Consider the following 72,089-nt stretch of genomic DNA (forward strand, 5'->3'; position numbering starts at 1 on the left):
CCTGACGTCGAGGTCTCACTCTCCCGTCTAGCATATTCTGTGATGAATGATTCAGCAGAGCTTAGTCTATCTGAAGGTGACCTCGCCTCACAGTCTCTGCTCTTATCAGCCCGTCAACCGAGGGGGATCGTTTTTCAGTCTCCAGGTTGGCAGCGAAAGAGATTTAGCAATTTTTCTTCCAGTGCTGTTTTTTGTTCCTGTTCAAATAGAATTTCAAGACGATGTTTGATGGGAATATTTCAGCTTTTTTTGCTCATGTCAAAATAAAGCTCAACAGAGCCCTGCGGTTAAAGATGGGGACAGTTGCTCAAAGATGATTTCAGCCATGATCAAAGATACAGAACCCATAATGCCCTGAGGCTACATCCACACTAAAGCCGGGATCACACTATACGATATTTTTGTCTTTGACGATGGTCACCATGTCAGCTCTAACGATCACAGCGCCATAAACTCCTGCAGTGTCTTGGTCGGGTGACTGGCAAGACTACACGTATGACCACGACCAATCACGGCACGTCGTATTCCACGATCGTACGCGAGTTCAGACGTCATCCGGGAGGCGGTTGAAGCAACTGATGTTGGCGGTCTTGTGTTGCGAAAAGAAAAAGAAAGAAAAACGGTTGTTGATGCGCTCCTGGGTGGCACAGAGAGGACGGTACGGGCTGTCCATACTTCAGTCAGTTTGGTTGTCCCACCTGACTGCAGCAAACTCGCCATCCCTCCTCCTTTTCGCCATGTTTGTTTATTACCAAGTGACCTAACGGCGACTGCGCGCTGGAGAGAGCACCTGATTGGTCAACGCAAAGGAACACGTCGTTGGAGATGTCACACTAGGCGTGTCAAGACAAAAAACTTCTGACAGGCTAGACTTTTCCTCGGGGTGCCGTGAGGCGTCCCAGACGTGGCGTCGGTCGTCGTGTACTATGACACACTACACGAGATAAGAGGATCGATTTTCGCACACGACACTCGTTTATCGTTCCCGATCCACTACGACGGCCGTGTCGGGCGATAATCGGGCTGATACAGTGTTGTCTGAACCGTGCACAATACGTTTTTGTTTTAAAACGCATAACTTATGCTATGTTTGCGCCTAGCGTCCACACTACTGCGGTGTTTTGAAACTAAAACGGGGTCAGCAGCGTCATGATTTTTGCAATGCTGAGGTGTAATGGGTCACATGAAACATTAACGATAGATCATGGTGATATATTTGGAGTATTTGGCAGTAACAGTAATTTCTGATTATGCAGTGTGATTGTGGCAACGTTCAATCTCGTGGGGCCACGACGGCTTGCGATAAATTAAAACCAACACATCCACCCGCCCACCGCCTCCCTCCCACTCACACACGAGAGCAGTCGACCGAGCAGCCGACAAAAAGGGAAAAAAAACAACACCCATGGTGCACGGAGACCCCCGAGAGAAGGCAGAGCCCCAGGTGGTTGCCAAGCAGTCGCCGTCTGAGGATGAATGATCAAATGGTAACTCGAGTGCAATTTTAGCATCTTATCTCTGTGTTTGCTCAATTTCTAAACGACACCAATCAGAAACTGCTGAATTCAATCAGAGCCGAAATTAGATTTTGACAAAGTGATGCACCGAGTGGACGCTGTGATTCTGCATTCACCTGCTGTATTCAAACAGGCACTGACTGTCCTGAGGGAGAAGCACAAAGCAAGGTGACATATTTGTTACCGACTGGCTTTCCTTTGGGAAAACAGGTTTGCTGCTGCCTTATTCTCCAAAGCAGTGTGCATCGAAAAGGTACAAAAGAAATGCAACGAACAAAGGCTGAAAGTTCTAGATAAAAAATAATCGCTGAGGATTCAAAAACACTCTGAATATCCACCACTCTTACTTACTCCAGCGTTGCCCTCTTGCCTACACGCTGCATCTCATACACCTCTGAGCATTTTAATTAACTGCAACACCGCCTCGTCCCGAAATGCAAAACAGCACGGCGCTCTGCTGCCGGCGTGTTTGACAGCGACTCTGCTGGAGACGCCGGACCCCATCCGTCTCCTCCGGGGGCCTCTCTGCTGCGTTATCGTGCATCATCGATTGGGCGCGGGGATGAAGCCGTCGGGGGGACCACCCATTTGTTTCACTGCTGCTGTTGTTTACGATCAGTGCAATCCCTCACTCACACACACACACACACACACACACACACACACTCACACACACACACACACACACACACACACACACATATAGCTTGCAGTCCCCTATAGGAGCCGAGAGAGAGCCTCGCTCCGGGAGAGGTGACACTGAACGCTGAGTGTGTGATTCTGTTGAAGTCAAACTGAAATTAAAGATCCAGTGTGTAGGATTTCGGCGGATCTATTAGAAATGTAATATAATTGTCTTTATCATGTTTTCATTAGTGTATAATCACCTGATACTAAGAGATCTTGTGTTTCCGTTAGCTTAGAATGAGCCCTTCATATCTACAAAGAGAGCTAGTCCTCTTCACAGAGTCCGCCTTGTTTCTACAGCAGCCCAGAACGGACAAACCAAACACTGGTTCTAGAGAGAGACTTTCACGTGTTTACGTTACCTGAAGACCACCGTAGTTCTCCGACACGCTTGTGAAACTGCAATTGCAGAGTGAAAAATTGTGATACCGCCAGCTGCCGTCTGACTTCCGTTGCTCCTGAAGTACGGTTGTCAAAGTTAACGCGTTAATAACGCAAATTTGTTTTAACAGCACTAATTTCTTTAACGCAATTTGCGATTTTTAGGCTGTAGCGGGCTGCGTTTTAAAGCTAGATTGAAGATTCTGGTATCATATGAAACTAAAAAACCTAATGAATCCATCTGTACCAACCATGTCATTATAGCTTGTCGTGAAGGAGGTTAAATAACGTTCCAAACTAGCGCAACATTTTGGTGAAGAAAAACTGGCGTGGCTATATTCAAAGGGGTCCCTTGACCTTTGACCTCCAGATATGTGAATAAAAATGTGTTCTATGGGTACCCACGAGTCTCCCCTTTACAGACATGCCCACTTTATGATAATCACATGTCATTGTTTTGTGTTACTAATTGATTTACACTAATAAATATCTACATAAATTTGCATAAAGCAGCATATTTGCCCACTCCCATGTTGATTAAATACTTGACGAATCTCCCTTTAAGGTACATTTTGAACAGATAGAAAATGTGTAATTAATTTGTGATTAATTTGCAATTAAATCGTAAAATAGAATCGCAATACATATCGGATCGGCACCCAAGTATTGCGATAGTATCGACTCAGAAGATAGGCGTATCCTCCCAGCCTTATTAGCCCTCGACTGCTGCCATTAGTGTCAAAAATCATAATTCTCAATCTGAACACAGACATGATTCACATAATTTTAGATTCAGTGTGACTACACTTTTTTTTATCCCAGGGAAACATTTCAACATGTCTTTATGAAACTTCCTGATGATGTTTTCTGCACCTTTTAGCACACACTAGATGATTTTCAGTCCGTTCATCCTCTTTAAGTTTCATCTTGCTCTTCCCTTTTCTTTGTCAGTGAAGGAGTGTTTGGGCTTCTGCGAGGTCTCCACGGATCATTTTAGCCCTGAGCGCTAGCCGCTGATGCTAGGGAAATGTTAATTACCTTGCCAGCCACATTCAACATTCAGACACTCTCTCTCTCTCTCTCTCTCTCTCTTGCAGGGCTGGTGTCTCTGTGCTTCCTCCTTCCTGCTCTGACTTTGGAGGGAATGATATACCAACCAGAGACAGCATGGCTCATCCCACAGGCACAAAATGTTCTAGAAACTTCCACAGTCTCTCATCACGCCTTCTATGGAAGGTACCGATGCTCAATGGCAAAACAGAAGCTATATAAAGTGCATTATCCGCGGTTGTTTGCCAATGAAGTAAATCTGACGCACTAGAATGTACAAACAAGATATTGTCAGTCAATATTAGCCTTATCATCTGGAAAAAGCATACAGGACCGTTTGAAATCTACCGCTCTAATGTTGGATGTAGGGATGCTAATTTAGAAAAAATGTCCTAACTGATAACCGACCCTCGTTAACCGATTATTAACCGTTAACCAACAAGATTTGTGCCTTGCATGCAGCGGTGTACCAGCTGCAGTGTATGAGCACAACAGGCAACTGAGTCCCCAGTTCACCCGTCCGGGAGCGTTAACTTAGCAGAAACACTGTAAAAAAACCCCTTTTTTTTACAGTTTTTTTCAAGAAATTTAAAATGTTTTGTCTGTATTTCAAAATGACAGAAACAAAATGTAAAAATGATATGTTTCATTTGTGATTTATATGTAAATGGTCTTAGATTTACAGTATTTTCTGTAATCACAATCGTAATTATCTTTATTTGAGCTTTTCTTGATCATTTTTAAAGATAATTATTCTGTTTTTTAGAGGTTTATGACTATTTTAACTATTAATTTATGTTAGAAGAAAAGGATTTCATGGAATTCTAAAAATATTTCTTGTAAAAATACAGATTTGTTTTGCAAAACTTCTGAGAGTTAATGTAAATTTGGGCTTTTGCAACGTAAAATTACAAGTTTCATTTGTTATTTATATGTAAATGGTCTTAGATCTACTGTGTATGACTATTCTAACAATAAATATATGTTAAAAGTAAAATATTTCTTGTAAAATTACAGAAATAAAGGCTAATTATATAAAGATAATTACTGTTTTTTTTACAGTTTATTTATGTTAATTAATGGACAGTATTCCCTACCTGATACCTAACCCCTAGAAACTGGTCCTGAAGGAGAAAGAGAGGATTTAACCGTCTAAAAACTGAGAACAGCAGCTGTTGCGCTGAACTCCAGCGTCTGTGGATCAAAGCTGTGCTCTACGGTGGTAAGGCACACAATGATGGCTCTTGTTTCCTGCTCTCTGCTGAGAGCAAAGGACTCAAGTCCCCCATCAACACACACAAACCCAAACATGACAGCAAAATTGAAGGGCTGGCAGAGAATGAGAGAAAAAACACACATGGAGTAAATAGACTTTAAAGGCAGACGATGATGGGATGTGACGTCAGCGGACACTGAAACCATTGAAACCAGACACATTTCTTTTTTAGGACAGGGTGACCCAAAACTCCTCTTTAAAAGAAGCTCTGGGGTGCACATGTTGTTGTATGTGTGTTGCACAGTCTGTCTCACAGTATCACAACATACTGCAGTCCAACAAAGTATTAGTCTATTAGTAGTAAGCTAACAGATTTTATGTGAATATGAGCATCCAGGTATAAGTCAAGGTTTGTTCATATGGCGACACGGACGCGGCGTTACACGTGGACAGCAGACTAGCTTCTATATATACACACACAGTAGGATTTCTCCACATGCACACTTGCAAACAAGATAGCGACCTCATGGCAAGAAGAAAAAGCTCTTTCGTTTGTTGCATTTGGCGAAACAACAAATAAAAAGTAAAAACAATGACCGCTGTACACGGATAGGATCAAGTGGTGCCTTCAAATGGAACTCGTGAGCTCGTGGTTAAGACGTGGGAAGTCGTGTACACGATATGCTTGGCGTTCAAACGGTTAAGTCGTGAGAACACTGCTGCTAGGCAACGGCAATATTAACGTTGCGGTCGACGTCGAGGCTAACAATTTAGCAAGCTAGTGAGCGGGTAACGTAATTAAGGAGATGCAAAGGCGTAATGACAGAGGAAAAAGATGTGGCAACATTTTCCTCAGATCTATTATAAAATTATGAAGAAAAACAATATTTGACTAAAGTTAAAGTCCATCATCCATCATCTGCAACCGCTTATCCCGTTGGGCGTCGCGGAGGGGCTGGAGCCGATCCCAGCTGACATTGGGCGAAGGCGGGTTACACCCTGGACAGGTCGCCAGACTATCACAGGGCTGACACATACAGACAGACAACCATTCACACTCACACCTACGGGCATTTTAGATTCTTTGGACTGTGAAAGGAAGCCGCAGAACCCGGAGAAAACCCACGCTAACACGGGGAGAACATGCACAGAAGAGCCCCAAGCCACATACCCACTTTATGATAATCACATGCAGTTTGGGGCAAGTCATAGTCAAGTCAGCACACTGACACACTGACAGCTGTTGTTGCCTGTTGGGCTGCAGTTTGCCATGTTATGATTGGAGCATATTGTTTTATGCTAAATGCAGTACCTGTGAGGGTTTCTGGACAATATCTGTCATTGATTTGTGTTGTTAATTAATTTACAATAATAAATATATACATACATTTTGCATAAAGCAGCATATTTGCCCACTCCCATGTTGATAAGAGTATTAAATACTTGACAAATCTCCGTTGAAGGTACATTTTGAACAGATAAAAAAATGTGCAATTAACTATTTTAATCGATTGATGTTACTAAACGATTGAACCAATAAACCGTAGTTTTATTTTTATGTATCAGAAATATTGTCTCTCCCAGTCTCGGCCCCACAGAAATAAAGCTTTAGAGTGTGTGAGTGTGCAGCTGGTGTGTGTTTTGGCTTGCACACATCACATACTGTATGACCCTCCACCACCATCTGTCCTTGTCGCCTCCTCATTCTCTCAAGTTGCCCTTTGACCCCGAGCAGGAAATACAGCTTCCCCAGATCCCCGCTCTTCACTGAGGCCAAACTGATATCCAGACCATCACTATCAGTCACTGCAGTCGATCAGAAAACCGTCGGCGTCTCTCACTTCGGTGGAATTTGCCACACAAGTACAGCAGTGACCACATCCTCGTAAGTCATCGCCTTCCCTGTAATTCTGTTGCGGGTAAAAATGGCGGATTTATAGCCGCCGTGTGTCCGATAAGAAATTAATGAGGGTGATAAAGTAACTGCAGGCCTCCGTACTTCCTGAGTGATCAAAGCAGCGCCGCATGAGCGCTCCGGTGAGTCAGAGGGAGCCTTCATCCTCGCCGTGCAGCACACTCAGCGTTTCCTGGTATCTGTCAGCCGGGCTTTTCCATTTTGGGGAAATTTGTCTCGTTAAAAACAGCGGTGTGGAGGAGTCAGCACTGATAACAACAGACTCACACACACAAACATCCTCGTACTTAGTATCTGTTAGAAGAATCTCCTGGCTGAAGTCAAGTTATTTCTGTTGTAACGGAGGCTCAGGTGTTGGTTTAACTTGTTTTTATGTGTCTGGTTAAAGGTGCGATGTGTAAGATCTGGCCAGAATTTGAAACATTACGTGTTGACGTCTATGTATTGTGTTGCAAAGGTATCTACTGAAATTAGCATGTTAACCATCCGATCCGTCCTGTCTTGTAATACCATTTGTACCTCGATAGGTGATAGTGAGTGACTGTAGCATCCAGTCTGTCCTCAGTCCAACATGAGAAGACCAAGAAGTGGAGCTGCCCCGAGGAGATTGACCTTCAGTTAGCTCAAATTCAGCCAGCGTAAAGCCCAGCGCCGGGGGTCTGACTCCCCGCCGGATAAGCAAACTTTCCGTAGCTGCGGTTACACAGGTTAGACCAGGGGTCTGCAACCCTGTGGATTTTGAGGGAAAAAAGATAAATCTGAGATTTCAAGAATAAAGTCATAATATTATAAAATAGTAATTTTACGTGTTATTTTCTTTCTAAGTTATGACTTTATTCTCGTAATACTACGACTTTTTTTCCCGTAAAGTTATGACTTTATTCTCGTAATATTACGCCTTTTTTCTCGTAATATTATGACTTTATTTTCGTAATATTACGACTTTTTTTTCTCGTAAAGTTATGACTTTATTCTCGTAATATTACGACTTTTTTCTCGTAAAGTTATGACTTTATTCTCGTAATATTACGACTTTTTTCCCGTAAAGTTATGACTTTATTCTCGTAATATTATGACTTTATTCTCGTAATATTATGACTTTTTTCTTGTAATATTACGACTTTTTTCTCATATTACGACTTTTTTCTCGTAAAGTTATGACTTTATTCTCGTAATATTACGCCTTTTTTTCCACGTAAAGTTATGACTTTATTCTCGTAATATTACGACTTTTTTCCCGTAAAGTTATGACTTTATTCTCGTAATATTACGACTTTTTTCTCGTAAAGTTATGACTTTATTCTCGTAATATTACGACTTTTTTCTTGTAAAGTTATGACTTTATTCTCATATTCCGACTTTTTTCTCGTAAAGTTACGCCTTTTTTCTCGTAAAGATATAACTTTATTATCGTAATATTACAACTTTTTTCTCGTTAAGTTATAACTTTATTATCGTAATATTACGCCTTTTTTCTCGTAAAGTTATGACTTTATTATCGTAATATTACAACTTTTTTTCTCGTAATATTCTGACTTTATTGTGTAAATCTCAGATGTTTTTTTCCCTCAATGTGGCCCTAATACTCCGTAGTGCATTGTCTCTTTGGCCCTCACTGCATTAGACTTATATACTATATACTTAGACTATAAACTGTGTTACTTTCATCACAATGATCAAATGTCCCCTGGGTTAGGCCCAACGCTGCCGCTGGCCACAACCCGCTGTCACTCCTGGCGCTGGCGTTTGAGCCGGCTGAATTTGAGTTGCTACACGGCCGCTAATGGCTACTTCACACTACACGCGTGGCGGCTGCGTCGCGCGGCGTGGTGGCTACGTGATTCATGCGTCAGGTGTTCACACTATCTGCGTTTCAGCTGCATTTCTGCTGCCGTCAGCTCTTTCTTTCTATTTAGAGTTTGCCTTTCATAATGGCCATTTCATTTAATTATAAATATCATTTATATTTATTTTAGACAGAGAAAGGTCACTTCACTGTCTGTGACATATTCTATAGATGTCTAGACACTGAAACTGTAATAATGTTGCTGATATGATGTCAATATACTGTCAATAGATCACTTTCACTGTCTGTTGTTGCTGAGACGCGCGTGAGCCGCAGTGTGGCTGCTCTAACCTGTTAACATGGACGCCGATGTTCTCAGTGTGGATGAGGCGTTACACACATTGCACCTTTAGGTATACACTATACTTATACATATTTTATATCGTATGACCGCTCATATTCCTCTCTGCACATGTTTTGCAAGAGGTCAAGTGCTGCGCTCACGCTCACATACAGAACACACACGTTTTCGACAGTGTGGCACCCGGTCCTGTGATGTGTGGTGCAGAGTTGGCGGTGGGTGTGGACGCCTGCTGTCCACATGTTTTATGGCTGTAACTGTAAACACATGCTGCTGCTGTTTTTATAGAGTCAGAGACAGATGAGACCCGGTTGCTTTTAGTTTCAGTCTAACTTGTCATTACTTTCTCAGATGTCTGGTCTTGAGTTCATGAATAAAATCAGTGAGTCTCTCTAAAGTCTGCACTGCTGACAGGACAAATGTGTCCCATAGCTGTCTTTGATATGGAATAGCTCATATTCTGTATATGATGGTACACAATGAGCTCTTTCCACAAAAATGTTCCCACAGTACACTGTCAGTTACTGTATTACGTCAGGTGAGAGGAGTTCGAGGTGTCAGTCGTCAGATTTCCCGACTCTGTCTGTGGTCCTCAGCCCCAAGCCCACTGGTTTCCTACTGAAACTATTTACTTTATTTAAAGCTCTGCAGTTTCCTAAAACAGCCGGTCACTGTAGTTTTTAGCAATATAAAAATAAATTGAATTGAATTGAATTGATGATGTTAGTCCCCATAGGAGACATTTCATTGTAGTGCATGACCTCACTGTATAAAATGACCTGTGGTGACCTCTAGGATAATCACAGCCTCATGAAACTTTACAGCCACAAACTACAGACCTAGAGCATTCAGAGGATGGATGGATCAGACTAGAGACCTAGAGCATTCAGAGGATGGATGGATCAGACTAGAGACCTAGAGCATTCAGAGGATGGATGGATCAGACTAGAGACCTAGAGCATTCAGAGGATGGATGGATCAAACTAGAGACCTAGAGCATTCAGAGGATGGATTCTGATTTATGACTAGAACAACTTGACACACAGTGCTGAGCTGCATCTCAAATTAATCTTCAGGTGATGTACACCACTTCTATGCGACATCTGCTGCTGACCTGCTATCTGTCCCTTAAGACCCCTAAAAAAGACAAGAATGGGTCTGTGAAAAAGATGTGGGAAGTGGAAAAGGTTATACTTTTGCCCTTACATTTCATCATATGACACTTTGTACAAATGCCTCTGGTATACATGGATACAGCAGACAGGTAGGTCGTACTATCAATCGCACTAGCAGTCCAAAGCCCTGGTTATACCGCTGTGCTCTCCTCCTATCTCCGGCTCTTCATCCTCTCAATGTGCACCGGGCCCGATTCTGATCACAATCACATTTGACAAAAGCCGAAGACGAAAAGAGTGGACAAGCTGCTTCTTTATCACAGCGCCCGGCTCGACTCCACACTCGCTCCGACGGAGGACTGCGGTGAAATATCGATCGGAGCGAGGCCTCGGCTGACCGCTGCACAGATAACAGTAGCTAAATGATGGATCTTTCAATAGGATCCCTGAAGAGGGGCCTTTAAAACAGATCTCTGCTGTCTTCCAGCCAGAACTAAGTGCTGGCAACGGCCTCTGGGATGTTAACTCTTATCTATGATGTATCAAGCTGGATTCGTGACTGCTCGCAAAGTGCTACAGCCTGTGTTTCAGCGCCCCGGGGTTATATTCTCGCTGACTGTTCAGGCTGCAGATGGGTTCCTCAGATCTGCCTTTTTCCTCCCTCCACTTCCTCCCTCCTCTTTCTCCCCCCTTCTCTACCTGTCAAGCTCCGGCGCTTACAGCCAACACAAACGCCTGGTTGGTATTGATGGACAGAGACAGCTGTAGTGGAAATACAAAACGTTTGAGCACACACACGCCAGACTGTTTATAGGGGGTGCAACCAGAGCTGGGGAGCAGATTAACGACTTCACTTCCCAATTAGCCCACTCAGCAGGAGAGGAAATGGCTCTAACTGGCCTTCTGCTTCCTTTCTTCTCTGCGTATGTGTGTGTGCGTGTGTGTGTGTGTGTGTGTGTTTCCCTGAACAAGTATGAGTGTGTGTCGGCTCTCTCTGATCTGATTCTAAAGTGTTCGGCTCTGCTCTCTGACAGCTGCCCGCTGGCCACTGGCTGTCACATGTTGCCTTCACTTCCTGTTTATGTGAAAGCTCTTCAGAGCCTGACACAGGTCTGGAGGCCTAGAAGAAGTGTGTGGATACCCCGTGACACGCAGTACAACACAATACTGTTTAGTTTAAGTAGCCTAGTAGTTGCAGTATCTTGGAGAAGTAGTCTGGTTTTAGTTTTTATCTTATGACATGACTTTTTATTTATTTCAAAACACCTTTATACAAAAGTCTACATTTATTTTTATTACATAATGTCACTGTTTATGCTAGTGTCCACAATTATCGCCCTGTTCCCCTTCAGCCAATCACGTGTCCCCAGCTCTCAGAAGCTAATCAGCTAGCAGAAGCAGTGGGAGACCTCCGGGTCTGAAAAGTGAGGCGAAAGTGCCTTAACCTTGCATTCTTTCAAATAGCCATATAGCTTTCTTAAACACAGTCTATCAGCAGAACAGACCTTTTTTTCATAACTAACTAAGACGCCTTAAACAACATCCGATGTAGCAACAAAACTGCATGAAAACAAAATCATTAAGGCACAAGAACGACCAGAAGGAATACAATAACTTAACACTATTAACTTCAAGCAATGAGTGCAGTAATTTAAGGTCATATTTACATTAAAATACAGCTGCTAGCCTGCTGCTAACAGTGTGGGCGCTCCTCCCTACCAGACCACAACAACCTGGAACTTCAGTTCCTACTAGTGCTACAATAACTTGACACCAATCATTTGAAGGAATTAGTAATATGATGGAACTCATAGGTGCAGATTGAATTTTAAAGGCAGGGTTGACGATGTTCTCCAGTACACACTATTAGTTATATTGGTTGAAATGGTCTTTACACCATGACAATGATCCATTACTGATGAGCTCTGAAAAAGCTAGCGACAAAATCAGTTTGTGTCTTATTGGAATGTCCTAACCGGCCGTTTATTCCTGTCGCTCGCGTTAAAACGCTGCAACGGACGAGGAACGGCTGTTTCGTAAAACCTAAATAATGGCTGGTTGCTGGCTGGAAAGAGATCACCAGGAGATCGCCTGAAAGTTTCCTACCTGCTGTTGGTATATTGTGAGAAATTTCCAGTAAATATCAGAGTATAAAATGTGTGTTTTTGGTTTAAAAAGCAGGCGACAAACGTAGAAAGATAGCACCATCTCCAACTCCAGTCAGATCTCGAGCGCACAGCTGTGGTTTGTTTACAAGACGTAACAGAAATTCAGATTTAACAGATTCAGTGTGGACGGAGAACGTCCTATAAGTAAATAAAAAGTAAACCACAGAAAGGTATTTTGTTGGTTTCTTATTCTGTCAAAAAGACGTATCAACAAGATCGATATTTTTCATCCAAGTCCTGTGTTATTATAAAAATATATAGATAATATTTCCATCCCTACATGCATTTTTGTCTCTGGTCACTCGGCGGTTCAATGAGCCCCCTGAAGACCTAATCATTTAATTTGAGAGCACAAATTATTCATTTGAGGTTAACTGAGTATTACTTATTTGTCGGTGTGAGTTTGCACCTGCACTGTGTGGTGAATCTATTTCTATTTCCCAGCATTAGTGTAAAATGCCACACTGATGTCTCATACTGTATGATTGTATAACCTCAAAGACCAGACAGATATAACTGATATTGCATCATCTTGACAAAGTTACACAGCGCAGAGCTAAGAATAAGCCTGAGTCATTTAATGCTGTTTCTGTTGAAACCTCACTCCCCGTTTCCTTTCTCTCTCTCTTCCCCGGTGGGTATTCTCCTACCTCACGAGGATCCCGGCCGCCCCTTTGCTGCCTGCCTGTCTGCCTGACAGTGCTCTGTCAAGACCCAGCCTCGTCTTCCTCCCCTTTTGTTGCCATAGAAACCGCCAGCCGTGGAAAAGTACAAGCGAGTGGATCGTCTGGGAAAAGGCCAGTGAGGGGTAGCGGTAGTCGGCCACGCCACGCTGCGAGACAGCTGCTGAAAAACAGCAAAAGAAAAAGGATGGTTTGTGTTATCCGACAGAACGAAGCAAATGTTGTTACGCTGCTGAGGTCAGGTTTATGGGATGGTGTCAGATTCTGATGTTTCTGCTGGTTTTAGCACTTTGATGTGTGAAGTAAGAACAGGGAGAAGTAGATTCATTAGTCACGCTACTTCCAACAATAACAAAACAAAAACAACCATGACTACCGGCCCTTCTCAACGAAAGATCCAGGAACTGAAGAGTCACGCTTGTTTTTGTCACTTTACTGTGAAGAAAAGGCAAATTACTGGAGATGATGTTGCCAGGATATAAAGTGGGTTTGTAAGATTCTTGAGGATTGACATGTTCAGCTTCTCAAACTTCATCTCAATAGCTTACAGCCCATCAGAAACTAAGAATAAGTAAGGCACACAAAAGGAAAAAAAATCTAGGGATGCACCGATACCAATATCGGGTATCGGGTCCGATACTCATGTGCTCATGTACAAATGTAAGTATTTGTACTCGGTCTGAAAAAAGGTGGTATTGGTGCATCCCTAACAAAATCAGAACTGGTGAAAAGATGGCAAAATAGCGGCTATAGACACTGGACTTGTTGAAAATCAATCAGTCAGCTCTAACGTCACCTTCCATCACTATGGCTGCCAAGCAGAGCCGTAGCTAACAACTCTGAAGACCTTTGACCACTAGCAGCGCTGAGGAGCAAGCAGTCCGTTGCACCGGGATCCAGAGCAGCAAGTCAGACCGCTGGCTGCACGCCATCGTAGTCCCGCAGTGGGTCAGTCCGGACAGCTGAACGAGGGTCGGGGCTGCCTGGGGCGCGCGGCAGCGATAGCGTCAGGAGTCGCACACCGCCGGGGGAGTGGATGGAGAGAGCTCCGCTCGGGGCTCACTGCCCAGGCCTCGCCGTCAGCTGTCCAGGGCTGGACCAACAGCGGAGTACGGAAACGCGGCGGCCCGACGTTATGCTCTGGATCTTGGTGCAGTCAACGGACTGCTATACGGGCAGTTTACAGACAGGCTTCTATTGACACATTCTTTCTAACCGTGAGGCTGCACTGATTGTTTTAAAAAAATCTTATAAGCCATTGTTTTACTGCTTAGTTTTTTCATTTTACATAAGAAAGTAGAGATAAGTATAGGCAACTATAATAATAATAATTTATATAACACTTGTCAAACTTAAGCACAAAGTTCTTTCCAGATTAAAAGATTTACATAATGAATTAGGAACATGAGAGCACATATATCAAGCAGCACTGAGTCCATACATAAAATGGAGGAGCAAGTGCAAAATATGAGAAATAACTTAATAAAATAACATGACGTCGTGGGTTGGTTTTCCTCCTGTTCTCCCCAAATTCACCAGCCGCCACTGATATATACATACATTTGCATAAAGCAAGCATATTGGTCCACTCCCATGTTGATAAGAGTATTAAATACTTGACAAATCTCCCTTGAAAGTACATTCGGAACAGATAAAAAATGTGCAATTAATTTGCGATTAATCACGATTAACTGCGGACAATCATGTGATTAATCATGGTTTAATATTTTAAGCGACTGACAGCCCTCATTTTTTTTAAAAGCAGTGACAATCTTTGATAATTACATTCCTCTCCCTTGAAAATGGCGACACTCCACTACACTGCACGTCTGTTTCTCTACATCTCCGACAGACCCTTTACATGTCACAGCAGGGTGGACGCAGCTGCAGCTGCTAATAAAATGAATAATGGGTAAGTTTGAGTCAGGGTACCAATTACCCGATCCTGACGGTAACACTCGCCAATGCTTGCTCATTAACTTGTGTAAACCAATCTGATCCATAATGAATTATATTAGCTTCAGCTGTGTTTTCATGCTATGACACCTCTGGAGCAGCAAATGTAAGCATTGTCACAGCTATGGCAGTTTTGTATGGTTATTATGAACATAATTTTGGGTATCTAACCGGGGAAATAAACTGTTGGAGTGAAGGTATCAGCGTGAACTGCTTTGTAATTGTGTCACAGGTTAGCAATTTCCATAATTCCTTGAATTGGTAAACCCAATGGTGCCGAAAATTAATTTCGCTCTATGCCAAGTTAAAGCATTACCTACTCACTAATTATCTCTTTATATGTCTCGCCATGTTAGGGTGGTCATGTGCCAGACTTTGTGTTAAAGGGACTATTTGTAACTTTCAGAAATGCTTGTTAACAGCGACACCTGTGGCCGTTAAGTCAACGAAAGTCAGCGTCGGGGTCGCGCTTGCTCGCTCTACATAGACATGAATGAGCATCGCTCAAAAGAGTGAGGAGACACACGTCAGCTAAAACCACAATATCACTCTATATTTCAGCTGCTTGGCAGTAATGTTAGCTGACCAGACCAAGGTCTCTCCATGAATCAATGCTGATACTGTGTTGGCGTTTTCCTGCCTCAGCGTCGGTGCCGGGGATCTGAAGCAGCGAGGCTCCGCAGCAAGTAATGTTACCGTCTCCCGACCGCAGCCGGAGTGAGCAGGAAGACACCGGCACCCGGTCAGACGATAACGTTTCTCTCTGCAGATCACCGTCACTTCACAAGACACGGGAAACCTCTGTTGGTCTGGAGGAGCTGCAGCAGTTATTTCTGCACAAACGTCCACTAAACATTCACTAGATATTCTCAGAGCTAAACTAACTCTCCTGCAGTGTGGAGTGAGCGCGCGTTCACGTCTAGAGGTGGAGCGAGACAGCGAGAACGCGCGCTGTCTGAGTGAAGGCAAGCAGGCAGAGGAGCAGTGACTTCAGCCACACGCGAGCGCGCATATGTGTCCCGACCCGGTACATTTATACGCTTAAAAAGTTACAAACAGTCCCTTTAATTACTGAGCTTTACAGGTGCTAGTAAGCAAATTTCATTACTATTAATTACAGGCTAGCTGTTTTGTAGTCTTTGTGCTACGCTAAGCTAACGGGCTGCTGACTGTAGCCTTTTATTTAAAGGTGGGGCCGTTACTTTTACTGATACTGGCATCATATGAAACTAGAAGTGCACTCGGAGAGCGCAGACCTTCGCCAAGGCAGGTTTCATATACGTCGCTGCCTGCTGCTGCTGGAAAATAAAGTTGATGAGCGCGTTGAGATTGAACCAGAACACTATAGTTGCAGAGCTTGCTATACAGTGCTACAAGAATGAGACCTAAAATTTATGAGATTATAACTTTTATATTATATTTCTGCTGTTACTTTGTGTTGTGCAGCATCATCTGTCCACTCCCGTGTTGATAAGAGTATTAAATACTTAAGAAATCTCCCTGGTGTAAAGTGTACTTTCTTTGCTATATTTTATGAATAATCAGAAATCATTATGTTCATACTTTCAAACGTAATCAAACTGGTATCCATAGCAACGATAGAATTAAAGGATTAAAGGAACAAAGGAGTAGAATGGAACACGGTCCGTCATCGCCCTTGACGCATCATCATTTAGAATGTTGAAAGTCTACATATAGCCCAACACGAGAAGATTGGATCAGATCGTTACTTGACTGTTTGTGGCAGAGTTGTTATCAAGACGAGAACAAAACACTGAGACAATGACAGCATACATTGACTTCGAGTGCAAGGAGTTTGAAGTGAGGGATTTCTTTCTCACTACCCTGGAACAAACATGCAGGGTTCAACTGAACGACAGCGAGGCGAAGATCACCCAGAGTACATCCGAGGGGAGAATCTTCCTGGAGGTCCAACAGGACGAACTGAGCAATTTCTTTGATTGTATTCCTGAACAGCAGGACAACAACTGGGGCCAAGAGAAGAACCTGTTGCAGAGGGAGATCTCTGGCCTGAAAGCCCAGCTCGCTAAGGCTCAGGCTAAACGTGACCCCTCTCCGGCCAGGGATAAGTCCCTGAAATCCGAGTTGGATAAGCTCAGCTGGACGCTGAACAATGCTCAAAAAGACCTGAGCAGGAAGGCTGGCATCATCAAGAACCAGGACTTCCAGTTGAAGAAGATCGGCTTGATGCTGAACAATGCTCAACAAGACCTGAGCAAGAAGGACATAATCATTAAGAGCCAGGACTTCCAGCTGAAGAAGGTCGGCTTGATGATGAACAATGCTCCAAAAGACCTGAGCGAGAAAGACGGCATCATCAAGAGCCAAAACTTCCTGTTGGTGAAGTTGAAGGGGGAGATTGAGGCACTTCGAAAGGAATTGAAGGAAAAGGAGTCTGTGATCCTCGCTGAAAGGAAGATGCTCGCTGTGGCTAGAACAAACATGGAGTGGGAGATGGAGGGCTTGCTCCAGACTGAGAGGGAAGACCGACAAGGACACCTGAACAAGACAAAGGCGGACCTCCAAAAGACAAAGGAGGACCTACAAAAGACAAAGGAGGACCTCCAAAAGACGAAGGATGAGGCGAAGCCCCATCAAGCCCAGCTGAACGAGCAGAGAGCAGAGATAGAGAAGCTCACAGCAGATCTGAAAAAGTCAGAAGATCTGCTGAAGACTGAGAAACAATTCTTTCAGACGAGGATTGTCACCATCCGGGAGGACACAGACAAATTCATGTCAGACTGTCTGCCTGCAATGGAAGAACTCAGAGCCGATAAGAGTCAGATCATGGCTGCTCTAAAGTATTCTGAGGAGGAGCTGAAGTCTGTACATGACATGTGGCGGGAGGACAAGTCTTCCCACTTGGCAGAGCTGGAAAAATCCCAGCGCTCCCATCTTGTCCAGCTGAATAAGCAGGACGAGGTGCACAAGACCACCATGGCTGATCTGAAGAAAAACTTTGAAGATCAGCTGGCTAGTGAGCGTCTCCTCTGGCAGCAGGAAAAAACCTCTCTGCTGGAGGAGACTGAGAAAACCAGCTCCTCCTTTGCTGCTCAGCTACACGAGGACAAGTCTTCCCACTTGGCAGAGCTGGAAACATCCCAGCACTCCCATCTTGCCCAGCTGAAGATGCAAGACGAGGAGCACAAGACCTTCATGGCTGATCTGAAGACAAAGTTGGAAGATCAGCTAGCGAGTGACCGTCTCCTCTGGCAGCAGGAAAAAACCTCCCTGCTGGAGGAGACTGTGAAAACCAGCTCCTCCTTTGCTGCTCAGCTACACGAGCAAAAACAGAGCAACGACACCCTCGCGGCTGCTCTGGAGAAGGCTGAGCAGCAGATAGAGAGCCATCGCATCGAGTGCCAGGAGTCATCCCTCCTTCAGGCCAAGGTAGGGATGCTAATTTTGAAAAATGTTCTTAACCGATGCCTCGACGGTGCGCCAGCTTTTAAAGTCGGGCGTTGGGCTGTTACGGTTGACCAGCTTTTCTCCTTAAACGGTTAACAATTAAACTGTTAATTATTATCATCCCTAGGCCACCGAAAGCGTCCAGCAGACTCTGCAGGAGAAAGAACAGGAATGGACGACCACCGAGAGCTCCCTGAGGTCCCAGCTGGCGGATCTTGAAAACCAGATCGCCAAAAAAAAGAGGACCAAGTGGTACCGGAAGATCTTCTGATGCCACCCTCAGGAGAAAGAAAATGCACATACACGCCTTTGTTCTTGTATCTTTGTGAGGATCAATCAGTCTTGACCCTTAAACAGCACTTGTGAAAAGGGTTGTTTGAGGGTTGACACATTATTTTATTATGGGAAAGGGATGTGAATCCACTTTTCTGGTGTATAACTGGTCCTCACAGAGATATGATTACTAATCCACACACATACACAGGAGTTTGTTCTTGTGTACTTGTGAGGATTACTCCGTCTTGACCCTTAAACAGCACTTGTGAAAAGGGTTGTTTGAGGGTTGACACTTTATTTTATTATGGGAAAGGGATGTGAATCCACTTTTCTGGTGTAAATCTGGTCCTTACAAAGATATGATTACTAATCCACACACATACACAGGAGTTTGTTCTTGTGTACTTGTGAGGATTACTCCGTCTTGACCCCTAAACAGCACTTGTGAAAAGGGTTGTTTGAGGGTTGACACTTTATTTTACTCATGGAAAGTGAAGTGAATTCACTTTTCTGGAAATAAAAAAAAAGTTAATTCTATACTGCACTCCTCTCATGTGTTATATGAAATGCTTTGTTTGATGTATACATCAAGCACTGATGAGTTCTCATTTGCTCCCTGTAGCCTGACAATATACAGTAAGTTGGCTCAACTGATTTTATATGTTGGTCCAAATATAGTTTTTTTTTGTCTGTGTTGGTCATCCAAAGAAAATGAACAAATAAAAAACACCTGAACTTCACTTTCATGAACTTCACTTTTTTTACGAGTCTAAAGTGGCTTAAGAACTTAAGGCAAAAAGGTTTATTTAGTGCCGCAGCACCTTTCAAACACAGCCACAATTCAAGGTTTTATGGTGATGAAATGCATTAGAAAACACAATGAAGAGAAAAATATTAATTAGAATAAAATATAATAGTCAAAATGATGACTTGGCCTCTTTGGGCCTGTTCAGACCTGGCATTAACATGCGTTCTCAGTGATCGGATCACAAGTGGACAGCTCTAAGTACGTCTGTCCACACCTGGCATTAGAATGCGTCTTGAGAGACCACTTCTGATCCGATCTCACTTCTCCGCTCTATATGCAAATAAACACGTAGTAAACACACGGCTAATACAGCAGACGTTGTGACGTAATATTACATGAATGTCAGTAGTAATAGCCTACATATTCGTGAATTCTGGTACTTTTTATTAACATCAAAATAAAAGGTTATTGTACCGCCGGCACCGCTGCTTTTGCCAGACAACAGCGAGGTACAGAGCTCCAGAGAGTCGGGGAGGAGAGACAACAGGCGGGCGGACGGTCGTGTGTCAGCTCCGCGCAAAGCAGTGGAACAAAAACACCCACAGTATGATAATAATGCACTTTGCGTGCCTAGTCTGATAGTCTGTAGATATGTAGCCTATAAACAAGATATATTTTAATAAAATACAGTCGTACCGACACAGAGGCCGTTTACATGCTGACAAGCGCCCGTGTCTGCCTGTTTATTCACCTGAGGGGCGCGGTGATCCCGCGGATCAGCTGGACATCAGTTGAGTAGGCGGTCCTTAATGTGGCCAGGACAAATTCGCATACACACTGCTAAAAGAATTTCAATTCAATTTATTTTTATATAGCGTCAAATCATAACAGAAGTTATCTCAAGACGCTTTTTATATCGAGCAGGACAAGACCGTACTCTATAGTTTAGAGAACCGACAAGAGAATGAGGTCATATGTGGCCCAGATCACCTCTGAATGTTTTCTGAAAGATCCGATCTCACAACTAAGAGGGACTCCTCGAGACTGGACAAGCTGATCAAGCGGGCCGGCTCCGTGGTCGGCATGGAGCTCGACTCTCTGGTGACGGTGGCAGAGGAAAGAACACTCAACAGACTGCTGGCCATCCTCAGCACGCCATCCTCTGCACGCCGTCATCACCAAACAGAGGAGCTCGTTCAGCGGCAGGCTGCTGCTCTCCAAGTTCTCCACAGACAGACTCAGGAAATCCTTTGTCCCCCGAGCCATCAAACTGTACAACACCTCTCTGGGGAGGAGGACAGTCTGCAGGACAGTTAATGCACACAGTGCACTTTAATAAACTTTTTAATTCTGCACACTACAAACAGCTCTACTCTGCACCTTTATAGACTGGTTTTACTGTGATCTACAACAATGTACAGCTTTATTCTGCACTTTAGTCTATTTAAAAAAAAAAAAACTCTTTACATCAGTTCTCTTATTCCGCATTATATTCCATATTTGACATTTCTTAATATCTATATCTCCTATATTTTATTATCCAGCACTATATCACTTTGTGCACTATATTCACATTTGTAATAGTCCCGTATCTCAGTTGTTACCCTGCACTATATTCATTTCTAACAGTTTCTTCATCTCTTGTTATTTTTTTAATATCTGGTATATTTTTTTATACTCTTTATTACTTACTTGTGCCGTTTTTACTAATATGTTTGCACTATGGAACTGTGATGCTGGAAACTTGAATTTCCCTCGGGATCAATAAAGTTACTATCTATCTATCTATCTATCTATCTATCTATCTATCTATCTATCTAAATCGAGGTTTAAGTATATATCAACCTGTCAGTGATCTCACTGGGCGGAGTTCTTTTCTTTTTCAAATAAACATTTTTCACAAGAACGGAGTGATAGTTCAGCAAAAGACTTTCAAATATGCACAAATTAAATGTTCTAATATTCTAGTTTCAATACATTATGTTGTTTGTTTAGCGTTAGCAAAAGGCACCAGTTAAACACAAGGTTATGAGATTTACAGAAAGGCTCCAGACCGTAGCTAGTTGTTAGATGTTGCTCTCATTCATAAAAGGCGGTAATGACAGGAAAGTCTCATCAGCGGCTCACAAGCTACACATTTGTTATTTATGCTACCACTCTATTTAGGGCATTCTTCAGAAGGATCCGATCATCAATAATGAATGGCTTGCCCCTGTTTCACAGTGGGCTGGTTTAATCTTGATCACACGTTCGCAGTAAGGAGTGCAGCAGTAGCCTGAGAGCTCATTTACCAAACTCTGACTGTACCGTGTTATATACTGTATTGTAGTGGCGCCCAGAGCGTACACAAACATCTCTCCTCTGTGGAGCTCTACTTAACCAACGTGTGAAGTTGTGATGTAACTGTCAGTTGTCCCATTTTTCTTTATAATGAGTTTCTTCATTTTACACTGCTCTCCTTCATGATCACAGAAATAAACAGTTGAGGCAGGAACTGAAGCTGGCAGAAAATATGCCATGCTGTACCAGGCAAACACATCCTCATACAACGCTTCGTATGATATCTTACAAAAAAGTTATTCCTAATTTTCCGTGCATTATCCTACGAATGTTCAGCAACAGGCGTCAATTTCCACTCAATACATGCATGCAGTGTTTTCAAAATAAATTTTCAGTTTTCACAGGAAACAACTTGGTTAGGTTTAACAAAAGATCATGGTTTGGGTTAAAAAAATGGAAGTACAAATAAGACAATTAAATCAATGTTGACTTCTGGTTTCACGTGGGACATGAGCAGCGGTCTCCTTTGCGAAAGTCTGGTGTTTTTTTGACCCGCCCATCCACCCCGACCTCCTTCCTACACGAGTTTGTCGCTCTTTATACTTAATGGTTCATAATTACGTGGATTACACAAAAATATATTTTGTGGGATAGATACGATTACAGTGCATTAGGGATGCCACATTTTTTCAGACCGAGTACAAGTACTTACATTTGGGTACTCGCCGTTATCGAGTACCGATATGAGTACTTCTCTGTGCCAAAAGACCCTCGTTAACAGCCAGCTGGAGGGTGTGAGCGACACACGGCAGGCTGGGGAGTTCCACATACGAGGCGGTGCGCCGCGACCGTCTCTAGGTCGGCTTAGAAAGGCTCGGGGCGAAAGTTACAGCGCTCCCTGCCCGGACCTTGCCGCTTCGCGATGCCGTGGACAAAGTGCTCGCTGCGCCCTCTCTCCCCGTCGGGGAGGGACGGGGCCCCCTGCTCCCGGTGCGACTGTCGACTGGGGCGGACTATCCTTAGTGCGCCCCAACCGCGTCGTGCCCCCAGGGCGGGGCTCGACCCACGTAAAAGGCTCCAAGGGTCTACGGCGATGTTGGCAACCCACCCGTCTTGAAACACGGACCAAGAAGTCTAACGCACGCACGAGTCAGAGGGTGCAAGCAAAACCCTGTGGCACAATGAAAGTGACCGGCGCACCACAGGCCCGTCGCGCCCGCAACGTCAGGAGGTGGAGCGCGTGCGATAGGACCGGAAAGATGGTGACGAGAGGTTAATGTCCCGCTGCCGTAAAGTGGTATCGGAGCCGTTTTGCGAGTATGAGTATGAGTTTAATTAACTATTAATTTACCATTTATAAATGATGATTAATATAAAGTGTTTCCTTGTTTTTTACCGTAGTAACAAATTGGGTATCAAGAATCGTGGAATCTCACTGGTGTTAATATCGGCTATTACATTTTTGGTGTCATGACATCACTAGATGACAATAATCAATATAAGACAACTAACTGATGCACAGCAAACATTGGGCCAAAACATCAGTGTAACATTTTGTGAGTAGTCCGATATTTTTTGCAGAAAAGACTTCAGAGGAGATGATAAATTATACATAGAGTATCTGAGCGTGCTGACGGCGCTGCAGACTACATCACAGTGTGTCTCAGGCTCCCAAATATTTCATATTTTGTGAGAAAATGCCATTACCATTTAGAGTCATTACTGTTTCAAAAGGTTACAGGATATGAAAAAAAATCAGCAAGAGGCCAGAGACTTTATTCAAAGAGGTAACTGTGAACCGCAGTTCTTTCTGTGTTTTGCATTTATAGCAGCATGAAATGTGTTTTTGTTGAAGGATTTTGGAGGGACGACTACAAATGACTGCCTCAGCCTGGTTGAGGGGAGATAAATGGGTATTTTACTGTGGATTTTTTCCTGCATGAATACAAAACTGTTGTTGATTGGGAATGTTTCTAACAGAGTATTGTCCCCGAGTGTCAGCAGTGAGAGGTGATGTTTGTATTCTCAAAATGCTGGGGAAAGGAGCGTCTACGTTTCTTATCCTTGATCATGCAGCACAATCCACGATGAAAGATTAATATCGTGCAATCCCGCAGTTCATTGCATCAAAGATGACGCAAAAAAAATTCTAGCAACTGACAGAACTAATGTTGCACGGCTGTGTTGTAAGTGTAAGATCAGTTTTGCATTGCGTGGTATGATTTCTTCTTCACATTTTTTCATTGATCTAATGACATTTTCCATTAAAAGCCAAAGGAAAGGACATAATTGTTTAAACTATTCAGATTTTCTGCCCATGTAGCTCAAAAAAGAAGCATTTTTCTTTTTGCTGAAACAATTTTCTGTCATCAAATGCTACTGTAGCCCCGCTAGAAAAATCTAGACATCATGTCAATTGTCCACATAAAGCCACTTATCAGTTGTCCCTGGTGTTTTGTTTACATTTCCACATTTTGTTTTTAGCATTAAAGGAATAATTTGGGATTTTTAAGTTCATCTATTGTGGCCAAGAGAGCTCAACAATTTGGTTGGGCAATTGGATGAATATATCAGCTATTGGTGATTGTTGGATGAGTTTGGATGAAGTGTGTTTTCTGATGCTGCACCGCTAGAACAGTTGATCGCCCAGCGGAAATTACGGCAGTGATTGTTGAGAACGAGACGGCCCATTGTTATTCTGAAACACAAATAGTCCGAAAAATGTCCCATAGGACAGAAAAAAAGGTGTATTAGTCCGACAATTACCCGAAAAGAAACGGCTATTGTTCCAAGGCCCAGAAAATACACACTCTCCGTGCACAAACAGTAGCACATGGCTAATTATTATGCAGAATGACGATCAAAGGATTTCATTGGTCAAACATACATATACATATATCCGATCTGAAAATTTAGATCCGTCCAAATAGTTTTTTCCCCGCATGAATGTTCCAAAAAAAATCATTTTTTTATAAATTTCCGTGCAAATTTTTTGGACAGAATTTCGTGCTTGGTGTGAAACGGCTTTAAAAAAGCTAGAAACATGATTGAGATGATGAGTGCGAGTGGTGAGACTCAACCAAACAACAACAACAATGAGCTGAGAGACACTAAAATGCTTCAAAGAGCTAAGGGGAGATAGAGTCCGATGATGATTCTCTGTGGCTTCAACACCTTTAGTCATTACACACATTGTTAATACAAAAATAAAGATTAGTGCAGCTTTAAGTTGGCCACCGTATCCATCCCTATTCTATAGTCACTGCCAATGTTCTGCACAGGTGGCATTCATTTTAACTGTCATCCTTCCTTTTCGTCACACTGGACAGCTTTAGCTCTCCGTCCAACCGTTCGGTGCAATTAAAGACTTAATGACACACTCCAGTTCAGCCTGTCTCTTCCTTCTTCACAATGTATCGCTATAACTAACCAATTAGCTTAGTGGAGAACAGGCAAAATCAAGCTATTGAGGGTTTACTGGGCTGCAGCTATAACTCAATCTACGGCGGTGGCGGCGGCGGCGGCGGCGGCAGCCCTCACAGTGACAATCACAACATTTAAATTCAGTTCTCTTCTCCATTCTTCTATCCCGCTCTGCAGTCTGCAGAACATTCATAAATGTGACAGTATCATTCCTGGGAGACAAATGCATGAACCTGTCTGGGAGACAGAATACTGAGAGGTAAGGGGGGAGAGAGAGGAGGAGGAGAGGAGAGGAAATACTGGAGGGGCGGAGGGGACGGGGCTGACAGAACGAGGAAGTGATGAAGTGTGTTGGATTACAGGGGTGACATTGAAAGAAGCCTCTCTGTCCCTTTTTACCCCATCCCTCTCTTCCACTATTCACTCACTTCCCACATATCATCCGCCAACCTCCCACCTCCCTCCCGTCTGCGAGGGTCCCCCGGCCGCCTGGTGGCAGTGCACGAGTGCCCGTCAGCGCTCCCGGGGTGTCACAAACATTTTCCCAAGGCGGCCGTGAATGAGATCATTGTCCTTCGCCGCCGCAACGCTGCACGGCAGGATGCAGGAGGGGGGAGAAAGTAAAGGGGGAGAAGGGGGTGAAATGAAAATGAGAGGAGAACTGACAGTAGATGAGGAGAGGGGAGGAAAAGGAGAAGACAGGAGAGGAAATGAAAGGAGAGAAGAGGAAATGAGAAAATGGAGAGGAGAGAAAGAGGGTAAGAGGAGGAAAATGACACAGTTGATGGAGGGATAAGGGGAGAAGAGGAATATGAAGAGAAACAATAAAAGAGAAGGAGAGAGGAGGAATGAGGGAAATCACAGGTGAGACGAGAAGAGAGGATGCAAATGTGGGAGAAGAAAAAAGGTTGATGAAAGGTATAAGGAGTGGAATGAATGACAAATGAAGACAGGCATTGTTTTGCATAAAACGGAGGGAGGAGGGGCAGAGAGTAAAAGGCAGGTACAAGGTCAAAGGACGCAAAAGAGAAATGGGAAAAGGAAGGAAATAAAACAGAGGGGAGATGTTAAAGATGGTGGAGAGAGAGAGAGAGAGGATAAACATGTAACGGACAGGAGATGTTAATGATGTAAAATGTGCCGTTGTGACAAAAGATGATGAAAGTAGAGGATGAAAGTAGAGTGACAAGAAAGAGTACAGAGGGGAAGCAAGAAAGGGTAGGATGCAGATGACGGAAATAGTGTTGACGCAATATGCAAAATAAGGAAAGAGAAAGCGGATGAAGAATTGCTCTTTTTTGTATTATATTATCAATCGATTAAAATATTTAATTTAATGAACCTTAAAGGCCGATTAGTCAAGTATTTAATACTCTTATCAACATTGGAGTGGGCAAATATGCTGCTTTATGCAAATGTATGTATATATTTATTATTTGTAAATCAATTAACAACACAAAACAATGACAGATATTGTCCAGAAACCCTCACAGGTACTGCATTTAGCATAAAATAATATGCTCAAATCATAACATGGCAAACTGCAGCCCAACAGGCAACAACAGCTGTCAGTGTGTCAGTGTGCTGACTTGACTATGACTTGCCCCAAACTGCATGTGATTATCATAAAGTGTGCATGTCTGTAAAGGGGAGACTCGTGGGTACCCAGAGAACCCATTTACATTCACATATCAGGAGGTCAGAGGTCAAGGGACCCCTTTGAAAATCGCCATGACAGTTTTTCTGCGTATTTTTAGGTTGATTAAAAATTGCAAGTTTGGTTTAATACATTAAAGAAATTAGTTAGTTAAAGGTAGGGTCGACGATGTTGGAAAGTAGCGTCGCCTCAGGAGCTCCGTCTAAACCCACACATGCACGAGCACCGCCGCATCGTAACTACTTCACAGACAGAGCGGAGAGAGGACCTCAACTCAACAACGCTACCTCATGACAAGTAACCGCGGCCGTGCTACTGCAGGGCTTAGTTTTCTCTTCCATTCTCCAGGAAACGTGCGGCGGTGACGCGCTTTGAGTTCAGGCTGGTGCACGCCAAGTGCAGAGTACGAGCAGGGAGGCAGGGAGGCATCTGATTGGTTCTTTCCAAGCGGACCTCGAGGCAGTGATTGGTAGACGTTTTTACAGGATTACAGCAGCTACAGATGACGGCTCTTTTCCAGTCCTTTTTTCAGAGTTCATCAGTAATGGATTGCTGTCGGGGTGTAAAGACCATTTCAACCAATATAACAGATAGTGTAGACTGGAGAACATCGACAACCCTGCCTTTAATTTACTATATACACACATATACAATAACAATAGTAGCAATTTAACTGTTGCCTTCCAAGTAAGTTCAGCTATCCTTGAGTTTCCTGAACCACTGACTGCTCGTGTCGCCAGTGTTTTCAGATCTCAGCAAAGAACTTGGTGAATACAGCGATAGTATTACTGATGGGAATATTGGCGGAAACTAAGCCCACATTATAATTAACTGGAATTTCCCTTTAACAACGTCCTGATCAGAAGGAAAAGCACTGACAGGTCAGACAGGCAATTATTTTGGGGCACGATACAAGCGCTAACATTCACGAAAAAAGAGATAAAGAGACAGATAATATGTAAAGATGAACTACAGACCAACAAACTCATTTGTCATCTAACGGTAACATTAGAAAGCCTTTGTGTTTGAAGGCTGCCGTCTTCTGAATGTTAAACACACTAACCAGCTGAAAAAAACACCACTATCAACACTACAATCCCAGATATCAGATGTAAGGGCAAACAATAAAAGAGCTGAATCTACTCCCCTGACCTTCTGTGTGTCTTGGCTAATGAAAGACTTCCATTGTTCTCAAAGGATCACAAAGGAGGCGGTGCATTCTTCCCTGAGCCAACTTTTATAACCGCATGACTCACAAATTACATTTGTGCTCTAATGAGATGTTACTGATCCCCACCTAGGAGAACAAAAGTTGTGGTGGTGTTAAGTGCTCTCGACACTTCCTGAAGTTCACCTGTCAATCACAGTGTGGGTGTGTGGTGTATTCCTGTTAACTACCTACCTTTTCTTCTTCGTCATAGACTGTTTACAGTCAACACAAACTAATCTCACCTCTAAATATTAGCTTTCTCCTTGAGCGCAGCAGAGAAGGTTACACAATACGCCAATTTCTCCTGTGTTGTTTTCCAAATCTAATTGTAAGTTTGGGTAAAAAGGATATTTTCCATACGGAGGTAGACTGATTTATGATCGTCGTTATGTCATTGTTTACTCATAAAAACATGATTAGCTAGTATCTGGTAAAGGCCTCCCAGACCCCTGAGAGTAAAGCAAAAGGCCAGAAAGTGGCACCGCAAAATGTATCTGCAACTTTGAGCATTGGCGATACTTGAGGCTCTGTGATGTAGGAAGTATGTAAGGGATAATGTCCCACAGCCTCCCTCTTTCATTCCTTCAACCACCTTCTCGAAAGGTCGGCGTTGTGATATTTGCGCATATCCAAAAACCTGTTGATATCCAAGTCTTTCATAATGTTTAAAAGTAAGTGCGTGTCTCCTTCCTGGACAGAAATGTGAGCTTTTCTTTTTGGGCATGCATCTCTGATAACGTCGGCGAGTTGGTTTGTAAGATCTGGCCGTGAACAGACCGTGTGTCGCAGACTACAGTAAAAAAAAAAACAGTTGAGACGCATATTCCAAAAGTGCTGTATGCATGTCCAAAGAATGCTCCTAAATCCTGAATAATATCGGCATGTCCCACATGTCTTAACCCTCGCAGACCCAAAATAGACCTGTTTTTGTCGTTTTTAGGGGGGTACAGGGGGTCTTTTGGGGGAGATAGCAGGTCAACAGTAGATGTCACATAGAAGTGGTGTACATCATCTGAAAGCTGGGAACCTGGAGATTAATTTGGGATGTTGCTCAGCACTGTCTGTTTATGACTGTCATGCTAGTCATAAATTATCATTAATTAATTATTTAAAATGTATTTCTTGTTAAGTGTACGAGAAATTTAAGTGTCTATTATGTCTCATAAGTTGTTGCAGCAAGTTTTGGGGTTGATACCATTTGTTACACAGATTTGATGCTGAATTTAACCATTTTAAACCACTTAAGAATTGATAAAAATGATCAATAATCCCTCCAAAATACCACATTAAGACACCAAGACCTTGAGGAAAAAAGCCATGCTGTGATTTGGGATCAAAACCTTTTGACATTTTGAGATTTTCTGCATGAATTTCAGTTTTCAGCGATTGGATGGCGAGCGCTTGTGTTGTGGAAACTGCTCAGAAAGCCCCTTATCATCAGTCTACTGTACCGGGGGTTAGTCACCATTGTGAAGCTTCAACAGATATTTATTCATATGAAAATGTGACTGATAATTGCCGTCATATTTCTTTCAAAGAAAAACAAAGGCTGAGGTGGAGAACAACAGGAACATCTGTCCTGGGGCTGTTTCTTTCACCACATTGTTTATCAGACACACGGCTCACTTTCAATACACAAACACACCCATATCACAGGCCTACCTGTATGGAGTTAAAAACCGCAGCCCTTACTACTGTTACAGCGGCCCGGGTGCTGACTCACCGCGTGACGTGGCTCGTTCACATTCCAGGAGATGGAACAATGTTAGCGTCTATCCCGAGGACACGCAGAGCCGACGGAGGAGCCTCCTGCCGGGAAAAGGCAATAAAGATTAACTGTAATTGGAGAGGATTGAGTGGAAAATGTCAGGGTCTGTTGTTGCCTTTCAAGGACAAAAGGTTGTGTATTCATACTGATTTGGCAAATGTCAGGTCGGCTACTGTGTTGTCAGCGAGCCGGCACGGCCTAAAGGACACATCATCACATGATCTCTCCATGTCTGACGCTGTTTCATCGTGCACACACGCACACACATCTTAGTCATGATGTGTTCTCAGTAGTCACATCAATGACATCAGCGTTTCCTCAGAAGGAGGTAAAGGCCAGAGATAGCTGTCTGATTAATCTCACTTGCATTTAGACACACTGATTTCTGTTACTTGTGGATATTAATATGGTCACAAATGGAAGACTTCCTTGAACAAACACCCCTGTTGATGTGCTTCCCATTAACGTCCACTTTGTTGTGACCTTAAAGCTGCACCCAAAGGTCAGTCCGGACCTGCTGCTACAACCGTTGAGGACTCACACTGCTCTCTGAAGTGAAAACACAACAGAAAGCATTCCTGTCTAACAGAAGCTGCAAATCTCTCAACTGTCAATACTTGAAGGACAAAAGAAACATAAAGCTCCGGTCTAGCAACTTTTAAATATTACTACAATTTAGCACACAAATGTTCACAAATTGAAGCGATGTTTGTTTGTTTTTTTAAATGCTTATTCAGTCATTTTGAATGAATAATTAAAAAACAAAATGCAAAAATAAATGAATAAATAAAAAATAAATTTAAAAATGAATAAATTAATTTTGAAAACGAATAAAATAAATAAAAGGGAAAATTTAACGGAAGAGTAAATAAATAAAGAAGCAAGTTAAAACAGAAGGACAGAACCTGCCAAAATCAAAAATAAATGAAAAAATAAATATATGACTCAATATATAAATAAATATGTCAATAAATGTAGCAAAATAATCTTAAAAATAAATGTAGCCATAAATGAATTGCTAAAATGTGACATAAATTGATATTTCTGTTTTAATTTGCTTCTTTATTTATTTATTTATTTATCTTTGTATTATACAAAATATAAATGCAAAAATAAATAAATAAATTTAAAAATGAAAAAATAAAAATAAAAGGAAAGATTTAACGGAAGAGTTAATAAATAAAGAAACAAGTTAAAACAGACGTTTCAATTTTTGTCACATTTAATCAATTAATTAATGGCTACATTTATTTTTATTTTTCATATATTATATTATATCATATTCATTTTATAATTTTTGAATTTATTTATTTATTTTTGCATTAATTTTGTATTTATTCATTTATTTTGCATTTATTTTTTAATTATTCATTTATTTTTGCATTTATATTTTATATAATACAAAGATAAATAATTAAACTGACATATCAATTTTTGTCACATTTCATCAATTAATTAATGGCTACATTTATTTCTAATATAATTTTTGCTATATTTAATGACATATTTATTTATTTATTGAGTCATTTATTTATCTATTTATTTATTTATTTATTTTTTATTTTGGTAGGTTCCGTCCTCCATAAGATCCTGGAGCGACTGCTACAAAACAATGGATTCTCTCACATTCAGCACCGAATAAAATGATGCAGGAAACATCAAGCCGATCTTTGATCTCACACAGAGTTCCTATATAAGTGTCATGTCAACAATTAAAAAGAATCAATCAACAAAAAAATAACACTAACCTAACTAACTGCTCTGAAGTGTAAAATGTATTTACTGTGTCTTGATATCCTAATAATCCCACATCCAGGCACCCACAGACAGATCCTACAAGAGACCATTTCAATGGTGTTCTGGAGTCTTTGAGTCCAGCTGTGGCTGAACGATCACATCTCAGGCACAGTTCCTGTCTCCAATTAGGCGATTTCTCACACTGAAGTAAACAGTATCTCAGCGCTCGCTGCGTCCCCTCCTCAGACACGACCATTACTCTCGGTCCATGCGGCGACAGATCCGAGAGTAATTTCAGGAAACCATGACAATGGCCTTGCGCTGGAATAAGACTCTTTCTGTGTATTGCATTTGAGTGCATCTCGAGCACTGATTGAATCAGAGATGTGTCCATTCACTCAGCAGGGGTGTTTACTGACACAAGGGATCTGAACCCGAGTCACCTGGCTGAAGGAACATCTCCTTGAGTTGCTGTTCAGCCTGATGATTAAAAAAATGGGGTCAGAGCAAATGATGAAATGTGAAAAATCACTTAATTTAGAGAAATCAGAGAAATCATGAATCCCTCTTAACATGGATTTAGTTCTTTCTCAGCTGGCCCTTTCCAGGGAAAGAAAAGCTACAGCTGTTGAAAGGAAAAAATGAACAAAAAAGCTGTATGGTTAGTCGCCAAACCGGTCCTGGCTAACTCCATTTTCCAGATCAATTTGCCTGCAAGTGTTTGGGCCGTCCCCATTTGCATTGTTTTCTAACTGCTGTTTGGCTCCTGGGAGAAGACTATCCCAGTGTAACAATGGTGTTATCTCATGCAAAAGAGGAACTGAGCTTTCCAAACAAACGGAGGGAGGTCAGCGATTGGCTGAGACACAGCTGTCCCCGCCGCTGTGTGACCTTGAGGGAGCGGTGAGGAGGTTGTGTCCGGTCAGCTGCCCGACTGCTGTTATCACTGCCAGACACCATATCACCTGTGTGTGTAGGTGAGGGGGCGGCTGTGTGTGTGTGTGTGTGTTTCACTGTCTACGTGCCTGCTTGCTTTTGTACAGACTGAGAGCATCTGTCTTTGTGTATTTGTATTCAGGAGTCTGCAGCTTACGCCGCCCGCATATTCATACGGATAGGGGAGAGGATATTTACTGTCTGTGTGTCTGTGTGTGTGTGTGTGTGTGTGTGTGTGTGTGTGTGTGTGTGTGTGTGTGTGTACAACAAAAAGACAGCAAAATTGCTCTCCCGGTTGAATGAGAAGATATGTGGGTCATAAATACATATGTTCCCTGGTTTGCTGACATCATGTTTTCCTAACTGCTGACAACGAAAGTTTCAGAAAAAAAGCAAAAGCCAAGGCAAAACACAGTGTCTAAGGTGTCTCTCATACTTGCTGTGTTTACTTATGCCAGGATCAGACTACACAATATTTTTGGCGGTTACGATGGTCACTACGTCAGATAAGACGTTTGAGAGTCAGAAATTCTTGTCGTGATTTGGCCGCGACACGTGACAGACTACACGTCGGTCCCCTGTTCCGACAACACACACTCTCATGGCACCGCCGTCTTAATATACGGGCTTACCGGGGCTCAAGCCCCCGGGCCCGACCATGTAAAGGGGCCCACGAGCCTCCAGAGGAAAACAATAGAAATATAATTCACAGGGAGAAGCGAAACGGGATGCTCCATGTGCAAAGACAGACAGCGGTGGTGTTTTTTTACTCCGACACAACTTAGATTAAAAATCCTACTGCGAGGTCCGACAGCAGTTGAAGGTCCGATGACATCATTCTGCATGTAAGTAGCCTTCTGTTTACAGCTGTGTGCTTCTGTGCTCAGCCGGTCAAATCCACGACCGTGTCGGAACACGTCGTGGAACGCAAAAAAAAAAATACTAGACTCTCTGTCAGGACGTTATGAGGCGTCCCAGACGCGGCGTTGGTTGTCATGTACTATGACACACTACACGAGATAAAACGATCGATTGTCGCAAACGACACTCATTCAGCGTTCCCGATTCGAGTCCTGATCCGAGTCAAGGGTTGCTGGAAAAAATTTAAAAAATAATTCCTGACAATGACTGATATATTTGACTTCAGGACATCTCTGACTACATACATGCTGAAAATCAGACATTTTTACTGCATCAATTTAGATATTTTCCAAAGTAAAAGTCCCTAGAAATGTATGATTCAACTTTTTCCCATGGTCTAGTGTTAAAAAAGTTAACAAAAATTGCAATAACATCAAATCGCAATTCATGTAGAACTTAAAAATCGTAATACATATTGAATATGGCACCCACGTATCGTGATAGTATCGAACTAAATATGCCATCGAACTTTTCACTTAGAAAAAATACAATGCAAATCACAGAAAAAGAAACGGAGGGAGTTTTGCAAACACATCGGATATCACGGAGGTTCCTATAGGAATGAATGAACTTCCAGTTGACTTAACCATAGGAGTCAAGACACTGTGCTGATCACACCAGTTATGTTCATATAATTCATAAAGAGGGGACAGTGATAAAGTGTATTCTCATAAAGCACGGTTTTACTGCCTGCACTGCTCTGTGTGTGAGCTTTATGGAGCTTTCAGAGGCTGCAGAGACCCAAGGTGACTTCTCTGCTCTTATCAACAACTTCCTGCTCTAATCGCTGAGAGAGGCTGAGCTGAGCCAGCTGACCAGCGCTGCCTCCGCCGGCTGGTCTGGCAACAGGTGCAGCAGTGTGTGTGTGAGTGTGTGTAGAAAGAGAGGGAGGGGGTCTAGACTAGGACTGAAGCCAGCGCTCACAGGGAGGGTCAAAGGCCAGAGAGATGTAGGAGAGCCAAATCTACAGACTGTCCACAAACACTCCAGACTCTACACACACTATCGCACACAAACACACAGCAGTTTGTGTTATCCAAACACCGCCCACGGCTGCTGCTCATTGTTTAATTTTCGGATCACACTACTGTTTTGGAGGGCGTTTCAACCAACTGGCAAGGTCGAATGGAATAGATGTACTTTTGGTGAAAATATAAAAACAATGAATGTCAAATATAATTTGATTCATATGATGATGAATCATGTTACATTGTGATATCGGAAGGTCAACAGGCTTGTTAATTACAATAATGAATACATCACAAGTATAGGGGCTAGTATGGTTATTGTTAAAGTGGAAGGACAAAGTGCGGAGGTCCAATAACCTTTTATTTTGATGTTAATAAAATGTACCTGAATTCACGAATATGTAGGAAATCACTACTGACATTCATGTAATATTACGTCACAACGTCTGCTGTGTCAGCCGTGTGTTTACTATACGTGTTTATGTGCATATAGAGCGGGGAAGTGAGATCGGATCACAAGTGGTCACTGGACACGCATGTGGAGACGCATTCTAACGCCAGGTGTGAACAGACGTACTTAAAGCTGTCCACTTGTGTTCGGATCACTCAGGACGCGTGTTCATGCCAGGTCTGAACAGGGCCTGAGAGCGAGAGTACAAGGGGTCATTCAGTAGATCAGTCTGAGAGATCTTTGTGACTTAGGGAGCATCAATTAGCAAAAGCACCTGGTGTCATTAACACCGGCCTCCTACCTCTCCCCGTTTTCACAGGGCTCAGTTTACCTGAGCAGAAAGACTGTGACTCAACCAATGATATCATGTCTAATACAACAAAAACAGAACTAAACCCAAAACAAGTCTGTATGAATCACGGAGAGGGTGAATGATGCCCTTGTACGCCGGGGCAGCTTTGCCTGAGACGATGTTTGCATAACTGAAGCTCCAATCTGCACCCACACACATTCTACACACGGAGTGAAACGGGCAAAACGACAAGCTGAGATACATTCTTAAAAAAGCCAGCTTGCCTCGCTCATCGTTTTCAGCTTTTTCTTGCCATTCGGATCATTTACATAGAAAGTATAAAACAGTTTATGTACTACTGAGCAGATGGCTAAGCATTCCTGTTTTTTTTATATCCCCCATACCTCACTGCACAGCCTGCTAATGGCTAATAACATAAAGTATTATGGCTTAATGATGCTGAATGGTGAGAATGAAGATCTGAAGGATTCATTTTTACGTTCTCCATAATCCTCGACTGCAGAATAATGAAAACAATATAAAACTACTTCATCAGATCTTCACACAAAAGGCACAAACAAGTTGGCTTTGATTCTGATGCACAGCTTGAATAAAGCACCATAACGCAATCCTACACCTATCTATCTCCCGCCTACACAGTTGGGAGAAAACAAAACAGCGAGTGTGTGAACAATCTGCTCTCCGCTCTCTGTGCTGATGAGCTGTTTCTCTCTCTCTCTCTCTGACGGGGCCCGTGGAGTCGAGCTGACGCCAGATGTCCTGGAATAATGGGCCTTTCTTTGTGTACCTGTTATCTCCTCGCAAGCCATTCTAAATACCGAAGCGATCTGAGGGGCTGCTGCCGCCACATCTCTGAGTGATCGGTGATTACAGCTTGATAAGAGTGGCAGCTGAGGCCCTGTAATCTAAGTAATGAACATCCTGAGGATGATTATGGCTTTTATACGGCAGTTAACGACGCTTGTGTGCTGTCTGTCGGAAAAGTTTTCTACAAACAGAGTGAACAAATATAAGAATAAAATCACACCGCTGACTTAACTAACTGGTTTCTGCAGAGGTTGGCATGGCAACCAATCAAAGCACATGGACAGCAATGTAACAGCAGAGCTGGAGAGCATCTTTCACCAGCAGATTGCTCGGCTGAAATCAGCAGTATAAAACAATATTTAGCATGATAACACAATGTATGTTTTATGGAGCATGCTACTGTTTGATGCTGTGCATGTCTAATGAATGAGGCTTATACATAAGCACAACACATATTATGTTTCATGCATCATGCTAACACATTAGACCAGGGGTCAGCAACCTTCAGCTCTTCTCCAGTGGCTCCCTGTGGATTTATAAAAATGGAAATGAATAACTCTTTTTTTGTTTACATTTTCATTTATCATTGTTGTAGGTCTATGATATGCCTTTATTCTCGTAATATTACGACTTTTTTCTCGTAATATTATGACTTTATTCTCGTAATATTATGCCTTTTTTCTCGTAATATTATGACTTTATTCTCGTAATACTATGCCTTTTTTCTCGTAATATTATGACTTTATTCTCGTAATACTATGCCTTTTTTCTCGTAATATTATGACTTTATTTCTTGTTAAGTTATGACTTTATTCTCGTAATATTACGACTTTTTTTCTTGTTAAGTTATGACTTTATTCTCGTAATATTATGACTTTATTCTCGTAATATTACGACTTATATTCTCGTAATATTACAACTTTTTTTCTCGTTAAGTTATGGCTTTATTCTCGTAATATTACGACTTTTTTCTCGTAATATTATGACTTTATTCTCGTAATATTATGCCTTTTTTCTCGTAATATTATGACTTTATTCTCGTAATATTATGCCTTTTTTCTCGTAATATTATGACTTTATTCTCGTAATATTACAACTTTTTTTCTCGTAAAGTTATGACTTTATTCTCGTTATATAACGGCTTTTTTCTCGTAAAGTTATGACTTTATTCTCGTAATATTACGACTTTTTTTCTCGTAAAGTTATGACTTTATTCTCGTAATATTATGCCTTTTTTCTCGTAATATTATGACTTTATTCTCGTAATATTACGACTTTTTTCTCGTAATATTATGACTTTATTCTCGTAATATTATGCCTTTTTTCTCGTAATATTATGACTTTATTCTCGTAATATTACGACTTTTTTTCTCGTAAAGTTATGACTTTATTCTCGTTATATAATGGCTTTTTTCTCGTAAAGTTATGACTTTATTCTCGTAATATTACGACTTTTTTCTCGTAATATTATGACTTTATTCTCGTAATATTACGACTTTTTTTCTCGTAAAGTTATGACTTTATTCTCGTTATATAACGGCTTTTTTCTCGTAAAGTTATGACTTTATTCTCGTAATATTACAACTTTTTTCTCGTAAAGTTATGACTTTATTCTGTAAATCTCAGATGTTTTTTCCCTCAATGTGGCCCTAATACTCCGTCGTACATTGTCTCTTTGGCCCTCACTGCATTAGACTTATATCCTATATACTTAGACTATAAACTGTGTTACCTTCATCACAATGATCAAATGTTTTGCGGCTCCAGACAGATTTTTTATTTAATTTTTGTTTAAAATGGCTCTTTTGATAATAAAGGTTGCTGATCCCTGCTCTAATGAATGAAGCTTATACCTTACCACACACTTATTGACAATAAACAGACTATTAACAAAAATGCACAAGTGGAAAATGATATTGCACAGTGAGAATGAATGATATATATATATACATATATATATTATAAATATACATTTGTTTGCTAGCTAATATGCTATGAGTCCTGTATCTTCTCATGCAGCCTTAGAACTGCATAAATACAACATGAAAGAACAGTAAACCATCACAAACACAGACAGAAGCAGGTGTGACTCACCTGAAGCTGCAGGTCTTCTTCCAGCAGGCCTCTTCTGGTTCTGGTTCCTCTCTCTCGGTGTAAACAGCTCAGTGTTTCATTTTAAAGGATAGAAATGGTTGATAACTGTCCAAACCGTTAACTGTGTAAAATAAGGACGTTTAGTCTCCATGACGACCCAGAAGTTTCCAGAGAGGGATGAGATGAAGATCAGAGTGAAGCCGAACAGGAAGTGACGACACAACGTCCTTTTTTTTTTTTTCTTCTTTTTTTTTTTCTTTTTTTTATAATAATATTTTATTTAAAAAGTTTAATACAATGTTCATGTTCAGATGCTTCATTACAGTTCTGCAAAAATACATTACAGTATAAAAAATAATATGAAAATAAATTATAAATTATACAGCAAATAAACTGTAAGGAAAGGAAAAGATGAATAAATAAAATAAAAAAACAAACAAATAAAAAAAACATTCGGGGTCTGCTAAACAATCTTTTTTTTTTTTTAATGCTTTATTTCAAAAGTTTAATATAATATAATCGCATGTTCAGATTTTTCATTAGAATTCTGCGAACATATTTTACAGTATAAAAATAATATAAAAATAGATTATACAACACATAAACTGTAAGGAAAGGAAAAGATGAATAAAAACAAACAAACAAAAAAACATTTGGGGTCTGCTAAACATTTTTTTTTTTTTAATGCTTTATTTCAAAAGTTTAATACAATGTTCATGTTCAGATTTTTCATTACAATTCTGCGAACATATTTTACAGTATAAAAATAATATAAAAATAAATTATACAGCAAATAAACTATAAGGAAAGGAAAAGATGAATAAATAAAATAAAAAACAAACAAATAAAAAAAACATTCAGGGTCTGCTAAACAATTGAAATAAATTTGAAAAGTCTAAACAATTTAATAGTTTTGGTCAATTTAGAATTTTTGAGTTTTAAGTTTTCAATCATAGTCAATATGTTTTAAAATCAGTGTCTTTAAAAATAAAAAGGAGGGTATTCTTTTAAGCCATATCATGTTATGTATATAATATTTTGCTAGGATAATAATCAAATTAATTAATTAAATTTATTTTTAAATGTGTGTATTTATTATTATTAATTTTTATTTATTTATTTATTTGTTATTTATTTATTTATTTATTTATTTATCTATTTATTTATTTATTAATTCGCATTTCATTTTTGTGGCATTTCACCCCTTATTTATTTCTGAGCACCATGTTAATGTTGATCTATGGAACATTTGCATAGAACCAGAAAAAGGCTACTGGACAAACAAAGGAAATCATCTTTATATCACAGTTATCTCTCAACAGGTGTGAAAGCTAAAAAGCCTTTTAATATTCAGTTTATGGATCAATAACCCTCCGAGCACTCTTGTACTGCAGTGCACCTAATGTCATTCAGCCCTAATCAGATACAAAGGATCCTGGGAAGGTTATTGATCACCAGGAATATCCTGGGATTTATAAACACGTGAATGCAGCGCTATAAAATCAACAAGGCATGACAGCTTTCCATGCACCGTTAAACTGGCGGCGCTGTGGCATACATACAGATGGTCTGTTTATGGGCTGGACTGGACCGCAGAGCCAAAGATACAGGACACAGCAGCAGTCTCTGGTCTGTCCTAACAGATCTGAGTCCAGTTCTGGCCTCCGGGGGAGGCGTAGTATACGGGGGAGGAGGTCTGTCACTGACGAGATACCACAAGGAAGGGAAACGTAAAGTCAGTGAGGAGTTTATACAACCCACTGTGTGTTTGTGTCCAGAGCAGACAAAGACACACAGGCTTGGAGAGGGAGACTAGTCTGTCAGCATGACTTCATCATGATCATCTGCTGTTGCCCAGACTGACCACAGCGACCAAATGACGTCAGTGGGCTCTTTTGTTTTGTGCTACAGTATATGTATTCATCCTGAAAACATTTGGTAACCTAAAATTAAATTGAAAAACACAATTTACCCCCTCAAAAATACACTATGTAGGGCATTTTGCTGACCCAGCAGTTTCTGAAGCTGTTCGACCATCCAACGAGCACTTCTGACGAAGCATACTGGCAACAAAAAACACAAAAAGACCAAATCCAATCATTGATATTTCTTCTTCCTCTGTGCCATATAGCTCCATTGTTGCACTGGGTGACATCTTCCTTCATCACCATGAACACACACACTGTAGTTTATTTAGACTCAATCTCACATCCACCGTCCTGCTGCCCCAAATACTCACTGGAGCACCAAATGTGGATTAATCCGCCGCTGAAAATAGTCCCCAACAAACGAACACACTATTCCCTCCTGTTAAAGAAGCATTTATAAAAAAAAACTACAGTGCACAGCTGTTTTAGGGAAATTACTGAGGAAAAAGTGTGTTCCAATACCCCATATTACCATACTATTTAGTATGCCAGAAATACTAGGATGTCCTACTACATCCGGTCGTATTTTAGCAGTGTGCAAACCAGCATGCTTTTCTGGCTATTCTGACCCACAATCTTCTGCGCAGTGGATGTATGAGCTAGAGAGTCAAAGTTCAAGGTGCAATGTAGTATTATGTCCCAATTGTACGCATACTGCATGCAACCGTACGTATTTTATAAGGGCAGTTGCAGTACGTACTAAAAGTAAAAAGAAAAACAGGGAGTCAAAAAGTATTGAGAGTCGGATTAATACATTGTTAGTGTTGGTCTTTTCATGGGATTCATTGACAGAAAGAAAAAAGAATATTGCCAGCGTTATTCTTAACTCATACTGCAACGCGGTCTCACAGGTAGGCGTATAAATACCACAACCATTCCGCGTGTCATGAGTATGCATTTTAGCGATTTTGTATCATTTGTACGTCCACAAGAAAACCACTTAGTTAGGGTAAGGAAAAACGACATAGTTGAGCTTAAAATAAGTCAGTAAACTACGTAAAAAAACTTACAGAAACTACTTCGGAAAACACGTCACTAACGTCAACAAAAAACACGTGACAAACGTCACTAACAAAACAAAGTCCAGACTTTGTTGGACCCATCACTCCCCCCTCTTTCTCATTTTTTATACTACGTCACTACCTCTTACCGTAGCATTTTATTATTTATGTTGCAGTCAGTACAGGATACATGGCGTACAGAAGACATGTAGAAATCAAGAAAGGTGTACTTTATGCACGCTAAATGCTTTATCGTGGCATCCATACGGGCTGCATACTCTGATGAAGGTACTGAAATGTTAGATTGATGTACTGATCCAATAAGCGTCTTAAATTCAAAAGCAGTGTGCAAGATTCTTTTTTACTATGACGTAAATCATCTCTTCAAACTTCAATTACACCCCAAATCGTTCTTAACCTTGCCAGAGGTCAACAGGTCAAACTGGGATCATCTCTGGTGAAACACAGGTGCTGAGGAGGATTCAGGAGGGACCTCACAGATGTGGATTAAAAGCTCTTTGAAAGTCACTTAGTGTCACATGCACCTGCTGTCACAAGTTTTTTTTTACATCATCCTCCTGATCAAAGAGAGATGATGGCGAGGAATACGTTGGCAGTCAACCTACATGCCAAGATGGAGCTACAGAGGCTTCTTATGTAACGTTTGAAGAGCAGCTGCTGCCGGGGAGTTCAAAGGGACGCACCGCCACGCTGGAGGGATGTCAACAACAAGACAACTTTATCATGTCCTCACTTAGCTTTCCTCCCCTTGTGTAGGTTCATCTGATCACAGTACCGCCTCACAGAAAATACCTATTTCCTGTGTTATCTTGAAGACAAAGATATTTGGTAACACTTATTTTACTGGTGCAATATGTCCAAATATTTCCCCGAAAGTGCTGTTATTTGGTGGTAATTATACGGAAAATAGAACATTTATGTTAACGCTAAACGCAGTGGTTTATTTCCAGATGTATCTCCTGTGAAGAAGTGCACTATTTAAACTTACTGAAACAAGTAAAATGAATTCACCATTTTATTTATTCTACTTTATTATTTACGCTTCATATATGTTAAATTGTGTGCTTGCCTGTAGATAAATTCCACATTACGTTAGGTTCATTTGAATTAATTAAAGGAGCAGTGTGTATGATTTATCGGCATCTATGCTAAGGTTGCAGATTGCAGATTGCATTACCATATACCAGTAGTTAACTTACAATAAGAAAGCTAGAAGCTAGTCAAAACAGTAGATAAGGTGGCAATAAGTTGACACCACGGATGTATAATAAGAACTGGATACGGCGCCGTCAACAAAGCAGAGCTAAATAAAAGCAGATGGTGCAACACAGCTAACAAACTACAAGAACTTCTCCTGTTTTGATAAAGAAGTCTAAACACAGAGGAAGAATCTCAGAATGTCCACAGACTTTAAAATGTCAAAGTACTTTTCGTCTTTTTTTTTTGGTTATACATTTTTTATTAATCTCTGAATGCACCAGGGTGACTATTGTCAAATTTTCAAAAGAACAGAAAAGAGGAAAAGCAATATTCAAGGACTGTGAGAGCAGGTGACTCCAGACTTGAATGCTTAGAGAGACGAGCTGCTTCCTCACACAGCGATGTTCCTCCCCGGCAGCAGTGAACCCTCCATGTGTCAGAAAGGATGCCGTCATGTGCGCCACGTTTAATTGAATTAGCTCAGCGTTAGACGGGGGAGAGTAGCCGGAGCCACGTGTCCTTTTGACATTACGCGCTGGCAGATTATCTGAGCGGCAACAACTGGCAGTGAAACCTAATTCTACCGCACAGCTTCTACTTTTAGACGAGGAAACGGGGGGGGCGTGAAAGGTTCAGCGGTTGTAAAGCATGAAAGGGCTGCAGGCTGACGGAGCAGCAGCTAGTTAAACAGGTCACTGAGATGACCCCGATGAACCGCCGGGCTCGGAAACTCATCTGCTGCAGGAGGAGAAAGGAAAGAAACCACACGAGACACTGTGTTGTTTTTTAAATTTTAATGGAATGTATCTTTTCGAGGTATGAAAATAGATCTCACGTTGAAATAAGAAATTGGACAGTGGCTACAAAGGGCACAGCTATAACTGTGTGTGTGTGTGTGTAATGATGGCAACAGGAAGGCATGTCAGAGAAGCATCAGACCAGTCGCGTTATTAGATAAAGGGCACAGCTCTTACACTGTGTGGGAGATGACAGCAACACGGAGGCATGTGTTGGTTTGGCTGAGTGGCAAGAAGGGGGAAGCAGTGGCAAACAGGAAACAACCTGAGCCAGAGTGAAATAACACGTTTCCTGACAGAACGACATCATGAGAGAAAAAACAATAGAGGAGGCCGTTACCTGTCACGTTCCACTACATGTTGCCCTTTATACATATCACCACCTTCACTTTCACAACAATCACAGCCCCATTTGTTCTCCTGAAAAGCATTTCATATCTTGCAGTAAATTGCAGATCAGATGTATAGTATTATGAACATTTCTCAAAGGCAGAGCTGCTACAGAGACAGATATAATCTGATTGGTCGGGGTAAATGTCAGTGGGTGGGGCCACATTTTAGAGCTTGAAGCTTGAATTGCTATGGAGCAACTCAAAATACAAAGGAAAAAGGTCAGCATATCTTTTGGGCATTTGATTTTCCTTTCAAAAACGGATATTAAAGAGCAAAAAAATTAGTGGTTATTTGATTTTCGTTTTAAAATACAAAAAGATAATATTGAAATACAAGACGTTTTTCTTTATCGGGGTCAAAAACCCATACCATACTGGTTCCGGTTTGAAAGCTGGGAGCAGCAGCCAACGGCGGGAAAGCGTTCGTCCAATCAGGAGCTGAGTGCCTTGTTTCTAGGGACAGCACACCAAGCGTCCAATGTTGGGAAGCATCGCGTCCCCTCGCGATAAAAAACGCCCCTGTGGACACGCACCATTAAGGATACGGCGCTGAATATAAGTAGATGGAGCAACGCAGCTAACAAGCTACAATAACTTCTGCTTTGACCAAGAAGTCTTGTTTTGGAGCCAGTAAACAGAGTTAATGTTTCCCCACCAACTGAGATTCAATGCAACCAATTAAATAGTCTTTAGAGAAGTCGATATAACAAAAACTCAACTGTGCATGTTACTTCCTCACTATATAACCAAGCTCTTCTCTGTAGCCACTGAAACAAAACCGAAGGGGTAATAAACTGTATCGTATCCTACAGATTTAAGACTCACAAGAAAGCAAGTGTTAATCTATGAATGCAGGAAAATGATGAATTGATGTACACAATGAAAAGATGTACTGCGGTTATTAATAAATCAAGCAATCAAACAAATTAGTCGTGCAGGTATCTCATCATATAGTATTTTACTATAGCATATTCTGAGCTGCACAAGAGAGAAAATGTAATGAAATGATTCTTTGGTTCAGTTGAAAAATGAAAACGTGGCACATTTTTACCAGTAATGAAGTGATCTGACTAACCTACCATTCTAAATTAACTATATGTCAGCTTATTCCCAATGGAGTTTATGTGTAACGTGGGCTGGGAACCTCCGAACGAGTATTTCTTGTTCCACTCTATCAACAAACACACCGAACATTCATCAACAACGTAACATTTGTTTATATAAAATATATATACATCTAATAAATAAGGGATAACCCCATCGCAACGGTAGAGTACAGTTGTTTTCTCACATGCTTTTTGTCCATCAGTCTTTTTGTGAAACAAGTCTCTGTATTGTAAAAGGGGGACGCTGGTCTGTGGACACCACGACGTGGAAGAGGGGTTCTCCTGGAGAGTGGAGGTGTGTGGTGGTGGTGGTGAAGCGGCGGGGGGGAGACGCAGCCCCTTGTCGATATTCACCCTCCAGCTGAGCGTCCAATTAACCTGCGGATGCAATCAATTAGACCGACTGCAGACTGGTGGTGCCTGACACAGGAGGCAAATCTAAAGTCACTTGAAACATGGACTCAATATAACAGGACCTCGGGCTGCTCGTTTCATTTCAACAGTCTGGATCAAAATATTGACACCGACTTACGATGACATAACGGAAAAACTGTTTTCCCTCACTTTATGTGAAACTGAGGATACGTTTAGTTCTCACATAAAATAAATAAGCATGAATGGGAGAGTGGGGATCATTGCTCAGCAGGGCCGTAACCAGGGTTTTAGAGATACTGAGGTCATTAATCAAGTCTCCTGTGCAACCATAGACTGTATAAGAAGTGGACGTAGTCACCATGCTGTTTGTGGACTGCAGTATTGAAGCCTTGAGTCATCTTGGTTTTTTGGAACCAGAAGTGACACGAGAGGGTGTGCAACCAAACGCTGAACAAGCGACCTGTCAGTCACGAGCTAGTTAGTACAGCAGCTGACTAAGAGTAACAGTAGCAGTTTAAGGCATGTCCATATTGGCTTCACTTTTCAGTTCCGGAGGTTGCCGCCTGTGCGCAACCGTTCCTCGGATAATTTTGGTCAGTATGTTTTAAACATTTTGAATTTGTCATATTTTATCAATTTAGCTATATTTTATGTATTTATTATGTTACAAAGCCTTCTCTAAACTGCCAGTAATAAAGTTTTAGGGAGGGAATTTTGAATCTTTTATTCATTTAACTTCTCTGTTGGCCAAAAAATAAATCAGATTTAGATTTACTAGGTCTAAAAATACTGGAATCAGCCTAAAAGTAGGCATCACATTATTAATTTAAAGGGCGGGTCCATCTGTGTTCTGCCCACTCAGCCATTAGCAAAAAAACAGTGACGTAGGTTACCAAAGTAAGCTAATCAATAAGATTATGAATAATGTGAACGCAGTGGGGCTGTCTGATGGCGAGGTACAGCGGCTGTGAACAGGAGCAGTTTAACGCTATATTTAAAATATTTTCACAGCTTTACCTCGCCGTCGGACAGCCCTTTCTGACGGGGAACTGAAGCTGTTAAATCGCTCTCTTCAAAGCCACCAGACTCCATTCACAAAAACAGTAATTTTGCCTCACAGAACACAGGAGCTACTGGTGTACCGCTGCATTGATCAGTTAGTTTGTTCAGATTCCAACTAACGTGGCGTCCACAGCAGTACGTTGCTTAGCTTCCGTGCCGGTTCTCCAAACAGGGAGCATGCCGACCGCCATCTAAGTTAACGTTAATACACTGACTATGAGGATGTATAAAGTAGCATCATCATGCAGAAACCTACGTCAGGTCATGTGGGAAAACGTTTTTAGAAGGCCTTGAAGGGTAAATAGCATTTTGACGCCAAAATATACAGTTTGACCAAAATTTGAATATTTAACTCTACCAACATTTACATGACCTCAGACCTCAACAGTAGCTACGGCCCTGCTGCTCACTGAGACTCCAGTACAGTGAAGCCCTGATCTAGAGGACAAATATTACTCAAATATCTATCTTGGCAACTTCATATCACAATGGGGTTTCTCACCAAAGTCCATCTAAAAGAAACATGTTTGGAAAATTGTGTAACAATCCTTTCCGTAACAGTGAATGTGCAGGACCAGTGTTTCCACTATTTATCCCAATAACAGAACAATAACATTGTTTCCGGGTGTTTAGTCCACTGATGCTTTGCTGGGTTGAAACCTCAGTGTGACAACAAATCACCATGTCACCACAGAGAGCCACGTGCATGGAGATGTGTTATCCAAACAGACAAAAAGCAGCTTATTTCACCAAGTTGGAGTGAGAGGAGCTGCTGTGCTGTGGTGGTGATGTGTAGTTGGACTGTACTGCTCCATACACTTGGCTCTGGTGTGGCACACACACACTGCTGACTGTGCTGCAGCTCAGGTTGAAGAGTGTCACAGTAAATTTGGAAGTCAATGTGTGATGTGCATACACTGAAAAACACCGTAGATTCACCTTTACGCATAATCTGTGCGTCTTTACGCATAATTTGGAGCCACTCTGGAGCACTACTTTTCAAAGGTTTAGCTTTAACACATAATGTTCAAACGTTTTAAATGGATACTATGAACACATTTTCCAGTGTTGATGTGTATAATTTAAAAGGGACTGTTTGTAACTTGTTACACGTATAAATCTACCAGGTCGCGCACGCATGTGTGCGCTCGCATGTGGCCGGAATCTCCTCTCCGCTGCCTGCCTGCCTTCACTCACACACTGCACGCGTTCTCGCTGTCTCGCTCCACCTCTACACGTGCATGCGCGCTCACTCCACACTGCAGAAGAGTTAGTAGCTCCGAGAATATCTAGTGAATGTTCAGTGGACGTTGCTCCTCCAGACCAACAGAGGTTTCCCGTGTCTTGTGAAGTGACGGGGCTCTGCAGAGAGAAACGTTATCGTCTCCGACCGGGTGCCGGTGTCTGACGATAATGTTTCTCTTCCTGCTTCAGCCTCCGGGGAAAAGCCAACACTAGGATCAGCATTGGTTCATGGAGAGGCCTCTGTCTGGTCAGCTAACATTACTGCCAAGCAGCTGAAATATAGAGTGATATTGTGCTTTTAGCTGACGTGTGTCGCCTCACTGTTTTGAGTGATGCTCGTTCACGTCTATGTAGAGCGAGCAAGCGCGAGCCCGACGCTGACTTTCATTGACTTAGCGGCCACAGGTGTCGCTGTTAACAAACAATTCTGAAAGTTACAAATAGTCCCTTTAAGTTTCTTTGTACCGAGAATGTTATTATTGGGGACGTTTGTGAATGTTTGTTCTGTTGTTTCAAAATAAACAAAAAAATATATATATATATATAATATTGAAAAAAAAAAAGAGAAGCCCATCAAACCTGCCTAGGAATGGATATCCAGCACATTTTCCCAGGATTTCACCTCCATAATGGGACACATATAGGCAGGCCTACAGCAAGAGGCTCCCAAACTTTTCTTTTACTCCAAAGTAAATCCACATTTTGTACCATTTCATCCTTAATATTCACCCTCAGGGGGGTTTTTGATGGTGATCTGTGAGGAGAGGACTGTAAAGCTATGGTGTCCTCATTTATCCAGGGAATAAAACCAAACATGTGGTCCTTAATCAGTAAAGGGGATCCCCCAGGTGGTGGTCAGTCTCTTACCACTAGTGGTGCACCAATGTCTCTGCAGGACGCACCGCAGGTCACGCAACGTTCGGCGAGCTGCGGAGCGTCTTCTGTCCGAGCAGCTGCTGCTTCTGCCGGGTGGACTTGACGGCCAGGATCGCCTGCCGGTTCTTGTACTGGACCATCTGCAAGGTGATCTCCGCGTTCCAGCCCTCGTCCTGCGGGCACCTGAAGTCGATCTCCTTGCCTCCTTCAGTCATGACCACAGTGAAGTACACGTACTTGCCCTTCCTCTCCACGCAGTCCACCGTCTTCATGTTGGCGAAGTGCAGCTCCTTGACTTTGCCCGGTTCTCCTCCGGTTCCTCCTCCACCGTGCTGCTGCTGGTGGTGGTGGTGCTGCGGCTGGTCGTGCTGTTTGGGCGGCAGCAGCAGCACGCCGTCCTCGGTCAGGACGCAGTGCTTCTTCTTCCAGAGCTGCAGCAGCCCGTCGCTCCTCTTCTCCAGCAGACCCTCCTTGAACACCTTCCTGCCGTTTTCCAGCATCTTCTTCTTCTTCTTCCTCTCCTCCTTCAGGCTTCCAGCTCAGAGGACATGAGATGTGCTGGTGAGTGAGTGAGTGAGGAGGTGCTGGTTGTAGTGGAGGAGGAGGTGGAAGCTGCTGTCTGCTGGTCTGGCTGTCTGGCTGCTGGTCACAGTGTGTGAAGGAGGTTTGGAGGGTGGGAGGGGTCTGATGGAGAGGAGCACCGCCCCCCCTCAGTGGCTCCAGCCTCCACACACACTCACAACTACAATAACCTACTACTAATAATTATAATAATAGAGTTTTTACATTTTGACAGCCACAAATTTATATTTAAAAGTACTTTGATAATTTTGTGTTATTATTAATAAGAGACTCCCCAGTACACAGAACAGCAGCTGAGATGTTATTCTGCAAGTAGTTACAGTTTACACTATTTATATACTGTACTGTGTAGTTTATTAATAATAATAAACACTACCATTTTAGCCTGTTAACATCATACAGGTTAATTCTATAGCCTACGTTTCTTTTATAAAAAGACATTTATACACAATCCAAATAAGTGTTTATGTGTAAACTTGTTTATGTTGATACTATACTGTCTCCTCAGTTCTATATACTCTATAATATACTGTATATATGGAGTATATAGAGCTAAAGTGATAGTATAGTATACTGTATATAGTAGTGTATATGTTGTATATATGTATATATACACACATGCACATACTGTATATATACATGTATATACAGTATATAGATATATACACATGTATATATACATATATATACTCATGTACACACCCGAGTTTGTACTGTAGAACTTTTATCAGGCCGACCAATGAAGTCTTTTCACACCAACTCTTTGGTGTGATAACTTTTACCATCTGCAGTGGAACAGTTAGTTAGCCGTTCCATTTTAAATGTGTATCAGTTAACTGTCCTCTCTGGGTTTACATCCATCTAATGGCTCTCTTAATGTTAGTGTGGCATTTGATGTGGTCATTCATTATGTCATTACAAACCAGATTCCCCATGGAGGTCAGAGTGTCAAATACTGTACAATCTCAAAGCAATGGCGCCCTCTTCTGGCGTGCGGTTGTACGTACAATTAATTGTTCGAACCTCCAGTTTTATAAATATGTTGGAAGAATCGATGTTTACGACTACATTACTGAGATAAACATATTTAGTTTTGTGTCAGTAGGGTGTGACAAACATTTCCAAGACAACGTCAAAGAACACAGATGAACAAAACGAGTCGACCACATCAGACATGTTTAACCAATTTATTCATGAACATACACGTACAGTTATTGAGTACATTAGTATTTTTGTAGCATAGCATTTTGCCTTGACAACAGCTGCTCAGAAGGACCCTACAGAAACCGCCTTCACGTCCTTTTTTCCCCCGATGAACATGATCTGAATACTACCTGCAGAATGAGAAGTACCCTGGCTCTCCACGGTGGACACGGCGCCGCCGCCCACCCAACACAACCAACGTTTGGCTGTTTCCACAACTAAAGAAGGCATTGAGGATGGAGTGGGAGGGAGGCAGGCTACGGTTTTCTTCTCGGTCCCCCCCTTTCCTGACTTTGAGTATTGCTCTGACGTGCTTTCCCTGTGGCCTTCTGGGTAACGAAGGAAAGGAGTTTTTTGGGTGGGGGGGATAAGGAGGGGTGGTGGGTCATTGGCCAGTAACGATGGCCTTGTCACGCGTCCCCTCGCTCTTTCACAGTGATAAAAAATGAACCGAGACCTCAGGGGCTGGGCTGAGGTCCGCGCGAGTCACCTGATCGGTCACAAATTGGTGACACCAAGAGGTAAATGTTATAAACTGATGGGGAGGGGGGGGGGGGTAGGGTGAACCTGGTTTCCTTTTCATTCACTGTGCTACATCTGCCCAACCCTGTTCCTACGAAGCCTCTCTGAACAGGCCAAGTGTGCCTCCCTACTGGTACTTAGAGACCAGATAGCACACATTGAACTCTCTACAGATCGCCCAAAAGAAAAGTGCTGCTTTACAAGGAGTACTCAGACAGCTAACCAATGATAGGACGCCACCGGTACACCACACACTAGTACAAAGTGCTATAGAAAAAAGACGACAGCCACGCCACTTGCGAGCCTACGAGGAGCCTGAAGCACTGAGGCCTCGAGCCGGACCCATCCCGCCAAAACTGTCTCATCCTAAGAATTCTCTGGAATGTTAAAGAGACTCAACCAGGCTGTGCCGAGGCCCTGGGAGCGACCCACGATGCCACGAAGAGGTCGAAACAATCATTTTTAGTCCAGTTGAAGTGTTTTTTGAAGAGAGGTTTCGCCGACGGTGCCGGCCAGTCTGCTTACTGGAATGTATCGAGAGTGGAAAAGTAGTTGAGCACAAGTGGCGCAGGATGTGGCCAAAAAACTCCGGATCCCATGCTCAGCAAGATTAGATAAACTGGAATAGACACCCCGGCGGCGGGTCACCCCCCGTCTATCCTCCGTCGCTAGAGCTGGAAATGCTACAGTGCTTAGGCCCCGCTAAGAATAAAAAAATATTCACCTGGGACAACCGGAACCGAACCAACCTGGAACTTTGGTAGGAGGAAGAGGAGAAGGTGGGGGGGAGAGGGGAAGGTATAAATTGCCGCGATGCAGTCTAAACCACAGCTGTTGTCTAAGAGCAAATACAACAAAAGACTTCACAAGAACCCAAACTAGTTTTTTTAGCAGTGAAGAAACAAGTTCATGCTTTTTGAGGGAGTTTTTTTTTTTCCTGTATTCTATCTATCGTACAGAGAAGGAGGAAGAGAAGGAAAAAAAAACAGGTCTAGTAAAATACTATGTATATTGAGCCACACAGCTCCCAGTATATTACCATGAGTTTTTGTAACAAAAATCTTGAAACTTTTATTTTTTTTCTTCAAATTCTCTACCAAGAAAAATACAAAACATTATAAGGCGGTAAGTAACTATTTTTTTTTTTTTTTTCTTTTTTAAGATGTGTTTTTATTTGTTTTCTTTTAATTTTGAGAAGCCGTTACAGTGCAGTTGATCCTCGAGGCAGCCGGGCCGGGCTTCACTGCTGCTTGCACTCAGCTGGGGGGGCTGCATCCTTCTGGAAGCAATCACAGGGGCGGGAAGGGGAGGTGAGGAAGGGGAGGTTTGTTAAGACGAAAATCACTCCAAAACACACACACACAAACAAACACCTGGCATACCAAAACCAGATCAACACACCGCAAAGCCGTTTCAAAAACTAAAACATCCAACAAGCTGCTGCTAATTCTAACAACATCTGAAAAGTTCTTCACCTCCCGACTGTTTAACAAACTACAGAACTCAGATATGAACGTTGGGACGACAACACATTAAGATCAGGCACTATGACAACTAGGGCTCAAGGTAGTAGCATCCCTACGAATGCTAGGATTAAGAAAGTGGATTGAAACGTCAACTTCTCAATTAGGAGTGTGCGATATGACGATATTAGATCGTGAACGATTAAAATGTCTCTACGATATGCCTTTTCAGGCGCGTCAGTGCAGCGGCTCTTCGCTTCCTAGTTTGGTGCTCATTTGTGTGAATGCTGCATTTGCTTGTCGAGTTTTGTCAGGCAAAGTATGTGTGTAGTCGTCAAGACTTAATCAACGTTGGATTACAGCACAGTACCGCCGTTACAAGCGACTTTCAAAGGACACGCAACATACCGGCGGACATGTCCAGATCACCGGGGTCTACGTGGATCGTTATCGTCTCTGAGAAGCGACGTAGAGAGAGGAAGCACACGGGGATGCTGGCTAGGCTAAAGAAGCATCCACACAAACCACCGCTTCCAAGCATCCTTCTCTCCAACGCCAGATCCATCGTTCACTAAATGGATGAATTGAAGCTACAGATGGCAGCTAACAAGTCCGCCAGGGACTGCTGCGTGATGTTAATAACGGAGACCTGGCTTCACCCGCTGATACCCGACGCTGCTGTGCTGCGGTACAGTAAGAGCAACGTGGGACGGACCAATGGATTCATCAGGTTTCATACGATGCCAGTATCTGCTTATTTTGTTGTCGGTGCTACAGGATAATAAATGTTGACACTTCAACAGAACCTCAGACTATTGTGCTCAAATCAATTAGCTGCCAAAAACAAAAGGAAACACTTGAGTAAATAAGGGGATGAGAGATAATTAAGACCCCCGTCATACTTGGGGTAGGGCGTCCTTCCAGCACTACACACTTGTGAAGGTGATGGCACGCTGCAGCTGCTCTCCATGGCCCGCTGCCACACTGACTGAACAGCGTGAGGTCATTCTAGATATTGTGCAACACATTTGGCCACGGCTGAACTCCCGACAGTCGAGTCCAAAAATAGTGCGAGACAAGATTTTACACTATGCTGTCGTTTTCACTAAAATGCCCAAAGTAACAGCTTCTATTGCAGACTAACGTCTAGCGTCAGGTGAGTGTTTTCTGGTTTTTATCTGCTGCTTCATTTGAGTCTATGCAGAGGTAGAAGGAAGTTACCGCTTTTATTGTTGTAGTAACGTGACGTCATATCCGGTCCGTGTCCGTCAACCAAAATAAACCGCAGCGACATAGTAGAAAACGTTGAAGGGTCAGCGTGGATACGACCTTCACCCTCACATGTTAAATCCAGCGTGGTAAACACTACACATCCAGTAAAGGATGGAAACACTTTGGGTTTCACACATTGACAGGAAAAGCAGAGCTAAAGCTGCATGCTAACTCTGTCACGGACAGGAAACGTTATCGTATCGCGGTAACGTGGCGTTCGAGCCGTCCGTCACTCTCATCTCCGTGGACGCTACAACTGTAGAGCACCCATATACTGACATTTATGTTAAATGCATTGAAACGACCCCGATGGAGCTGACGATGGATGGATAAAGAGAACGGAGCTGACGGGAGAGCTAGAGACGGACTTGGAGAAGTTAGAGGAAGTAGACACGTGGGACTATGTCCGATTTTCAAAATAAGGTGTTAACAAAGGGAACTGTATATACAAAATACATCTATGTTAATGGGTTATGTTCACCAGAAGTATAAAATATTAAATGTCCCTTATAAATTAAAAAGAAAATACCACTAATTTGTGAGGGAAATGTCTTTATTCTTTGATTTTTGGGTTGCTGGATTATAAATAATTCCTGACAATGACCGATATATTTGACTTCAGGACATCTCTGACTACATAAATGCTGAAAATCAAACATTTTTACTGTGTTAATTTGGATATTATATTTAGATAGTCCCTAGAAGTGTATGATTCAACTTTTTCCCATGGTCTAGTGTTAAAAAGTGCCAGTGTCAAAGTGCCAATAAATTGTAATATCGAATCGCAATATATATTGAATCGGCACCCAAGTATCATGATCGTATCAAATCGGAGGTTGGTGTATCGTCCCAGCCCTGCTATGATGTTGCGTCTGCGATGTTTTTCTGTTTTTTATCTGTTGCAATCAATCAAGTTTCAAATGAAAACAACAGGAAGCGGGCCATTATTTCTGACAATGACAGCACTCTTTGAGAGATAAACACTATTGGCTTTTCTTATATTGGTTAGGCCTTATTTCAAACACAAACAGCCCTGCGAGGCCGTTATCCCCCAGCATTAAAAGCAATCTATAGAGGAACAAAAAAAGGCAGCTGAACAGAACTAATGTGAACAGGAAGGAGGATAAAAACCATGGACGAATGGAACCGATGATGTTTAAATGAGTATTAAAAACAACCATCCATAAACAAAGCACAGAATTCATGGCAGACACATCCTCCTCCTGACAAAACTCAAAACTAGCCTGCGCTTGTTGACGGGGACAAGTTCAACATGGTGGAGAGAAAGAAAGAAAAACGAAAAAAGGGGAGGGCTGGACTAGCTTCAACATACAGAAATAATACAGGTGCAAATGCAGAAATCACTATGGGTTAAAGCTCAAAAAACCAACAACAAAACCGGTGGGTTAGTAACTCGGGAGGGTGCAGCACGGCGGCAGAGGAGGAGGAGGAGGGTGCTCATGTAGGGGTGTGGGGGGGTGCAGGGTTTGATGGATGGAGGATGGAAAAACAGGAGGAAAAAGGAAAGCAAAAGCCGGGAGAAGGGTGAGGAGGTGGGATGGTAGTAAGCTGACAATTCACAAGCTGTACCTACCAGGATAGGGTTATTTTTCTACTGTCACCACTTAAACCTAGTGAGGAAAAATTTAAAGAGTAGCTGACAAGAGATGCCAAAGTGACTGGAGATGAAGCAACATTAATGAATAGGAGAAAAAAAAAAAAGCTAGCAGAATACAGAATGTCAAAGACATTTTTTTTGTTTAGCAAAGAAAAGCAAGAGGTCATGCTCGTTTCTTATCGTGTCGTGTCAAAACTGCTCCAGTCTATGTCATAAAAAAAATCATTTGTCTTGTTGCTTGCAGTTCGTTTGAGCTTGCACAGCTTTTCTTCTGTACAACTGTTTATTCACTGTTTTTCCGCTCCATTACCTCCATCAGGAAGGCAGTGAAGCAGAAATGATCAGAGAATAAACAGAGCCTACAGGAGAGGACCCCTCATTTATCTGTCTCAGTCAAATTACAGTAAACATCTGCAGGTTTGAACTTAACTGTGTGGGTGTACTTTTACTTTTTTTATTATAAATTTATCGTGCCAAAGTTTCCTACACAAATAATGCGTTTGAATAAGGTCAAAATATGTGGGTAACATTCACTGGTGTCCTCATCCTTCTCTTTAATGCATACTGGATCTTTGCGTTGCATAAGGTTAAGGTTCAGGTTTTAGTGACAACATGCAACAGTCAGACTTAAAGGGATAGGTCGGATGTTTTGAAGTGGGGTTGTATGAGGTACTTATCCATAATAGGTGTATTATATTATATATTATATTACCTACCTGCCTTTATCTTGCTGTCGACAGCTCTATTTTTTCTTTGATAAGGCGACACTGAACAACAAACCTGTGTTGAAATCAGCAGGATGAGAGTTACTAACGTTAGCTGTTAGAAGCCGGCGGGCAGCGCTGTTATGTTTGGATAAATAGCGGAGCTGCTAACGTTAACAGAGGTGCCATTGAGTTATTAATATGAGACGTTCACGGTCTGCTCAGAAAAATGACAATTTGGCGAAAGTAAATTACAACGTCATCAGGATGTGTTCAAATATAATCTTGTTAAATTAAGTTTTTGGTGAGAAACTTGAATAAATCCAGTTGTTTGTAGAAGATGTTTTCACATCTTCTACAAACAACTGGATTTATTCAAGAGAATTATGACCTGTTTAACTTCATAACAACCTACCAAGATTTTTTTTAATCAAATATTTAAATAATCACAAACATTTGAATTGTGTGTTTTATGCAAATAACTACTATAGATGACAATAGCAAAGTACAGTACAGTACTGTGTACACTACCCTCCCACCCCCCAAACATAGGGCTCCCCGGAAGCTGCGGTGTAATTCAACGGTGTCATTTACTGTGTATATAATGTTTTTTATGTTAAATATATCAAACATTGAATGACATCAGATCTGAAAATCTAAAACGCAGCCTGCGTTTTGGTTCGCTTGGAAACAGTCCGAGACACCGGCTGTTTTGGTCGACACCAGAGTACGATTACTGCGTTCAAACCGCCCACACAAACCGCATCACAGGTTGATTAAAGCAGACTAAATGTTGGCTTGTGAAAGAGTCCTAAAATCTGTTTTTCTGCTGCCACCCCCGTCCACAGAAGTACATTGCTTTGCTCCCATCTGTTTCTCCAAACTCCAACTACTGTAGGTAATACACCGACTATGCAGAAGTACCTCATACAACCCCACTTCAAATAATCTGACGGGTGAAAGTAATTCTGAAAATACAAGTTGAGGATCTGGTTAAGATGTTGGTGAAGAGGAAAAATATCTACTGGGAGTGTTTATTGTTTTTGTCTGGAAGCCAAATCAAGATCACGACAACAAAATAAAAGCTGAAGCAAACCAAAAAGCTGGTGTACAATGAGATGCATTTGACAGTATGTATTCTGTATGTTGAAATCTGACAAGTCAATTTAACACAGCCGTTCTCTAACCTGCAGCTCACTGGATGGTACAACGCCAAACGTTTGTCTTTGTAACTTTAAAAGGTTCTGAGAGATCAGTGACCCACAGCAAGAGCTGCTTGACTGTTTTTCAAAGAGCATCCTGAGCCAACAGAGTTGAGAACAGCTGAGTCAGGTCTTTCTCAGGACACCAGAGATTCTTTAGAGAGATGGAGGGGGATGTGTGGTCTCACCTTGGGATCGTAGTCGGGGTCGTTCTCCTCGTCGGCCTCCTCCTCTCCTTCCTGAGCACACAGCACAGAACAACTTCAGACTACAGCCACAATTAACCCCTTATTCATCCGTCTATCACAACACTAGAACCAGACATCTCTTGTAGGTTGAGGTCAATTGTTTTCATATATTAACTTGTGGCTTTGAATAGTCTCACCTCATCGTCCGCCTCCTCTCCCTCTTCATCGTACTGTAAAACACAAACATGAGGATTAGTTAGAACAGCTGAACCTGGCTTCATGTTTTTCTCCCAAAAGCCTCATATTTTATTCAAAGAATACAGTGGCACAGGTGGCGCCCCCTCTTGGGGGAAAGAAAACAGTAGGTCTCATAGACTTCAATGTAATGGTCTCGTTTACAACAAGTAAAGACAACCCCGACACTCACATCGTCGTCGTCATCCTCTATGGCCTCTCCTGTGAAGTAGAGCACAGCCCGAGGTACGATTCGCTCACGGATGAAGTGGCCAATTTCAAAGTCTGCGGCCAGAACCGCCTCCGAGTCCTCATCCTGAAGATAAGACAGACCAGTCACAGTTCATTTATGAATTTAAAAACAGCACTAGTAACTAGGTTTTATCTACAGCATTCAACACTTTGGACCTGATTCTGCTTGTCAAATAGATCCTGAACTTAACAAATATGACTAACAAATCACTGAATATTAGTTTGCATCTAAAAAATAAACATATTTATTGTTGAAAGTGTAGAGAGGTACGGTGACTCACCAACTCTCCATTTTCTGGAACTGTAAACAAGCGGAGAAAGTTGAAGTTAGTTAAACCATGCAGAGCAGAGAAAATGCTAAATGTACCAGTGAACCCCGGTAGAGGCTGAATAACATCTGTGCCCCACCGTCATCCTTACCCTCTGGTGGGGTGAAGAAGTTGAAGAAGGAGTCGTTGGGGACCGTTTTGGTGACCGTCCTCACTGTGCCGCGGCCCTTGTGCTTCTGTTTCTTCTTGATTGTTTTCAACGTGACGTTCTTGCCCTTCGTCCACTCAATTGTGCAACTGTGGTGAAACATGAAGAGCAGGAGGAGGAGGAGGAGGAGGAGGAGGAGGAGGGGAGGAAGAGGAGGAGGAAGCAAGGTCAGTATCCAACATTTTAAATGTCAAATCGAAATGACATCTGGGGGGTTTATCTAGCTGGGGAGGTTGTCAGATATCCACTTAGAATTCAGAGAGATTCAGAGAGAAATGTTATAGCGGTGCAGCTCATGTTTCTTGTTGAAGGGGTGTTTTATTAAATAATAATGACGCCTTATAAGTTATGAGCTTATAAACAGTTGAGATGTCACGAGAACCGACACTTCGGGACCAAGTCGATGGAAAAATTCTGAAAATGTGACAGTACTCGTTTTTTTACCGTCAGAGCTTTAGAACAACGGCCTCTCGTCATCCCGGGGACTAGGGATGTTAATAATTAACCGTTAAACCGACATTAAGCATTTTAACCAATTAACGCTATCAGTTAAAAGAAATATTAATAATGAATTAAAATGCTGAGCGGCTCAGAGGAGCGGCTCGTCACTTTAAGGAGAAAAGCTGGTCCACCTTAACAGCCCACCTTAAGAGGCGGAGCCGGAGTTGCAGGATACAAGAAGTAGACTCCGGTCTATCCAGCTCGCTTGAGCGGAGGAGTTGTAGTTTCATAGCATTTATTCACTGACAAATAAACTGTACACACACACACACACTGTCTGTTACACCTACGTTCACAGCTAGAACGCCACCAACAACTTCACACTCGCCACCAACACACACACGGTCTGTCCGACACTTGCTAAAGTTACGCAGATTACGTGTGTGGCGGCGGCGAGCACGAAGCCTCCGGCAATGCTAGAGCTGCTAACGTAGCACAAATACACACACTGTTTGTTCAAACGAAGACAACACACAACAAAAACTGAGTGCTGAGCTCACCCTGTGCAGCACATGATCTCTGGTCCGTCGAAGGAGAAAGGATCGGTCTCGTCGGGCTCTGACCTCATCTTGTAGGTTTTCGTCAACACTGTGTTTGTGAAGAAGTCGTTGGCCTCGAAGTGGAACTCTAACGTGAAGCTCTGGAGGGGGGGAACGAATGAGATCACCATTACAGACGGCTCAACGTTAACCAACTGGTTTCCAGCTATTTAACACGAGTCGTGCTCACTCACCATGGGCTGTCCTGGATCTGAGAACTTTACTTTAATATCTTGTAAATGTTTAAGGATGGGTTCATCGTGTTCCTGAGGAGAGACAGAGAGAAGCACCAGGTGAGCATCCAGTATTCCTTCTTGATGTAATATACCATGTTTTTGTCATACATCCATGTTCTACACAACTCCGCCAGCAGGTGGAAGCAAACCCTGATTTTTCATATAGCTGGAAGCAAACGCATGTGTGTGACCCATTTTCAGCTTTCAGCAGCCGTCTGGGCGAACCTACCTGCAGCATGTCACTGAGCAGGTCCACGTTTTTGAAAACCGTTAACCAGAACTCCGGGATGCCTTTGGGGTCTTCCTTCTCCTCGTCCTTCTTCTCCTCCTCTAACTTGGCCTTCTCCTTCATCTCGTCCTAGTTAAAAAGGAAGACATTTTCTCTTCAAAAATAACGCTTGCTCGACAAACATATCACACCATATGAAACAAAGAGCTGTTCACCACCTACACCCACAAAAAGACGCATTGGGGATTAGATGAAGAAAGTGAGCCAGCTCCATTTAATAAGAAAAGGTTGCAATAGATGACTACACCGATTTCATCAACTGAACGGCTGCCTGCATGCTTATTCTGTTCTCGGTGAGACTCTGAGCTAACATGCATGAAATGAAAGAAGAGAGCTAGTCAGACAGGAAGCATGCAGGTGTATACGTCACCTGTACCTGCTTACTTACTGTCAGCTCTTCCTCCTCATCTGCCTTCCATTCACATTCCTCGTCCGTGGGCTCATAAGCTGCTTTCACTATGTCACTTCTCTGTGAAAGAAGAACAGGAGAAAACAATTCGAGTTAAAGTTTGTACCAGCGGCACCCAAGTAATGTATATTTACATATATCATCTCCTTCTGAAAAAAGAAAATTAGGGCTGTCAATCACGATTAACATACTTAAATCCCGCACATTTATCTGTTCAAAATGTACCTTAAAGGGAGATTTGTCATGTATTTAATACTCTTATCAACACGATGTACACCACTTCTATGTGACATCTACTGCTGACCTGCTATCTCCCCCTAAAGACCCCCTGAACCCCCCTAAAAATGACAAAAACAGGTCTATTGTGGGTATCAGAGGGTTGAAAAGGAAGCTGAATTGTGATGCTAATCTTTTAGTTTATGATTTGAGGAAACGCTGAAAGTTTATCTACAAAAACATACATACTCACAAGTAACCGAATATTATTTCAGCCTTACCAAATGTTGAAATATGCTTCTATAACACAGAGGTGCACAAAAAAACATAGCTGCAGAAATACAATACGAGTACTGAGGTCACAATAAAGGAAGTGTATACATGACTTACTTTGTCGAAGAGGGGCTGGTAGAGGGCCGCGTACTTTCTCTCCAGTTCATGGACTTCTTCGTAGAACTTTGCCTCAATGTGGGCACATTTGACCTGCAGGTTCTTGAGGGCGTTTACACGTCTCTTTACGACCTTCGGTAAACTGTGGGACGACAGACATGAACATATGAAATCCTGGCATTCTACCCCTTCACTGCACTTATTACACTTCTGACCAATTATGTAAAAAACAAAAAAAGTACACTAATGGGACTAAAGTCGTGGGAGTTTGTGCAGCCCCTATCTATAATCGGAATCCCAAAGATATTACTTTGTGATCACGCATTTCTTTTGCTCCTAAATAAAAAAAACAAACCGAACAAAATGTGCTTAATGGGGAGCAAACTGTATCAGAGAGGACGCTGCCTCGGAAGTTAATCTGCTGAGAGCTTTAGAGCAGAGCGGCACTCTCCCCAGAGCATCTCCAATATGCCAGGGTGGCATCCCAGCAGGTACACACTGTCAACTAACTGAAACTACGCCAAGAACAGCTTTTATTGAGATTTGCTTCACTTAACAGCAGGAGCGAAGAAATGATGTGTTACTTCTACACACAGATTTATTGGTTGATGCTTGAGGTATTCGTGGCCTGGTTCATTGTGTGGATGATGCAGATGATGCCCTAACAAACACATGATTTCTTATGCTTACTTTACAGCATTCATTGACTATACCTGTACCTACGGTGGTTACATTGTAAATTTAAGATATTAAGATGTAATCCCATACCTTTGCATTTAATTATTAATAACTAGCTTAGTGTCTGTTTAATCCTTTAATCCTAACCTTTTCTTTCTGTTGTTGTTTTGAATGTTTAATGTTAGTTCCCTCATCTTGCTTGTGCTTGAAAATAGCAAATGTCTCCATCGTCAATACTACACAGGGCACCCAAATCAAGAACACTCACTAATGAATAGGATTTTTGTTGATGACATAAGTGTTGTTGGCAGGCTAGCATCCAGCTCTAAAATGGAAAAAAGCTACAGTGCTGCAAACGTTGCAGCAAACATTCATTTTGCATGTTTCACTGTGTTAAAAAATAAAATGATTTCTGTCTGAGGTCTCAGACAGCCTTGCAGGGAAGCTGGTTGAAATCCTTGAAACATCCATCAACATCAACCAGCTTTGAGAGCTGGAGCGAGGCTGCACAGAGTCAAGTTTCCCTGCAGTATGGGAAATTAAAACGCCTGCGCTATCCTGGCAAGGGGATGTATGTTTGGTCCCAAGTGCTGGGATGTTGCAACTGGTGAGTTTGTCGGCGACTGCCAAATACTTGACAAGTTGATCAAAGAGCTGCTTGCTGCTGGTTCTGCTGAGAATAAGGGAGCAGTGGGTGGCACAGGCCCCAAGCAGCCAAGACACACGACTACGTTCACTACAGCATCTCAGACTTTATACCTCCTGCACCAGCTCCATGACTAACAGGTTAAAATAACCTTAAGAACAAATATATACTCACGACGTCTAGAAAAAATGCATCTGCCCTCTTGGACTTTCTCATGATAAGAATTTGTCCTGACCAATAGGCTGGTGCCTGAGACAATAACATAAGTGTGTCATATCCAGGCTTTCATCAGTGCCAGTACTCTCAGGCGGCCTCTGCTGACCTCTGTTTTCTTTCTGTCAAAATAAAGCCAAACAATGGCTGTGTGTAGTAAACAGGCTGCTGGTTAAGCTGCTCTACACAATGTGATGCCTGTGAAGCTGCGCCAGCTTCTCCTCTTGCCTCTTCCTGCTATTGAGATGATTAGTAATTGACCTAACGTGGGCTGAGACTTGACATTATCCTCACTTGAGCAGCTCCACAGTGTGAAACATGGCTGTAGCCTCTGGATGGGCTCAGACATTCAGTGGCTACTTCAACGTCTCCTCACATCTGGATTCACCGGCTTCATCTTTTACTGGAATATTTCTGCTAAACATGAATATGACTCAACTTCATTTTTTAACTTGATTTGCATAAAAGCATTGCTACTCAGGAACTAGCATGCAAGTGTGCAACTGGATCAAGCAAAAACATCCAGTTACCATCCAAGTGTGAGTGAATTATTACAACCAAACATCCACTGTGCAAGTTACTGAGAGTTTTAGATTAAAAACAAATCTATTATCTTGATTTTATCTGTTATACTGTAATGACAGATAATGTTATGATGTAAAATGTGAAATATGTAATAGTGTTTACAAGCCTTTTGCTAGAAAGTATAACAGCATCATCCCTCCTTTAGAGTTTGCAGACACTGAACTATGCTGCAGCTGTAGAAGGGTACACGCTGCATTAACGTGTTCTAAGATTAAGTTATCGCCAACAACAGGATTATGTCTCACCTCTCCATGTACCCCGACGGCGAGCCGTTCAGACCATCCAGCCTCTCCTGCAGAGCAGCCAGGATCTGTGGATTCTGCATCATCTGCACGGTCAGCTGACGAGCTGCGAACACAAACACATACCGTAAGGTCAAAAAGTGCAACGTGAAGGCAGTTCAATCAACCTTGCTTACAGTATCGCAATATATTGAATCGTTACCCCTGTATCATTTGTTAGAATTGAACTGGAGTGGGAAGTTTGATTAAGTTAATGCTCAAATATGTAAATTTATGCAGGACAGGTATCATCAGCAGCACAAGAACATCATTTTTATTTGTTCTAGTCAGTATTATAACTTGATCCTTCCTGCGATATCCTGAGTCATCCTGAGGTTTACTGTACATCTCAGCACTGTGTGTGTTTACCAGAGTAAAGTAAGGAGGGTGGAGCAGAATGTGAGAGCATCTCTCAAACACATTTAACACCTTTGTTGTGTGATTTCAAGTAAATAAAAGGTGAACTGAACTGAATGGTCTGGTTAATATTGCTATTGTGCTGCACAGTCACAAGAGGACGCAGTCAGCAATAAAGGAGCGCTCTTCCTTTGTGCTCACCAGACAGGTGACAGATGGTACAATCCAAGTGTCCGACACATTGCTTGCTTGCACCTATCAAAGCTCAGCCAGATCGCTGCTGGCAGGTGAGAAGATTAAAGAGATTGGAAGTCACTTTTCTCTGTTGGCACATCCCCGAGCATTTTGCTTGTAATGTGTTACCAGCTAGCACAGATCGGCTGTCCAAGACTCCGCGTCCAGTCAAATAAATACACCTGTGCTTGTCTGAATTCACACAACACAAAGCTGTTGGCTGGATGCAAAACATACATCAATGCACATGCTTTTTTGAGGTGATAATGAGGAGTACCAAACTCTGTACTTAAAAGGGACCCCTAAAAAGGATACTATACCCATTATCTATCAACACTCACTGCCTACATGGCTTGGAAGGTGACATTGTAGATTATTCTTATAGGATGTAAACAGCTTAAATTCACTCTTTAATTGTAATGTCTACATATTTGCTCAGTGGGGGGAGACAGTATCACAAAATCCTCTTAAACCACTCCAGTAACATACGTTCACATCTGAAACCCAGCTGACCGTAGCTGCCTCTCTCTATCAACGAGGAAACGTCACTTTTTCCAGTGACCTTTTACGCCCTCAGAGCTGCTGAGTGTTTGCTCATCAACGACGGTGGTGGATTATCACTTTAAGCGTGCTCCCAGATGAGCTCAGGGATGCAAACGCATGTATGGTGAATAGGGTTGTTAATAATTAACCGTTTATAAGCAATTTTTTACCAATTAACACTATCAGTTAAACGGTTGAAAGAAATATTAAAGTTCAGTTCAAACTTAAGAAGCTTCTTGGATGAGAATTGAAACGTCTTCAAGAATCTAAACCAAGTCCAGTTGCTGCTGATTTCCTCTACAAACGCTGTTTAAATAATTTGCATATAATAATCAAGTAGTCCTCTTACAGTGTTCATTTCGGGTCTTTTCATACATGAAAATATACGGTAAAACATTTTAAAACTGTTAGACTAACGTTAGTTAAATTTCTGTTTAGTTTTTTACTTTACTCCCGTGATAATTTGCCTCGCGGACCATCTGCTTTCTAGCTGGATATGTGAGGCTGATACTGCGTGCACATTGATATCATGATGGGGGAAAAAAAGGGGAAGTTCCACACATGCATTTACAGGTAGAACATTTATGCATTCCCATTTCTGAAAAAAAAAAGAGAAGCAACACTTTCTGCATCAGTGAATAGACTTGAGGACAGGGTTGGATGTTTCTGTATAATTTACACTTTTTGTTTTTAACAGTTCACTTCCACGTATCTTACGAGCTGAGATTTGTGACTCACGGCAGCCCTGATGTGTTAATGTGTGATATATATTAACGAGAGTTTGCACTCACATTTGTAACCCTGTATTACTCATGTACTAATAATCTCCCATCAGCTTCCAGACCTCATGTAAAGCTTTCCTGAGAGTGTGCTCGCTATGAAAGATCAGTCGTAGGCAGCCTCCTTTCAAGTCTGGCTTTTAAAAGACTATTTCAAACTTGTTATAAATAGACGAGGCCAAGCGGGCATCTATATCTATCCACGATGAGCCGGGGAGTAGGCTAATATATGAGAAAACTGTCTGAATCATTTATTGAGCATCAAAAGGGATGCATAAACAGCATCGAGATCCCAAAATAAAAACGGATTAGTGCCTCCCAGCTCTGAACTACAATTCAGAATCATGTCACGCAAATAACTGCTCAGTTTCAGCACCAGGCTGTAGCACACACAGCTCAGGGTGTTACTACTGGAGTGACATTTAGAAATGGTGATTTACAACATTTCATCATCTAAACTATGCCTTTACCTCTGCACAAATTAACATTAACAGTGTCATTTGCTTTTTAAAGACGTCTATAACTTTACTTACACATTGCTAGCAATGACACCATCAGAAATTTGTACTGCAGAGAGACCTACCTTTGCTGTTTTCATCTTCTCCCGTCTCCTCCTCTTCAACTTCCTCCACGTCCTCCATATCTGCCGGGTCCATCTCAGCCTGGTCTTTGCTGCTCGGGGAGACACAGAGGGGGAGGAAGACAGAGGGGAAGGTCAGCCAAAACACACACACACCAACAATTCAGACTGTTTGAGTGCACAGAATTAACACCGATCGCCAACTACTTATGGCATGTTTAAGGTGAGACTGCCAGACACTTTTGGCCACCCTCTCTGCTGCTTCCAATATGCAAATATTGATCTAGTTTATAATTCTAAAAAGATTGTTTTGGTGAAAGTGAAAAATGAAGCTGGGAAACCTGTTTAGTCAAAAATTACCCAGGACAAAACTCACAAATTCATGATGGAAGCTGCAAAGAATAAGTATGAGAACAGTTGGTTGAGTGCTTGACTGTGAAAATAAGCGATAAGCTCCAGCCCTACTTGCATGCCTTGCTCAAGGGCACATTGGTTGGCAATTGACCCTTTGGTAATTGACCCTTTGCTAAGCCCCGTCCCCCCGCTGCTACTCTATCAAGCTGTCAGCACTACCATGGAGCCCGCACTGTCACTCCCTGCATAAATATGTAGCTAATATTTAGAAAGAATTAAAGCGATTTCAGAGAGACATACGCAGACATAAGGGTCTACAATATGCGTTTAAAGGTTATATCAGGATGTCAAACTGATTCAGCAGCAATAACGGGTTAAAAAGATAAAGATAGATGCTAAAGTCTACAGATCACAGTGTGAAAGTGAGCCGATTGACTTCCAAATGAGGGAACCAGAAGAGCTAAAATGCTAACTCATTTCTGGGTTTTCTCTGGGCACAGCTTCACAAGCATGGCCTCTCATCCTACTGTCAGTCTGCAGCACAAAATGAAAATCAATGGCTAACAGTGGAGCGTGTGTGTGTGTATGTATGTGTGTGTGTGTGTGTGTTAGGGAGAAAGCATCCATCCTGGTGTTGTGTGACAATTACTGGAGCATCACCCCTGATGGAACGATGTTCGGGTCGTTCACTCAAACATTGTGAGCTATCTTGTATGTTTGCGTTTAGCGTGTGAAACTGTCCCGATGTAATCGGAGCCCAGGCGTGGCGTAGACTTAGTAAACAACCGTTTCCATCAGGGCTCATTGATGGGGGCAGCCTGCTGCACTGTCATCCTGTAAAACCTATGGGTTTAATCACGTTGTATAATGTTGCTATCACAGAGGGGTGTTTTCCTTTCAACTGTCACAGACCACCAGGGTCAGCTTCAGCGCGGCATTAGACCACAAGAGGAGACCGTTGGCGGGAGAGGCCAAGTGTTTGACACAGAGCAGCACTGATAGGAGATGTACTTACTTGTCGATGTCTGCCATCTTAGCTGAGTCTCAGGTGATGCTAAAAAGAGAGAGAAGAGAAAGTTAATTAGTTTAGAAATACTGGAGGACTCAAACTAATTAGTTTTCACTCACATTTGACTGTCACAAGATCTGGGTCAAACAGCATTGGCAAATAAACTCCTGATGCTAATTTTAAGATGCTTAAAGTATTACAGGGGAAGTTAGCAACACATGATTGACAGTTAAAAAAAACAGCCACAGAAGTTTTTGTAAGTAGTAGAAACATGCATTTAGAAAGAAAATTTTGTAGCCTCCATCAATCTGGTGCACTTTGAGAGCAAAATTAAGATGTTAGATCTAAGAAGAAACATGTGCTCTTGTAAACAATTAGCATACAATCACAAACACATTGGTTGTATAGATATGAATGGTGATGACACGGCAAAAAAAAAAAAAACTCATCGCCGCAAGGTCTAGGCAAGGGGTGCTGTAAAGCGCCACCTTCACCCTACAGTAAGTCGTGTTGCACCACAAAGGCGTAATGTTAAGGAAAGAGGTGCGCTGGATTTATAACCCAAGACAAAACGACAGAGTCATTGCTAAACGGGATGTGACAATGTTTTTATGTTGATTATCTTCATAGTCGTAGGAAGCAGTGATGCCAGATCTCACGAGAGAAAAAAGCAACCAGATTTATAGAAACAAGCCCAAAAGAAGCAGAAAAAAACCCAAACTAGCAACCTTACCTACCTACCTACCTACCTACCACAATATATGAGAGAGAGGCGGCCACTTGATCACTCCATATATATGTATGAATGCATTTTGCCTTAATTTTTTGCTTATAACTTTACATTTTTCTTGTTATAAATTCAAAGTTGAATGTTTTATTTAATTTTAAGCTCAAAACTTTACATTTTCCTTGTCAACTAAACTTAAAGAAGTTGAACATTTAATTTCATTTTGGCGTTTTGTTTAATTTTTTGCAAATCGGCATCATGTGCTCGTATATCACACTTACAAAAACGGCAACCGGCCTTCGAATCGTCACCCACTTGAGGGCGAATCCAATCTTAAAAGTCCACTCTTTTTCCCCCCAGTCTTTGTTGTACTTTTTGCCATATTTCACCCACTTAATACCTGGCATTGTTAGCCAAACTCCCATCAACCCCGCAAAGATTTGTCTCACAACAACAACACGGATCCTGCAACAGAAGAAACTAGACTGGTATAGAGGAGAGAGACAGGAGCAACGAGAAACAAGCCCAAACAAAACACAACCTGCCAAAGTCACTTATAATAAGCAGACTTGGCAACTCTGGTGGGAAGCCGTTAATTGTAATTTGAATAATTGCACAGCCCTACCATATACCAAACGTCCTCTCCGCTACACCCCTAGAGCGCATGGTCGGTCAAAAATCACCTGCAGCAAATGTGACTCGCATTTCAATTGGGTACATACTATGGAAAAGGTTCCTAATCCTGGTCTTAGACTGCCACCTTGCCATCCTGTCAAGCCATTAATTGCATTCACCTTTCATCCCAGGGGGTAAACAAGCCCTATTAGACGGTGACACTTAACAGCAGCACAGCTCTGAGTACCGAGGTCTACAACTCAGAACCTCTGGAGTCATACCTGATCAGAAAATCAGTCACTGGGATGAAACTGTTTTCAAAAAAACAACGAAAGCCTTTAAGATTTCTTTAAAAAATGAGCTGGACGGATATCCTTTTAGCAAAGCCATCATATCACCACCATCTCTCTATATATTAGCTGGCCTACATTCAGCTAATACAGCAAGATTATTCAACTACAGAGCTGATGTGACAGTTCACTGGGCTCAGAGCAAAGTCACGTGGCAGATCAAATTGTTTCTTCTGCCATACGGGGGATAACTGATGGAGAGAGAGAGCGGTCTGCGTGTTGACTGATTTGTGGCTTTAGTCGTGTCTCATTTCACGATGGAAAGCTGTCACTTTTTTTTATATGGAAATACACTTTCATTTTTATTCAACAATGGTCCAAACGAACTAAAAGGGCACAGCATGAAATGATAAAAGCACATATGCCCCATATCGCACTACAATATCTAAGGTAAGATGACACCCACCACCACGGCCATCTTGTATTCTCTAATATGCCAAATTATTGATGGGAAAGTACTGTAGAAAGCTTTTAGCAGCAGCACACATTTCTCAAATATACTGTCGTTGCGCAAAATGTGATGTCAGGGTATTTCTAGTTGGGGTCAATACTTGCTTTTTAATGGGCAAATGTAATTGCAGGTAAACAATCTCACATGGACACATCAAAGGATCAAACTAGGCAGCGCTGATCAATATGAATCAATATTCTGTTACTGTAATGCCTATTTCTCGTGTAAAAATGTTTTCAGATGATTGAATGCATTTCTGCCATGTGTGACTGCAGAAGTTCCTAGAATACCTGGACATGTTTAAAGCAGCAGTAGACAGCAGTGCATGAGACAGGTAATCTGAAAAGATATCATCTGCCTCCGGTGTCCTCCGGTGGTCCTAACGGCATCTGCAAGATTCCACAGACCGGAGGAAAACAACCAATCGGAGCCGAGCTCCGTCTCTGAGCAGCTGTCAATCACTCGCTAACTCCAACCAAACAATCAAACTAGGCAGCGCTGATCAAGTATGAATCAATATTCTGTTACTGTAATGCCTATTTCTCTTTAAAGCCTAAAAACAGAGCCATGAGGAGGTGCAGAAGTCTAGTTATCTCTCAGTTCACTTGAATTATGTCATGCTGAAAAGTTATTTAATAATAATATATTGCTCAATGATGCCAAAAATATTCTGCCTCTTGCCACTTTAAGTATCTCCATCATGCCAAAATGTGTCATTTCAACAATGTAGATCTGGATAAGGATAACACTCACATCTGACCTGTCCAAGTGATGACTCATGATATGAGACACATCTGATATATTTGGCCCACATTACAGCTTTAACAAGTCAGTTTGGCATGCCAAGCATGGACAAATTAATCATTTCAGCCTATATCACAAAATAAAGCCAACAAATACAAAATAGTCACATGTTTTCTCAGATCTGTGCATGAACAATATGAACTACATGTTGTGACCTTTCACTTTGTCGAGACATGCCTTTTCTCCTAATCCAACCAACCAATGTACTGTTACTAAGCACCGCCCACCAGCTGGGTCACAGTCTTTCTCATTTTACAGCTTAACAGTACACTACGAGATGTTTCTGAAAACATTTGAGGCAAGAAATAGGCATATTGATTAATATTCGATCAGCGTGGCCTAGTTTGATCATTTGATCGGAGTTCGTGAGTGATTGACAGCTGCCTCCCCACTGGCTAATGTTTTAAATCCTGAAAACAGAGCAATGAGGAGGTGCAGACTCTCTCAGAACACTTGAATTACAATATGCTGAAAGATTATTATGGAATTTTTTGCTCAATGATGCCAAAAATACTCTGCCTACTGCAGGTTTAACATAAGTGCCTATTACTATCCATCATACTTATCAAGACTGGTCAACTTGTGTTCAGCATCATGTATCCTGGATTATTAATAAATGTACAAATAACCTACACTACTGCCACTTTAAGTATCTCCATGCCAAAATGTGTCATTTCAACAATGTAGATCTGGATAAGGATAACACTCACATCTGACCTGTCCAAGTGATGACTCATGATATGAGACACACTCTGTATCTTTTATATCTCCATTATTGTTTTTATCATTTTTGTATAGCTTTACCTCTCCTGTGTTTCACTCTGTTTGCTGATGTTGCTGCTTTGACACCTGAATTTCCCTCCGGGGATTAATAAAGGTTCATCTTATCTTATATCTGATATATTTGGCACACATTACAGCTTCAACTAGTCAGTTTGGCATGCCAAGCATGGACAAATTAATCATCCTATGTCACAAAATAAAGCCAACAAATACAAAATAGTCTAATGTTTTCTCAGATCTGTGCATGAACAATATTAACCACATGGTTGTGACCTTTTAACTTTGTGGAGACAAGCCTTTTCTCCTAATCCAACCAACCAATGTACTGTTACCAAGCACCGCCCACCAGCCGGGTCACACACTTTCTCATTTTACAGCTAGACAGTTACACTATGAGATGTTTCTGAAAACATTTGAGGCTTGAAATAAGCATTACAGTAACATAGCATTGATTCATATTTGATAAGCGCTGCATAGTTTGATCATTTGATCACAAGCTAGATTTGTTAAAGCCTGAAAACAGCCATGAGGTGCAGAAGTCTCGTTTTCTCTCAGAACATTTGAATTACAATATGCTGAAAGGTTTATTATGGCATTTTTGCCCAATGATGCCAAAAATATTCTGCCTACTGCCACTTTAAGCCAAAATGTGTCATTTCAACAATGTAGATCTGGATAAGGATAACACTCACATCTGACCTGTCCAAGTGATGACTCATGATATAATGAGACATATCTGATATATTTGGCACACATTACAGCTTTTAACTGCCAAGCATGGACAAATTAATCATCAGCTTATGTCACAAAATATATAGTCCCATGTTTTCTCAGATCTGTGCATGAACAATATGAACCACATGGTTGTGACCTTTTTAACTTTGTGGAGACAAGCCTTTTCTCCTAATCCAGTATAACACTCACATCTGACCTGTCCAAGTGATGACTCATGATATGAGACATATTTGGCACACATTACAGCTATAACAAGTCAGTTTGGCATGCCAAGCATGGAGAAATGAATCAGCCTATGTCACAAAATAAAGCCAATAAATAGATCTGTGCATGATTAATATTAACTACATGTTGTGTGACCTTTTTAACTTTGTGGAGACAAGCCTTTATTCTGCTCCTAATCCAGCCCAGCGACCACGTGTTGCATGCTCTCTAGTCTACAGCAGCTCCATCAATGACTGACACAAAAAGACCTGCAGCCTGCTCTCTCTCTCTCTCTCTAAAGCCACAATGTACACTTCATTTAAACACCAAAATGAAGCCAGCAGAACCTGTTGAAACCTTTACCGCCTCTTCCAACTGTCAAACAACAGAAAGGTCCATCCTTTAGGCTAGTTAACAGGCTAACTTTAGCCGGCCTGCCTCTGGTCTTGTCACCGCACTGCCTCTCTATCTAGCTTCAGTGCTACTAGCTGCGCACTACTTTGAGCTAGTGGGAGGAACATCGACATGATGGTGCTTTAAGATAGAATATATAGTCCAGTTATAAAGGAAATGGTGCCACACGGTCCAGTACTATGCTATGTAATCCGTTATGTAATAATAACACCGGCTCTGTAGCTTGTTATCCTCCAGAAAGAATAAGGTCAAGTCTAAAAAATCCCAATATACTAGAACAAGTGTCAACAAATGTCGAAAAACGCCGTCAAATGTCGTGATTAATCCAGTAACGGACATTAACGGACATTTAAACGTTAGAGCAGTTAGAGCCGTTGGTTTATTTTTTTTGAATCGCGTGTTAACTGACATCATGGTGGAGCCTCAATGGCTGCCGTCTGTCTTCCTCCGCGGCGGTTATAGTTAAATATCAGCTAAAGAAGATGGTATTTAACATATAAAAACGACGGATGACACAATAGATCGGTGGCGGAGATGTTGGTGTCCCTGTCCGTGTCCTCTTACCGTCGCTGGCTGCTGTGTGGCCGGAGGCGG

General features: G+C 41.9%; 3 protein-coding genes and 1 long non-coding RNA gene across 13 annotated transcripts in view; 1 reads left to right on the forward strand and 3 right to left on the reverse strand.

The window, feature by feature from the left end:
- Positions 1 to 12,753: 12,753 nt before the first annotated feature.
- Positions 12,754 to 38,257, reverse strand: LOC119483083. 3 transcript variants are annotated; one of them, XR_005205610.1, is made up of 3 exons: positions 37,854 to 38,257; positions 29,582 to 29,667; positions 12,754 to 13,042 (listed from the first exon to the last, which is right to left on the reverse strand). It is a non-coding gene; the product is annotated as an uncharacterized LOC119483083 (long non-coding RNA). The 3 variants fall into 3 exon arrangements; XR_005205611.1 differs by having other exon boundaries at positions 12,754 to 13,039; positions 37,854 to 38,243; XR_005205612.1 differs by lacking the exon at positions 29,582 to 29,667 and having other exon boundaries at positions 12,754 to 13,039; positions 37,854 to 38,199.
- LOC119483081 (myosin heavy chain, striated muscle-like) lies at positions 16,541 to 19,280 on the forward strand. The gene is made up of 2 exons (XM_037761113.1): positions 16,541 to 18,246; positions 18,392 to 19,280. The coding sequence occupies exons 1-2, from the start codon at positions 16,618 to 16,620 to the stop codon at positions 18,533 to 18,535; spliced, it is 1,773 nt and encodes a 590-aa protein (XP_037617041.1). The 5' UTR covers positions 16,541 to 16,617; the 3' UTR covers positions 18,536 to 19,280.
- Positions 38,258 to 43,604: 5,347 nt separating the features above from the next.
- On the reverse strand, positions 43,605 to 48,482 carry phlda1 (pleckstrin homology-like domain, family A, member 1). Its single transcript, XM_037761329.1, has 2 exons — positions 47,848 to 48,482; positions 43,605 to 44,676 (listed from the first exon to the last, which is right to left on the reverse strand). Exon 1 carries the CDS (start codon positions 48,354 to 48,356, stop codon positions 47,889 to 47,891), a length of 468 nt encoding a protein of 155 aa, XP_037617257.1. The 5' UTR covers positions 48,357 to 48,482; the 3' UTR covers positions 43,605 to 44,676; positions 47,848 to 47,888.
- A 1,129-nt stretch (positions 48,483 to 49,611) lies between these two features.
- nap1l1 (nucleosome assembly protein 1-like 1) overlaps positions 49,612 to 72,089 on the reverse strand; it is a 22,594-nt gene continuing 116 nt past the window's right edge. The window contains exons 1-16 of one of the 8 annotated variants that reach the window (XM_037760353.1): positions 72,060 to 72,089; positions 66,419 to 66,457; positions 65,053 to 65,141; positions 62,521 to 62,623; positions 60,154 to 60,295; positions 59,515 to 59,607; positions 59,079 to 59,207; positions 58,808 to 58,879; positions 58,575 to 58,714; positions 57,505 to 57,662; positions 57,378 to 57,397; positions 57,038 to 57,160; positions 56,808 to 56,840; positions 56,611 to 56,661; positions 54,493 to 54,529; positions 49,612 to 51,439 (exon numbers count right to left, since the gene is read on the reverse strand). The exon at positions 72,060 to 72,089 is cut by the window's right edge and continues 116 nt beyond it. In XM_037760353.1, coding sequence (XP_037616281.1) covers positions 54,524 to 54,529; positions 56,611 to 56,661; positions 56,808 to 56,840; positions 57,038 to 57,160; positions 57,378 to 57,397; positions 57,505 to 57,662; positions 58,575 to 58,714; positions 58,808 to 58,879; positions 59,079 to 59,207; positions 59,515 to 59,607; positions 60,154 to 60,295; positions 62,521 to 62,623; positions 65,053 to 65,141; positions 66,419 to 66,435 — 1,176 coding nt within the window. In that variant the 5' untranslated portion in view covers positions 66,436 to 66,457; positions 72,060 to 72,089 and the 3' untranslated portion in view covers positions 49,612 to 51,439; positions 54,493 to 54,523. Of the gene's footprint in view, positions 51,443 to 54,492; positions 54,530 to 56,610; positions 56,662 to 56,807; positions 56,841 to 57,037; positions 57,161 to 57,377; positions 57,398 to 57,504; positions 57,663 to 58,574; positions 58,715 to 58,807; positions 58,880 to 59,078; positions 59,208 to 59,514; positions 59,608 to 60,153; positions 60,296 to 62,520; positions 62,624 to 65,052; positions 65,142 to 66,418; positions 66,458 to 72,059 lie in introns of all 8 variants that reach the window. The other 7 variants (XM_037760352.1, XM_037760346.1, XM_037760348.1 and 4 more) reach the window with 7 other exon arrangements.

Source organism: Sebastes umbrosus, chromosome 23, assembly GCF_015220745.1.
Source record: "Sebastes umbrosus isolate fSebUmb1 chromosome 23, fSebUmb1.pri, whole genome shotgun sequence".
Taxonomy (NCBI): Eukaryota; Metazoa; Chordata; class Actinopteri; order Perciformes; family Sebastidae; genus Sebastes; species Sebastes umbrosus.

Coding starts and splice junctions, on each gene's coding strand:
- phlda1 (XM_037761329.1), bottom strand. CDS start 48,356: ATGCTGGAAAACGGCAGGAAGGTGTTCAAGGAGGGTCTGCTGGAGAAG.
- LOC119483081 (XM_037761113.1), top strand. CDS start 16,618: ATGACAGCATACATTGACTTCGAGTGCAAGGAGTTTGAAGTGAGGGAT. Junction 18,247..18,391: donor CATCCCTCCTTCAGGCCAAG/GTAGGGATGCTA, acceptor TATCATCCCTAG/GCCACCGAAAGCGTCCAGCA.